This window comes from Hippocampus bargibanti, linkage group LG12, assembly GCF_051943395.1.
Source record: "Hippocampus bargibanti isolate YZ-2025 linkage group LG12, ASM5194339v1, whole genome shotgun sequence".
NCBI classification, from domain to species: domain Eukaryota; kingdom Metazoa; phylum Chordata; class Actinopteri; order Syngnathiformes; family Syngnathidae; genus Hippocampus; species Hippocampus bargibanti.
Window position 1 is genome coordinate 21,692,740 of NC_142745.1, and position 72,089 is coordinate 21,764,828.

Consider the following 72,089-nt stretch of genomic DNA (forward strand, 5'->3'; position numbering starts at 1 on the left):
AGGTTAGCAAAGAAGAAGTGGGACACTGAGAGGACGGACGATAGTAGACAGCAGTACAAGGAGATGCAGCGCACGTTTAAAGTAAAGGTGGCAAAGGCCAAACAAGAGGCCTCTGATGACTTATATGCTCGACTGGACAGCAAGGACGGTGAGACTGATCTTTACAGGCTGGCGAGACAGAGAGACAAAGATGGTAAGGACCTGCAGCTGGTTCGGGTGATTAAGGTAAGAGATGGCAATGTATTAACAGGTGCCGTAGTGTGACGGCAAGATGGAAAGAGTACTTTGAAGAATTGATGAATGACGAAAATGAGAAGGAACAAAGAGTAGAAGACTTGAATGTTGTGGACCAAGACGTAGCAAGCAATAGCAAGGATGAAGTGAGGAGGGCGCTGATGAGGATGAAGGGGGGAAAGGCACTCGGGCCTGATGATTTACCAATCGAAAAGGTATGGAAGTGTCTTGGAGAGGTGGCGGTGGTGTTCCTGACTGGGTTATTCAACAAGATCTTAGATTGAACATATGCCTGAAGAATGGAGACGAAGTGGACTTGCCCATTTTTAAGAACAAAGGAGATGTGGAAGATTCAGCCTTTTGTTTAGCTGTGAGGATCATATGAACTTCTTTTTGCCTTAAACGCATTTTCAGAGCAAGAGAAACACGTTTTCTGAACTTAATGGTTTATTCATTGTTTTAACTTTTTTTTTGCGTTTAAGGCAATAAAAAGTTCATATGATCCTCACAGCTAAACAAAAGGCTGAATCTTCATGTTTTGGCTTGTATAAGTGTCAAATTAGCCCTCTGCAGCCTAAATAGATACATCATAAAAATTAATATAATGCAGACAATATATTGTTCAGAAAACGTGTTTCTCTTGCTCTGAAAATGCGTTTAAGGCAATAAAAAGTTCACATGATCCTCACAGCTAAACTAAAGGCTGAATCTTCATGTTTTGGCTTATATAACTGTCATATTAGCACTCTGCAGCCTAAATACACACAAATTTCATTATAAAACATAAAACCATGAGGAAAACATTTACTTCAGAAAACGTTTTTCTCTTGCTCTGAAAATGCGTTTAAGGCAATAAAAAGCGCAATATGATCCTCACAGCTAAACAAAAGGCTGACTCTTCATGTTTTGGCTTGTATAAGTGTCATATTAGCACTCTGCAGCCTAAATACACACAAATTTCATTATAAAACATAAAACCGTGAGGAAAACATTTACTTCAGAAAACGTGTTTCTCTTGCTCTGAAAATGCGTTTAAGGCAATAAAAAGCGCAATATGATCCTCACAGCTAAACAAAAGACTGAATCTTCATGTTTTGGCTTGTATAAGTGTCAAATTAGCCCTCTGCAGCCTAAATAGATACATCATAAAAGTTAAAACAATGCAGAAAATATTTTGTTCAGAAAACGTGTTTCTCTTGCTCTGAAAATGCGTTTAAGGCAATAGAAAGTTCACATGATCATCACAGCTAAACAGAAGGCTATATATTCATTTTTTCACTTGAATAAGTGTCATATTAGCACTCTGCAGCCTAAATACACACACATTTCATTATAAAACATAAAACCATGAAGAAAACATTTACTTCAGAAAACGTGTTTCTCTTGCTCTGAAAATGCGTTTAAGGCAATAAAAAGTTCATATGATCACCAGAGCTAAACAAAAGGCTTAGTCTTCATGTTTTCACTTGTATAAATGTAAGATTAGCACTGTGCAGACACTAATTTCATCCAAAAACTTTAAACCATGAAGAAAACATTAAATTCAGAAAACGTGTTTCTCTTGCTCTGAAAATGCGTTTAAGGCAATAAAAAGCGTAATATGATCCTCACAGCTAAACAAAAGGCTTAATCTTCATGTTTTGGCTTATATAACTGTCATATTAGCACTCTGCAGCCTAAATACACACAAATTTAATTATAAAACATAAAACCATGAGGAAAATATTTACTTCAGAAAACGTGTTTCTCTTGCTCTGAAAATGCGTTTAAGGCAATAAAAAGCGCAATATGATCCTCACAGCTAAACAAAAGGCTGAATCTTCATGTTTTGGCTTGTATAAGTGTCGAATTAGCCCTCTGCAGCCTAAATAGATACATCATAAAAATTAATATAATGCAGACAATATATTGTTCAGAAAACGTGTTTCTCTTGCTCCGAAAATGCGTTTAAGGCAATAAAAAGTTCACATGATCATCACAGCTAAACAGAAGGCTATATTTTCATGTTTTCACTTGAATAAGTGTCATATTAGCACCCTCAGCCAAATACACACAAATTTCATTATAAAACATAAAACCATGAAGAAAACATTTACTTCAGAAAACGTGTTTCTCTTGCTCTGAAAATGCGTTTAAGGCAATAAAAAGTTCATATGATCCCCAGAGCTAAACAAAAGGATTAGTCTTCATGTTTTCACTTGTATAAGTGTCAGATTAGCCCTCTGCAGCCTCAATGATACATCATTAATATTAAAACAATGCTGAAAATATTTTGTTCAGAAAACGTTTTTCTCTTGCTCTGAAAATGCGTTTAAGGCAATAAAAAGTTCACATGATCATCACAACTAAACAGAAGGCTATACATTAATGTTTTCACTTGTATAAGTGTCATATTAGCATTCTGCAGCCTAAATACACACAAATTTCATTATAAAACATAAAACCATGAGGAAAACATTTACTTCAGAAAACGTGTTTCTCTTGCTCTGAAAATGCGTTTAAGGCAATAAAAAGCGCAATATGATCCTCACAGCTAAACAAAAGGCTGAATCTTCATGTTTTGGCTTATATAACTGTCATATTAGCACTCTGCAGCCTAAATACACACAAATTTCATTATAAAACATAAAACCATGAGCAAAACATTTACTTCAGAAAACGTGTTTCTCTTGCTCTGAAAATGCATTTAAGGCAATAAAAAGTTCATATGATCCCCAGAGCTAAACAAAAGCCTTAATCTTCATGTTTTCACTTGTACAAGTGTCAAATTAGCCCTCTGCAGCCTAAATGATACATCATTAATATTAAAACAATGCAGAAAATATTTTGTTCAGAAAACGTTTTTCTCTTGCTCTGAAAATGCGTTTGGCAATAAAAAGTTCACATGATCATCACAACTAAACAGAAGGCTATATATTCATGTTTTCACTTGTATAAGTGTCATATTAGCATTCTGCAGCCTAAATACACACACACTTCATTATAAAACATAAAACCATGAAGAAAACATTTACTTCAGAAAACGTGTTTTTCTTGCTCTGAAAATGCGTTTAAGGCAATAAAAAAGTTCATATGATCCCCAGAGCTAAACAAAAGCCTTAATCTTCATGTTTTCACTTGTACAAATGTCAAATTAGCCCTCTGCAGCCTAAATGATACATCATTAATATTAAAACAACGCAGAAAATATTTTGTTCAGAAAACGTTTTTCTCTTGCTCTGAAAATGCGTTTAAGGCAATAAAAAGTTCACATGATCATCACAACTAAACAGAAGGCTATATATTCATGTTTTCACTTGTATAAGTGTCATATTAGCATTCTGCAGCCTAAATACACACACACTTCATTATAAAACATAAAACCATGAAGAAAACATTTACTTCAGAAAACGTGTTTTTTTTGCTCTGAAAATGCGTTTAAGGCAATAAAAAGTTCATATGATCCCCAGCGCTAAACAAAAGGCTTAGTCTTCATGTTTTCACGTGTATAAGTGTCAGATTAGCACTGTGCAGCCTATTCTGAATTTAATTTCATCAAAAAATTTAGAACCATGAAGAAAACATTAAATTCAGAAAATGTGTTTCTCTCTCTCTGAAAATGCGTTTAAGGCAATAAAATGCGCAATATGATCCTCACAGGTGTCAGGTCTGTGTGCGAAAGAACATTAAGAGCTGCCCTCACTGTTTCAATTGTGGTCAGGAAGGACATAGAGCTGTGGGCTGTCTGCGAAGAAAGGCACCGGGAAACGGGGTAAGGTCCTGGAGTGAAGGTTCCAGTGATCAATGGCAATGACAAGCCTCCAGTACAAATCAACCCGGTTGAACCAGTAACATCCATATGTCTGACGACGCAGTGTCAGTCAACATAAAAAAAACGTGTAGTTATCACCCATTACAGGCTGTTCCGGGCTTCCTTCAGCAGGCAGGGTGTTGGTTTTGGTAATGATGCTGGTAGGCCAATGGAAAAGCTTCCTCTAGCTGCTGCCCATCCTCTGGTTCCGTAGTTTGCGCCTGGGGGTGGAATTCTGATGCTACAGCTCTGAAATTGTAAGGTTCAGGTTGAAACGCCTGATGACTGACTGAGGTAATCGTCGGAGAATGTATTAACATCCCTCCTCTTCATCTGAATATCCAGACTCCTGCCCAACTGCTTCCCTGCTATAAGCCTGTCTGTCTAGCTGTTTTTCTGTTTATTCTTCACCCTACGGGGCTGTTCAACTGGCAAATCATTGACAGACGGTAGGAGATTACGGTGTAACACACGGGTAGTTTTGTCTCCGTTTGCTGCCAGAACCTTGTACACTGGTCCATCTCCCATTCTTTCAATGACCCTGTGGACTCTTTCCTCCCAATAAACCCGGAGCTTGCCAGATCCACCTCTCTCAGATAGGTTCCTGACAAGTACACAATCCCCTGGCTGGAGTACAATGCCTTTAACACCACAGTCAGAGTATTTCTTCCCTTTTTCAGAGCTCTTTTGACTGTTCTCAGAGGCAATTCTGTAAGCATCTTGCATTCGACAGGCCCACCTAGGTGCGTATTCCTGTCAGCTTTTTACTTCTTTGTCAGCTGTCAGACCAACAACTAAGTCGATGGGCAACCGGGGAGACCTTCCATAGAGGAAGAAGAACGGTGAATAGCCAACGGACTCATGTTTTGTACAGTTGTACGCATGAACTACTTCAGGCAAATAGTCTTTCCACTCAGCTTTCCTTTCCTCTTGGAGAGTGCGTAGCATCTGTAACAGTGTTCTATTCAGACGTTTTACAGGGTTGCTCTGCGGATGGTATGGGGTGGTTCAGGAATGCACAATGCCAGACAACTCTTGAAGCCGCTGGAATCGACTGTTGTGAAACTCCCGACCTTGATCATGATGTAGTCTCTCTGGATAAGAGAACAGTGGAATAAAATCACAAAAGATTTTCTCAGCAGCAACCTTGCCTGACTTATTCTTAGTCGGGTAGGATTGTGCGAAACGAGTAAAGTGGTCTACCAGGACTAGAATATATTCATAGCCTCCTTTACTTGGCTCAAGATTGAGATAATCAATAGAAATGAGCTCAAATGGGGCACTAATAGGGATGTTGCCCATGGGTGCTTTTTGGTGGGTCGTTTCTGTTTAATGCAGGAATACTAGCGAATTACGTAGTTTTCTATTTCGTGCTGCATGAATGGCCAATAGAACCTCTGCCTTGCAAGGGTGATCACCTTGTCAGCTCCGACATGCAGGTGTTTGAGCACAGTCGACTTAAGTTTACTAGGGAGAACGAGCTGTTTCCATTTCCCCGCCTGTCTCTATAAAATTCCATTGTCCAGTTTAAGTCTATTCCATTCGTGTACTAGTCTCCTTTCCTCTGGTCCCATTTGTCTTTTATCTTTGTCATTGGGGTTCCATCCCCTCCTCTTCAGTGTCATTACCTCAGAGATTGATGCATCCTCTTCCTGAGCAGCTCTGATATCATCTGGAGTTATAACGGGGATTGTCACCCGGAGAAAATCCTCACCATCAGAGGTGAGTTGCAACACATCCATCCATGGCACATCCTCTTCAGCCACAGCCTTGTCCCCCTGCCATATGGTGTAAATCACTTCTGGAGGAAAAGTTTCAGTGTACTCCTCTGTGTGTCCCTCCAGTTTAACTGGATAACGCGACAGTGTGTCGGAATCAGCATTCGCCTTGCCTGGCCTGCGCTTTATTGTGAAGTGGAAATCCGCCAATTCACCCACCCAGCGATGTCCGGCAGCATTGAGTTTGGCCGTGCTCAGGACATACGCGAGGGGGTTATTGTCCGTGTACACAGTGAATGTGGGTGCATAGTAGAGATAATCTCGAAATTTGTCGCAGATTGCCCACTTCAACGCCAGAAAATCAAGCTTTCCAGAATGGAGATTATATTTTTTCTCTGAAGGTGAGAGTGTTCTGGATCCATAAGCAACAACGCGAAGTTTATCTCCCTGCTGCTGATAAAGCCCAGCCCCCAGACCTTCATTGGATGCGTCCATATTTAACACAAAGGGCAGATTAAAGTCTGGGTAGGCTAAAATATGTGGACCGGTCAATATATCTACCAGGCGGGAGACCACAGCACTGTGTTCGGGGCCCCACTGGACAGGGTTACCAGAGGGAAGCTGGCCTAACTTGGTGACTTTCATTTGGCGTGCAGCGGTGTTGTGAACTGGCCTCTGGTCAGGCTGAGTGGCCACCTATATCAGTTTAAACAGCGGCCGTGCAATCCTGTCAAAGTCCTGTACGAAGGATCTATAGTAGCCCAAGAACCCCAATAGAGCTCTGACTTCCCCCACATTGCGTGGTGTCTCTCTTTTAACTGCAAAACGGCTTCCAGGTCTTTAGGGTCTATGCGGACACCATCACTTGACACGAGACGACGCAAGTACCTCATTTGTCGTTTGAACAGTTCACATTTATTCAGACGTAGCTTTATGCCATGCTCCTGCAGGCGGTGAAGAACTTTCCTCAGGTCCTCTACGTGTTCATGAAATGATTTTGAAAAGCAGAGCACGTCATCCAGATAAGGAGAGCAGCATTCGTCCCTCAGGCCATCAAGAACGTCCTCCATACATCTTTGAAAGGCTGCTGGCACATTAGTTATGCCAAATGGGAGGCTGAGCCACTCGTACAGCCCCCAAGGGGTGCTGAAAGCCGCTAGATGCCTGGAACTGTCATCAACAAAGCCCTGGTGGTAAGCGCTGCCTTGTTCGAGTATTGAGAACCAAGAGTAGACCCCCAGGTTATCTAGCAGATATTGAATGAGTGGGTGACGATCGGGGACAGTTTTGCGATTTAGCTCCCTAACTTTTTTATCTTTTTTTTTCTAACACAGACGACAAGAGATGAGTATGCTGAAGTGGATTTTCTTATCCAACCAAGGTGAAGTAGGTTTTGCACATAGTCTTTGACCTCTTGGTAAAGGGGTTTTGGAATGGCATTGTAACGCTTTTGCACCGGCGTGATGTCAGTGAGTTGGATCTTGAGTTGCAGGTTTGGAATGCAACCTATATCAGCATTACCTCTTGCAAAGACATCTGACTCTTCATGAAACATGTCTCTGGCAATCCCCTGTTCTTCCTCTTTGAGATGTGACAAGTCAACCGGAGGATGCCACTTGTCTGTGGTCAGAGCCGAGCAGATTTTAACGGTGGGACTGTTTAGCGGCTTTGGATTGTCGGAGCACTCCTTAAAGGGCATGACCCCAGTAACTTCCTCAATTGAGCCCAGAATAGTTCTCTGTGAACGATGAATGTCATGTTTACTAACATTCTGAATGGGATTTTTTACAATTTTTGTCGGCCCACTGGGTACATGTACTAACGAAGAGAACGGCTCTAGCCCCTCAGGGCAGTTCTTCCCTATACTGGGCTCAAATAGAATTGTTCCCCCCTTGGGCCATGCTCTGACTCTGCACTTCACCTCCCATATCTTGCCCGCAGGAATAATGAGTCCCTTCTTCCCAACACACACATGGTACCGGAGGAATGTCTCATCAGGGCCCAATTTCTGAAGAACAGAAATCAAGGTCTCTACAGTGCGTTCGCTGACACTCATGGCTTCTTACAGTATGGCTGCAAGGTCCACCTGTTCATTGTTCTCTTTGATCATTTCTGCAATCACATAGCTTCCTACGAGAGGACAGTTAACACAACTCGTACTGATTAGTATGGGAACTTGTATGTCAGCATGTCCATGGTTTCCACTCCGTATCTGCAACCCAACATTAGCCCATCCATCAAAGGGAACCGCTGTGCCATTCGCTGCAGATACCTCAAACGGTTGTTCCGGGAAAAGGGATGAAAGTGGCTGAATGGTTACGTTGGCAGTGCTTCCTCTACCCACGCCCTACTCACCACGGTCACTTGAGACCCTGAGTCAAGCAGCATTTGGAGTGGGACCCCATTGAGTGCACAGGAGACAATACATCGCTTGCCAATTACTTGTGCTACATGTTTTTTTTTTCATGTTGACTGACACTGCGTCGTCAGACTTATGGAGGTTACTGGTTCAACCGAGTTGATTTGTACTGGAGGCTTGTCATTGGCATTGATCACTGGAAGCCTCACTCCAGTGACCTTACCCTGTTTCCCGGTGCCTTTCTTCGCAGACAGCCCACAGCTCTATGTCCTTCCTGACCACAAATGAAACAGTGAGGGCAGCTCTTAATGTTCTTTCGCACACAGACCTGACACCTGCCCGTCTCATTCGTTGGTGTCTGGGGTCGCGTTGAGGATCGAGTCAGGGACGGACATGGATCTACCTGAGGCGCCGATTCTGTAGGTTTAACAACTTGGACAAAGTGTTTGGTGAGTGCGGTCACTTGTGCAGTCAGCTCGAGAATGGCAGCACGGTTAGCCTGTAATTCAGAGTCAACTTTGGTCTGGTTAATCTGGTCAGTTTGATTAGTTTGAGCAGCATGGACATTCACATATCGATTTATGGTCACAGTACCGAGGCGTTTCACCCTCTCAGCCTCTTCACTTGTGGATCCCCAGGTATCCCCTAGGCCTCAGGCCTAGGGGATATCTGGGTCGGTCCAAAGGCGTCACAGGCAGGTAGCACTGTGAACGACGAGGAAAAGACGACACGAGACAACCGTGTTAATCAGCTTCACACAGCGGCATTTATGACTAACTCATTTACTCATCAAAACATCAATTCAGCAATTTCAATATCCGAATACGTTCATGTGTAGATCTATACATTCAACATCTATACATTGTATATATATCCTCCACATTCGCACATGATTATGCATGTCTGCACGCTCGTGTGTGTTGTACTGGGAACTACAATTGACATCCAAAAATCCAAATTCATCAAAGCCACAAAACATTCATCAAAGCCACAAAACAAGGTTTCATATATAGCATCGCCCAACAAGTCCCCAATTACTTTGACATCTTGAGGATGTCTAACACTTATTATTTTGAATACCTGTGAACGACGAGGACAAGACGACACGAGACAACCGTGTTAATCAGTTTCACACAGCGGCATTTATGACTAACGGCGCATGCGTGAGCTGAGCCTACATCGTCTTCCTCTGTTCCATTCACAGGCGCGTAGCGCCCTCTCCTGACTTGGTAGTCTAATCGAATAACATACAGTAACAGAGGTCGTTTCTAACCCCCTACACTCTCCCCTGCTTTAAAAGATGTCCCCCGACATCTTGACTATACCAACAAGTACCAGTAGAAGCACAGTCATCTGTCGGGTCTCAGTAGGGTGGTGTCAGTCACATTCAAATGCTTGTCTGCTGTCTAATAAGTCTATACTGTCTGGGTAGGGTAGTAATAGGGTTCAGGTCGCACTAGATAATGAGTCGTGGGGTAAGGCATGCAAGTATACAAGACATTTGCCCCAGGTCTTCAGGGCTGGTATGATGGATGACCCAAGTGTTCATATGTGAATATCTGCTACAACGTCCAAATCTGGCAAAACAGCGGCAAACAAAATCTTTAATGACTATGCTTTAAAGTTTGGGTTCTTTCTTCGGATTCACCATGATCAGGCTGGTCAATTTGGAAATCAACTTTTTGCTCAACTGAAGGAATATTGTGGGGTAGCGGGTTCAAGGACAACCCCCTACCACCCACAGGGAAATGGACAGGTTGAACAATTTAATCGAACACTGATCCAGATGTTAAAGACACTGACAGAGAAACAAAAGAGTAACTGGAAAGACTCACTAAACAAACTAGTTCGTGCTTACAACTGTACCAAAAGTGAGGTGACAGGATTTTCACCTTTTTACTTACTTTATGGACGTTCACCACGTTTACCAGTTGATATGTTGTTTAGTTTGAATCCAGACTCTAACCAGGGTGACACAAACCAGAGGGACTATGTGAGGAAGTTGAAAAAGGGTATGGAGGAAGCGTATGTGATCACGCAAGAAGATAACAACAAAGCTGCTGCCAGGATTAAGAGACTATATGACAGTAAACTAAAGTATTCTACTCTGTTGCCCGGTGATCGTGTTCTAGTTCGAAACTTAACCCCACGCGGAGGTTCAGGCAAACTGAGAAACCACTGGGAGGATGTTGTTCAGACAGTGGTTCGTAAAGTCAGCAAAGACATTCCAGTTTATGAGCTGAAACCTGAGAGGGGGAAGGGCAGATCTAGGATACTCCCCCGCAATCTCTTGCTGCAATGTGATCATTTGCCATTAGAGACTTCACTACAGCCACAGTCCAAGAAAAAATCCACTTGGCAACGACCAAACAAGATGCCAAAGATAAATCCAGATGAGAATGAGGAGGAGGATGAGTATTATCCAGTGTTGCATCGCCAGAGCACCCGACCAGACTCACCAGAACTGCGGGACTTGAGCTTCGTGGAGACAACACCATGATGACAATCAACTGGGGAATGAACTGCCGGGGACAGAGCCGGGAGCTGCGGAAGTTGACCAACCTCAGGAGGGCAACATTGGTCCGGAAAATGATCCACCTGTGACGGTGTGTCCCCCTTTTCCCCAGCCACTCCCCAGTAATTCTGATATTGGGGGAAATACAACGGCCACGACGAGAACACAGGAAACCCAATTTATTCACGTATGGTTCGCCATCTTGTTACAATGTAGGGACAGTACCATGTTATGGTGAACAGACAATGCCTTGGATGTATGGTGCACACCCCTATTATGCCACGGAGTACTACAGAGATGGTTAAGCGACATTTCTGTTTGATAGCACAGTGAGATGGAAACAAGAAGAGCCCGATGAGCCCTGATGTGTATAATTAAAACGGAATGTATGAAAAGAGTTCCAGTCTGTGAACTGTTGATTGTTATAATGTAAACAGAATGTATGAAAAGAGTTCCAGTCTGTAAACTGTTCATTATTATAGTTCATATTTGGATGCAGTTCATAATACCATGCGTAATTGTTTTGGGCATGTCGTCCAGCGCATTTATTTAATTACTAGTACATATGTTGGGGACAACATCTATTTTGAGGGGGAGTATGTGACAGGTTGTAAAGTATCTCATTTCGTATTTTGGTTACATTCACGTAGTTATATTGGTTTACAAATGATATATATCGAAAATGTTTATTTAAACAAGGAAAGCCTGCTTCGGTTAGTGTTTCATGTCGGACCGATTTAGATCGTTGGACAGGGAATTGTTGTGCGCATACGTTTGCATTACATTTGGGCATTCGAAGTAAACCACTTTGAGTCAAGACATATCGCACTGCTTGTCTTGTGGTTTTTTTTCTGGATCCCACAACACCGTATCTCCCTTACCATAGTGGAGAGCGCAACATTAGCACTCTGCAGCCTAAATAGACACTAATTTCGTCATAAAATTTACCATGAAGAAACATTTTGTTCAGAAAACGTGTTTCTCATGCTCTGAAAATGCGTTTAAGGCAATAAAAAGTTCATATGATCCTCATAGCTACACAAACGAATGATTTTTCATCTTTTCACTTGTATAAGTGCCAGATTAGCATCCTGCAGCCTAAATAGACACTGATTTCATCATAAAAGTTAAAACAATGCAGAAAACATTTTGTTCAGAAAACGTGTTTCTCTTGCTCTGAAAATGCGTTTAAGGCAATAAAAAGTTCACATGATCATTACAGCTAAACAAAAGGCTGAATCTTCATGTTTTCACTTGTATAAATGTCTGATTAGCACTCTGCAGCCTAATAAGACACTAATTCCACCATAAAACGTCAAATAATGAAGAAAACATTTACTTCAGAAAACGTGTTTCTCTTGCTCTGAAAATGCGTTTAAGGCAATAAAAAGTTCATATGATCCCCAGAGCTAAACAAAAGGCTTAATCATCATGTTTTCACTTGTACAAGTGTCAAATTAGCCCTCTGCAGCCTAAATAGATACATCATTAATATTAAAACAATGCCGAAAATATTTTGTTCAGAAAACGTGTTTCTCTTGCTCTGAAAATGCGTTTAAGGCAATAAAAAGTTCACATGATCATCACAGCTAAACAGAAGGCTATATATTCATGTTTTCACTTGAATAAGTGTCATATTAGCACTATGCAGCCTAAATACACACACATTTCATTATAAAACATAAAACCATGAAGAAAACATTTACTTCAGAAAACGTGTTTCTCTTGCTCTGAAAATGCGTTTAAGGCAATAAAAAGTTCATATGATCCCCAGAGCTAAACAAAAGGCTTAGTCTTCATGTTTTCACTTGTATAAGTGTCAGATTAGCACTGTGCAGCCTATTCAGACACTAATTTCATCAAAAAACTTCAAACCATGAAGAAAACATTAAATTCAGAAAACGTGTTTCTCTTGCTCTGAAAATGCGTTTAAGGCAATAAAAAGCGCAATATGATCCTCACAGCTAAACAAAAGGCTGAATCTTCATGTTTTGGCTTATATAACTGTCATATTAGCACTCTGCAGCCTAAATACACACAAATTTCATTATAAAACATAAAACCATGAGGAAAACATTTACTTCAGAAAACGTGTTTCTCTTGCTCTGAAAATGCGTTTAAGGCAATAAAAAGTTCATATGATCCCAGCTAAACAAAAGCCTTAATCTTCATGTTTTCACTTGTACAAGTGTCAAATTAGCCCTCTGCAGCCTAAATGATACATCATTAATATTAAAACAATGCAGAAAATATTTTGTTCAGAAAACGTTTTTCTCTTGCTCTGAAAATGCTTTTAAGGCAATCAAAAGTTCACATGATCATCACAACTAAACAGAAGGCTATATATTCATGTTTTCACTTGTATAAGTGTCATATTAGCATTCTGCAGCCTAAATACACACACATTTCATTATAAAACATAAAACCATGAAGAAAACATTTACTTCAGAAAACGTGTTTCTCTTGCTCTGAAAATGCGTTTAAGGCAATAAAAAGTTCATATGATCCCCAGAGCTAAACAAAAGGCTTAGTCTTCATGTTTTCACTTGTATAAGTGTCAGATTAGCACTGTGCAGCCTATTCAGAATTTAATTTCATCAAAAAACTTAGAACCATGAAGAAAACATTAAATTCAGAAAACGTGTTTCTCTTGCTCTGAAAATGCGTTTAAGGCAATAAAAAGCGCAATATGATCCTCACAGCTAAACAAATGATCCTCACAGCTAAAAGAAGGCAATAAAAAGTTCAATGATCTCACAACTAAACAGAAGGCTTCATGTTTTCACTTGTACAAGTGTCAGATTAGCACTCTGCAGCCTAAATACACACAAATTTCATTATAAAACATAAAACCATGAAGAAAACATTTACTTCAGAAAACGTGTTTCTCTTGCTCTGAAAATGCGTTTAAGGCAATAAAAAGTTCATATGATCCCCAGAGCTAAACAAAAGGCTTAGTCTTCATGTTTTCACTTGTATAAGTGTCAGATTAGCACTGTGCAGCCTATTCAGAATTTAATTTCATCAAAAAACTTAGAACCATGTCATATTAGCACTCTGCAGCCTAAATACACACAAAATTTCATTAAAACCATGAGCAAAAATTCAGAAAACGTGTTTCTCTTGCTCTGAAAATGCGTTTAAGGCAATAAAAAGTTCATATGATCCCCAGAGCTAAACAAAAGGCTTAGTCTTCATGTTTTCACTTGTATAAATGTCAGATTAGCACTGTGCAGCATATTCAGACACTAATTTCATCAAAAAACTTCAAACCATGAAGAAAACATTAAATTCAGAAAACGTGTTTCTCTTGCTCTGAAAATGCGTTTAAGGCAATAAAAAGCGCAATATGATCCTCACAGCTAAACAAAAGGCTGAATCTTCATGTTTTGGCTTGTATAAGTGTCAAATTAGCCCTCTGCAGCCTAAATAGATACATCATAAAAATTAATATAATGCAGACTTGTTCAGAAAATTTTTGTTCAGAAAACGTGTTTCTCTTGCTCTGAAAATGCGTTTAGGGCAATAAAAAGTTCACATGATCATCACAGCTAAACAGAAGGCTATATATTCATGTTTTCACTTGAATAAGTGTCATATTAGCACTCTGCAGCCTAAATACACACACATTTCATTATAAAACATAAAACCATGAAGAAAACATTTACTTCAGAAAACGTGTTTCTCTTGCTCTGAAAATGCGTTTAAGGCAATAAAAAGTTCATATGATCCCCAGAGCTAAACAAAAGGCTTAGTCTTCATGTTTTCACTTGTATAGGTGTCAGATTAGCACTGTGCAGCATATTCAGACACTAATTTCATCAAAAAACTTTAAACCATGAAGAAAACATTAAATTCAGAAAACGTGTTTCTCTTGCTCTGAAAATGCGTTTAAGGCAATAAAATGCGCAATATGATCCTCACAGGTGTCAGGTCTGTGTGCGAAAGAACATTAAGAGCTGCCCTCACTGTTTCATTTGTGGTCAGGAAGGACATAGAGCTGTGGGCTGTCTGCGAAGAAAGGCACCGGGAAACGGGGTAAGGTCCTGGAGTGAAGGTTCCAGTGATCAATGGCAATGACAAGCCTCCAGTACAAATCAACCCGGTTGAACCAGTAACATCCATAAGTCTGACGACGCAGTGTCAGTCAACATCAAAAAAACGTGTAGTTATCACCCATTACAGGCTGTTCCGGGCTTCCTTCAGCAGGCAGGGTGTTGGTTTTGGTAATGATGCTGGTAGGCCAATGGAAAAGCTTCCTCTAGCTGCTGCCCATCCTCTGGTTCCGTAGTTTGCGCCTGGGGGTGGAATTCTGATGCTACAGCTCTGAAATTGTAAGGTTCAGGTTGAAACGCCTGATGACTGACTGAGGTAATCGTCGGAGAATGTATTAACATCCCTCCTCTTCATCTGAATATCCAGACTCCTGCCCAACTGCTTCCCTGCTATAAGCCTGTCTGTCTAGCTGTTTTTCTGTTTATTCTTCACCCTACGGGGCTGTTCAACTGGCAAATCATTGACAGACGGTAGGAGATTACGGTGTAACACACGGGTAGTTTTGTCTCCGTTTGCTGCCAGAACCTTGTACACTGGTCCATCTCCCATTCTTTCAATGACCCTGTGGACTCTTTCCTCCCAATAAACCCGGAGCTTGCCAGATCCACCTCTCTCAGATAGGTTCCTGACAAGTACACAATCCCCTGGCTGGAGTACAATGCCTTTAACACCACAGTCAGAGTATTTCTTCCCTTTTTCAGAGCTCTTTTGACTGTTCTCAGAGGCAATTCTGTAAGCATCTTGCATTCGACAGGCCCACCTAGGTGCGTATTCCTGTCAGCTTTTTACTTCTTTGTCAGCTGTCAGACCAACAACTAAGTCGATGGGCAACCGGGGAGACCTTCCATAGAGGAAGAAGAACGGTGAATAGCCAACGGACTCATGTTTTGTACAGTTGTACGCATGAACTACTTCAGGCAAATAGTCTTTCCACTCAGCTTTCCTTTCCTCTTGGAGAGTGCGTAGCATCTGTAACAGTGTTCTATTCAGACGTTTTACAGGGTTGCTCTGCGGATGGTATGGGGTGGTTCAGGAATGCACAATGCCAGACAACTCTTGAAGCCGCTGGAATCGACTGTTGTGAAACTCCCGACCTTGATCATGATGTAGTCTCTCTGGATAAGAGAACAGTGGAATAAAATCACAAAAGATTTTCTCAGCAGCAACCTTGCCTGACTTATTCTTAGTCGGGTAGGATTGTGCGAAACGAGTAAAGTGGTCTACCAGGACTAGAATATATTCATAGCCTCCTTTACTTGGCTCAAGATTGAGATAATCAATAGAAATGAGCTCAAATGGGGCACTAATAGGGATGTTGCCCATGGGTGCTTTTTGGTGGGTCGTTTCTGTTTAATGCAGGAATACTGGCGAATTACGTAGTTTTCTATTTCGTGCTGCATGAATGGCCAATAGAACCTCTGCCTTGCAAGGGTGATCACCTTGTCAGCTCCGACATGCAGGTGTTTGAGCACAGTCGACTTAAGTTTACTAGGGAGAACGAGCTGTTTCCATTTCCCCGCCTGTCTGTATAAAATTCCATTGTCCAGTTTAAGTCTATTCCATTCGTGTACTAGTCTCCTTTCCTCTGGTCCCATTTGTCTTTTATCTTTGTCATTGGGGTTCCATCCCCTCCTCTTCAGTGTCATTACCTCAGAGATTGATGCATCCTCTTCCTGAGCAGCTCTGATATCATCTGGAGTTATAACGGGGATTGTCACCCGGAGAAAATCCTCACCATCAGAGGTGAGTTGCAACACATCCATCCATGGCACATCCTCTTCAGCCACAGCCTTGTCCCCCTGCCATATGGTGTAAATCACTTCTGGAGGAAAAGTTTCAGTGTACTCCTCTGTGTGTCCCTCCAGTTTAACTGGATAACGCGACAGTGTGTCGGAATCAGCATTCGCCTTGCCTGGCCTGCGCTTTATTGTGAAGTGGAAATCCGCCAATTCACCCACCCAGCGATGTCCGGCAGCATTGAGTTTGGCCGTGCTCATGTCACGGTTTGCGAGGTGGTGATGGCGGGTTCGGATCCCAAAAAGCAGGCAGGGGGGAGCAGGAGGTTGTTTGACAAATTGTATTAAAATAAAGTCAGCAGGAACAAAATGTAAAACATCAAAATGATCTGAATGGAAAAAATACAAAGTAGCAAAAGAAAACCAAGTGTAAAAGTCCGCCAAGGTTAAACAAACACGTACACGATGCATGCTGCAACCAAGCAGCAAACAAACAATGAATCGGCACCGGATGATCGTGCCAGGTGTTATTGATTTTTACGACCAGCACCTGCGAGGCTGCCGGCAGGGCTGACGTCGCTACCCGCTGGTCGCCAATCTGATCGGGACGACCAGCACCTGTGCAGGTGCAGGCGGGGCCGACAGCGCCCCCCGTTGGTCTCTTGCTCTGAAAATGCGTTTAAGGCAATAAAAAGTTCATATGATCCCCAGAGCTAAACAAAAGGCTTAGTCTTCATGTTTTCACTTGTATAAGTGTCAGATTAGCACTGTGCAGCCTATTCAGACACTAATTTCATCCAAAAACTTTAAACCATGAAGAAAACATTAAATTCAGAAAACGTGTTTCTCTTGCTCTGCAAATGCGTTTAAGGCAATAAAAAGCGCAATATCATCCTCACAGCTAAACAAAAGGCTGAATCTTCATGTTTTGGCTTATATAACTGTCATATTAGCACTCTGCAGCCTAAATACACACAAATTTCATTATAAAACATAAAACCATGAGGAAAACATTTACTTCGGAAAACGTGTTTCGCTTGCTCAGAAAATGCGTTTAAGGCAATAAAAAGTTCATATGATCCCCAGAGCTAAACAAAAGCCTTAATCTTCATGTTTTCACTTGTACAAGTGTCAAATTAGCCCTCTGCAGCCTAAATGATACATCATTAATATTAAAACAATGCAGAAAATATTTTGTTCAGAAAACGTTTTTCTCTTGCTCTGAAAATGCTTTTAAGGCAATCAAAAGTTCACATGATCATCACAACTAAAAAGAAGGCTATATATTCATGTTTTCACTTGTATAAGTGTCATATTAGCATTATGCAGCCTAAATACACACACATTTCATTATAAAACATAAAACCATAAAGAAAACATTTACTTCAGAAAACGTGTTTCTCTTGCTCTGAAAATGCGTTTAAGGCAATAAAAAGTTCATATGATCCCCAGAGCTAAACAAAAGGCTTAGTCTTCATGTCTTCACTTGTATAAGTGTCAGATTAGCACTGTGCAGCCTATTCAGACACTAATTTCATCAAAAAACTTAAAACCATGAAGAAAACATTAAATTCAGAAAACGTGTTTCTCTTGCTCTGAAAATGCGTTTAAGGCAATAAAAAGCGCAATATGATCCTCACAGCTAAACAAAAGGCTGAATCTTCATGTTTTGGCTTGTATAAGTGTCAAATTAGCCCTCTGCAGCCTAAATAGATACATCATAAAAATTAATATAATGCAGACAATATATTGTTCAGAAAACGTGTTTCTCTTGCTCTGAAAATGCGTTTAAGGCAATAAAAAGTTCACATGATCCTCACAGCTAAACTAAAGGCTGAATCTTCATGTTTTGGCTTATATAACTGTCATATTAGCACTCTGCAGCCTAAATACACACAAATTCCATTATAAAACATAAAACCATGAGGAAAACATTTACTTCAGAAAACGTGTTTCTCTTGCTCTGAAAATGCGTTTAAGGCAATAAAAAGCGCAATATGATCCTCACAGCTAAACAAAAGGCTGGATCTTCATGTTTTGGCTTGTATAAGTGTCAAATTAGCCCTCTGCAGCCTAAATAGATACATCATAAAAGTTAAAACAATGCAGAAAATATTTTGTTCAGAAAACGTGTTTCTCTTGCTCTGAAAATGCGTTTAAGGCAATAAAAAGTTCACATGATCATCACAGCTAAACAGAAGGCTATATATTCATTTTTTCACTTGAATAAGTGTCATATTAGCACTCTGCAGCCTAAATACACACACATTTCATTATAAAACATAAAACCATGAAGAAAACATTTACTTCAGAAAACGTGTTTCTCTTGCTCTGAAAATGCGTTTAAGGCAATAAAAAGTTCATATGATCCCCAGAGCTAAACAAAAGGCTTAGTCTTCATGTTTTCACTTGTATAGGTTTCAGATTAGCACTGTGCAGCCTATTCAGACACTAATTTCATCAAAAAACTTTAAACCATGAAGAAAACATTAAATTCAGAAAATGTGTTTCTCTTGCTCTGAAAATGCGTTTAAGGCAATAAAATGCGCAATATGATCCTCACAGCTAAACAAAAGGCTGAATCTTCATGTTTTGGCTTGTATAAGTGTCAAATTAGCCCTCTGCAGCCTAAATAGATACATCATAAAAATTAATATAATGCAGACTTGTTCAGAAAATTTTTGTTCAGAAAACGTGTTTCTCTTGCTCTGAAAATGCGTTTAGGGCAATAAAAAGTTCACATGATCATCACAGCTAAACAGAAGGCTATATATTCATGTTTTCACTTGAATAAGTGTCATATTAGCACTCTGCAGCCTAAATACACACACATTTCATTATGAAACATAAAACCATGAAGAAAACATTTACTTCAGAAAACGTGTTTCTCTTGCTCTGAAAATGCGTTTAAGGCAATAAAAAGTTCATATGATCCCCAGAGCTAAACAAAAGGCTTAGTCTTCATGTTTTCACTTGTATAGGTGTCAGATTAGCACTGTGCAGCCTATTCAGACACTAATTTCATCAAAAAACTTTAAACCACGAAGAAAACATTAAATTCAGAAAATGTGTTTCTCTTGCTCTGAAAATGCGTTTAAGGAAATAAAATGCGCAATATGATCCTCACAGGTGTCAGGTCTGTGTGCGAAAGAACATTAAGAGCTGCCCTCACTGTTTCATTTGTGGTCAGGAAGGACATAGAGCTGTGGGCTGTCTGCGAAGAAAGGCACCGGGAAACGGGGTAAGGTCCTGGAGTGAAGGTTCCAGTGATCAATGGCAATGACAAGCCTCCAGTACAAATCAACCCGGTTGAACCAGTAACATCCATAAGTCTGACGACGCAGTGTCAGTCAACATCAAAAAAACGTGTAGTTATCACCCATTACAGGCTGTTCCGGGCTTCCTTCAGCAGGCAGGGTGTTGGTTTTGGTAATGATGCTGGTAGGCCAATGGAAAAGCTTCCTCTAGCTGCTGCCCATCCTCTGGTTCCGTAGTTTGCGCCTGGGGGTGGAATTCTGATGCTACAGCTCTGAAATTGTAAGGTTCAGGTTGAAACGCCTGATGACTGACTGAGGTAATCGTCGGAGAATGTATTAACATCCCTCCTCTTCATCTGAATATCCAGACTCCTGCCCAACTGCTTCCCTGCTATAAGCCTGTCTGTCTAGCTGTTTTTCTGTTTATTCTTCACCCTACGGGGCTGTTCAACTGGCAAATCATTGACAGACGGTAGGAGATTACGGTGTAACACACGGGTAGTTTTGTCTCCGTTTGCTGCCAGAACCTTGTACACTGGTCCATCTCCCATTCTTTCAATGACCCTGTGGACTCTTTCCTCCCAATAAACCCGGAGCTTGCCAGATCCACCTCTCTCAGATAGGTTCCTGACAAGTACACAATCCCCTGGCTGGAGTACAATGCCTTTAACACCACAGTCAGAGTATTTCTTCCCTTTTTCAGAGCTCTTTTGACTGTTCTCAGAGGCAATTCTGTAAGCATCTTGCATTCGACAGGCCCACCTAGGTGCGTATTCCTGTCAGCTTTTTACTTCTTTGTCAGCTGTCAGACCAACAACTAAGTCGATGGGCAACCGGGGAGACCTTCCATAGAGGAAGAAGAACGGTGAATAGCCAACGGACTCATGTTTTGTACAGTTGTACGCATGAACTACTTCAGGCAAATAGTCTTTCCACTCAGCTTTCCTTTCCTCTTGGAGAGTGCGTAGCATCTGTAACAGTGTTCTATTCAGACGTTTTACAGGGTTGCTCTGCGGATGGTATGGGGTGGTTCAGGAATGCACAATGCCAGACAACTCTTGAAGCCGCTGGAATCGACTGTTGTGAAACTCCCGACCTTGATCATGATGTAGTCTCTCTGGATAAGAGAACAGTGGCATAAAATCACAAAAGATTTTCTCAGCAGCAACCTTGCCTGACTTATTCTTAGTCGGGTAGGATTGTGCGAAACGAGTAAAGTGGTCTACCAGGACTAGAATATATTCATAGCCTCCTTTACTTGGCTCAAGATTGAGATAATCAATAGAAATGAGCTCAAATGGGGCACTAATAGGGATGTTGCCCATGGGTGCTTTTTGGTGGGTCGTTTCTGTTTAATGCAGGAATACTGGCGAATTACGTAGTTTTCTATTTCGTGCTGCATGAATGGCCAATAGAACCTCTGCCTTGCAAGGGTGATCACCTTGTCAGCTCCGACATGCAGGTGTTTGAGCACAGTCGACTTAAGTTTACTAGGGAGAACGAGCTGTTTCCATTTCCCCGCCTGTCTGTATAAAATTCCATTGTCCAGTTTAAGTCTATTCCATTCGTGTACTAGTCTCCTTTCCTCTGGTCCCATTTGTCTTTTATCTTTGTCATTGGGGTTCCATCCCCTCCTCTTCAGTGTCATTACCTCAGAGATTGATGCATCCTCTTCCTGAGCAGCTCTGATATCATCTGGAGTTATAACGGGGATTGTCACCCGGAGAAAATCCTCACCATCAGAGGTGAGTTGCAACACATCCATCCATGGCACATCCTCTTCAGCCACAGCCTTGTCCCCCTGCCATATGGTGTAAATCACTTCTGGAGGAAAAGTTTCAGTGTACTCCTCTGTGTGTCCCTCCAGTTTAACTGGATAACGCGACAGTGTGTCGGAATCAGCATTCGCCTTGCCTGGCCTGCGCTTTATTGTGAAGTGGAAATCCGCCAATTCACCCACCCAGCGATGTCCGGCAGCATTGAGTTTGGCCGTGCTCAGGACATACGCGAGGGGGTTATTGTCCGTGTACACAGTGAATGTGGGTGCATAGTAGAGATAATCTCGAAATTTGTCGCAGATTGCCCACTTCAACGCCAGAAAATCAAGCTTTCCAGAATGGAGATTATATTTTTTCTCTGAAGGTGAGAGTGTTCTGGATCCATAAGCAACAACGCGAAGTTTATCTCCCTGCTGCTGATAAAGCCCAGCCCCCAGACCTTCATTGGATGCGTCCATATTTAACACAAAGGGCAGATTAAAGTCTGGGTAGGCTAAAATATGTGGACCGGTCAATATATCTACCAGGCGGGAGACCACAGCACTGTGTTCGGGGCCCCACTGGACAGGGTTACCAGAGGGAAGCTGGCCTAACTTGGTGACTTTCATTTGGCATGCAGCGGTGTTGTGAACTGGCCTCTGGTCAGGCTGAGTGGCCACCTATATCAGTTTAAACAGCGGCCGTGCAATCCTGTCAAAGTCCTGTACGAAGGATCTATAGTAGCCCAAGAACCCCAATAGAGCTCTGACTTCCCCCACATTGCGTGGTGTCTCTCTTTTAACTGCAAAACGGCTTCCAGGTCTTTAGGGTCTATGCGGACACCATCACTTGACACGAGACGACGCAAGTACCTCATTTGTCGTTTGAACAGTTCACATTTATTCAGACGTAGCTTTATGCCATGCTCCTGCAGGCGGTGAAGAACTTTCCTCAGGTCCTCTACGTGTTCATGAAATGATTTTGAAAAGCAGAGCACGTCATCCAGATAAGGAGAGCAGCATTCGTCCCTCAGGCCATCAAGAACGTCCTCCATACATCTTTGAAAGGCTGCTGGCACATTAGTTATGCCAAATGGGAGGCTGAGCCACTCGTACAGCCCCCAAGGGGTGCTGAAAGCCGCTAGATGCCTGGAACTGTCATCAACAAAGCCCTGGTGGTAAGCGCTGCCTTGTTCGAGTATTGAGAACCAAGAGTAGACCCCCAGGTTATCTAGCAGATATTGAATGAGTGGGTGACGATCGGGGACAGTTTTGCGATTTAGCTCCCTAACTTTTTTATCTTTTTTTTTCTAACACAGACGACAAGAGATGAGTATGCTGAAGTGGATTTTCTTATCCAACCAAGGTGAAGTAGGTTTTGCACATAGTCTTTGACCTCTTGGTAAAGGGGTTTTGGAATGGCATTGTAACGCTTTTGCACCGGCGTGATGTCAGTGAGTTGGATCTTGAGTTGCAGGTTTGGAATGCAACCTATATCAGCATTACCTCTTGCAAAGACATCTGACTCTTCATGAAACATGTCTCTGGCAATCCCCTGTTCTTCCTCTTTGAGATGTGACAAGTCAACCGGAGGATGCCACTTGTCTGTGGTCAGAGCCGAGCAGATTTTAACGGTGGGACTGTTTAGCGGCTTTGGATTGTCGGAGCACTCCTTAAAGGGCATGACCCCAGTAACTTCCTCAATTGAGCCCAGAATAGTTCTCTGTGAACGATGAATGTCATGTTTACTAACATTCTGAATGGGATTTTTTACAATTTTTGTCGGCCCACTGGGTACATGTACTAACGAAGAGAACGGCTCTAGCCCCTCAGGGCAGTTCTTCCCTATACTGGGCTCAAATAGAATTGTTCCCCCCTTGGGCCATGCTCTGACTCTGCACTTCACCTCCCATATCTTGCCCGCAGGAATAATGAGTCCCTTCTTCTCAACACACACATGGTACCGGAGGAATGTCTCATCAGGGCCCAATTTCTGAAGAACAGAAATCAAGGTCTCTACAGTGCGTTCGCTGACACTCATGGCTTCTTACAGTATGGCTGCAAGGTCCACCTGTTCATTGTTCTCTTTGATCATTTCTGCAATCACATAGCTTCCTACGAGAGGACAGTTAACACAACTCGTACTGATTAGTATGGGAACTTGTATGTCAGCATGTCCATGGTTTCCACTCCGTATCTGCAACCCAACATTAGCCCATCCATCAAAGGGAACCGCTGTGCCATTCGCTGCAGATACCTCAAACGGTTGTTCCGGGAAAAGGGATGAAAGTGGCTGAATGGTTACGTTGGCAGTGCTTCCTCTACCCACGCCCTACTCACCACGGTCACTTGAGACCCTGAGTCAAGCAGCATTTGGAGTGGGACCCCATTGAGTGCACAGGAGACAATACATCGCTTGCCAATTACTTGTGCTACATGTTTTTTTTTCATGTTGACTGACACTGCGTCGTCAGACTTATGGAGGTTACTGGTTCAACCGAGTTGATTTGTACTGGAGGCTTGTCATTGGCATTGATCACTGGAAGCCTCACTCCAGTGACCTTACCCTGTTTCCCGGTGCCTTTCTTCGCAGACAGCCCACAGCTCTATGTCCTTCCTGACCACAAATGAAACAGTGAGGGCAGCTCTTAATGTTCTTTCGCACACAGACCTGACACCTGCCCGTCTCATTCGTTGGTGTCTGGGGTCGCGTTGAGGATCGAGTCAGGGACGGACATGGATCTACCTGAGGCGCCGATTCTGTAGGTTTAACAACTTGGACAAAGTGTTTGGTGAGTGCGGTCACTTGTGCAGTCAGCTCGAGAATGGCAGCACGGTTAGCCTGTAATTCAGAGTCAACTTTGGTCTGGTTAATCTGGTCAGTTTGATTAGTTTGAGCAGCATGGACATTCACGTATCGATTTATGGTCACAGTACCGAGGCGTTTCACCCTCTCAGCCTCTTCACTTGTGGATCCCCAGGTATCCCCTAGGCCTCAGGCCTAGGGGATATCTGGGTCGGTCCAAAGGCGTCACAGGCAGGTAGCACTGTCAACGACGAGGAAAAGACGACACGAGACAACCGTGTTAATCAGCTTCACACAGCGGCATTTATGACTAACTCATTTACTCATCAAAACATCAATTCAGCAATTTCAATATCCGAATACGTTCATGTGTAGATCTATACATTCAACATCTATACATTGTATATATATCCTCCACATTCGCACATGATTATGCATGTCTGCACGCTCATGTGTGTTGTACTGGGAACTACAATTGACATCCAAAAATCCAAATTCATCAAAGCCACAAAACATTCATCAAAGCCACAAAACAAGGTTTCATATATAGCATCGCCCAACAAGTCCCCAATTACTTTGACATCTTGAGGATGTCTAACACTTATTATTTTGAATACCTGTGAACGACGAGGACAAGACGACACGAGACAACCGTGTTAATCAGTTTCACACAGCGGCATTTATGACTAACGGCGCATGCGTGAGCTGAGCCTACATCGTCTTCCTCTGTTCTATTCACAGGCGCGTAGCGCCCTCTCCTGACTTGGTAGTCTAATCGAATAACATACAGTAACAGAGGTCGTTTCTAACCCCCTACACTCTCCCCTGCTTTAAAAGATGTCCCCCGACATCTTGACTATACCAACAAGTACCAGTAGAAGCACAGTCATCTGTCGGGTCTCAGTAGGGTGGTGTCAGTCACATTCAAATGCTTGTCTGCTGTCTAATAAGTCTATACTGTCTGGGTAGGGTAGTAATAGGGTTCAGTCGTGGGGTAAGGCATGCAAGTATACAAGACATTTGCCCCAGGTCTTCAGGGCTGGTATGATGGATGACCCAAGTGTTCATATGTGAATATCTGCTACAACGTCCAAATCTGGCAAAACAGCGGCAAACTAAATCTTTAATGACTATGCTTTAAAGTTTGGGTTCTTTCTTCGGATTCACCATGATCAGGCTGGTCAATTTGGAAATCAACTTTTTGCTCAACTGAAGGAATATTGTGGGGTAGCGGGTTCAAGGACAACCCCCTACCACCCACAGGGAAATGGACAGGTTGAACAATTTAATTGAACACTGATCCAGATGTTAAAGACACTGACAGAGAAACAAAAGAGTAACTGGAAAGACTCACTAAACAAACTAGTTCGTGCTTACAACTGTACCAAAAGTGAGGTGACAGGATTTTCACCTTTTTACTTACTTTATGGACGTTCACCACGTTTACCAGTTGATATGTTGTTTAGTTTGAATCCAGACTCTAACCAGGGTGACACAAACCAGAGGGACTATGTGAGGAAGTTGAAAAAGGGTATGGAGGAAGCGTATGTGATCACGCAAGAAGATAACAACAAAGCTGCTGCCAGGATTAAGATCTGTTGCCCGGTGATCGTGTTCTAGTTCGAAACTTAACCCCACGCGGAGGTTCAGGCAAACTGAGAAACCACTGGGAGGATGTTGTTCAGACAGTGGTTCGTAAAGTCAGCAAAGACATTCCAGTTTATGAGCTGAAACCTGAGAGGGGGAAGGGCAGATCTAGGATACTCCCCCGCAATCTCTTGCTGCAATGTGATCATTTGCCATTAGAGACTTCACTACAGCCACAGTCCAAGAAAAAATCCACTTGGCAACGACCAAACAAGATGCCAAAGATAAATCCAGATGAGAATGATGAGGAGGATGAGTATTATCCAGTGTTGCATCGCCAGAGCACCCGACCAGACTCACCAGAACTGCGGGACTTGAGCTTCGTGGAGACAACACCATGATGACAATCAACTGGGGAATGAACTGCCGGGGAGCTGCGGAAGTTGACCAACCTCAGGAGGGCAACATTGGTCCGGAAAATGATCCACCTGTGACGGTGTGTCCCCCTTTTCCCCAGCCACTCCCCAGTAATTCTGATATTGGGGGAAATACAACGGCCACGACGAGAACACAGGAAACCCAATTTATTCACGTATGGTTCGCCATCTTGTTACAATGTAGGGACAGTACCATGTTATGGTGAACAGACAATGCCTTGGATGTATGGTGCACACCCCTATTATGCCACGGAGTACTACAGAGATGGTTAAGCGACATTTCTGTTTGATAGCACAGTGAGATGGAAACAAGAAGAGCCCGATGAGCCCTGATGTGTATAATTAAAACGGAATGTATGAAAAGAGTTCCAGTCTGTGAACTGTTGATTGTTATAATGTAAACAGAATGTATGAAAAGAGTTCCAGTCTGTAAACTGTTCATTATTATAGTTCATATTTGGATGCAGTTCATAATACCATGCGTAATTGTTTTGGGCATGTCGTCCAGCGCATTTATTTAATTACTAGTACATATGTTGGGGACAACATCTATTTTGAGGGGGAGTATGTGACAGGTTGTAAAGTATCTCATTTCGTATTTTGGTTACATTCACGTAGTTATATTGGTTTACAAATGATATATATCGAAAATGTTTATTTAAACAAGGAAAGCCTGCTTCGGTTAGTGTTTCATGTCGGACCGATTTAGATCGTTGGACAGGGAATTGTTGTGCGCATACGTTTGCATTACATTTGGGCATTCGAAGTAAACCACTTTGAGTCAAGACATATCGCACTGCTTGTCTTGTGGTTTTTTTTCTGGATCCCACAACACCGTATCTCCCTTACCATAGTGGAGAGCGCAACATTAGCACTCTGCAGCCTAAATAGACACTAATTTCGTCATAAAATTTACCATGAAGAAACATTTTGTTCAGAAAACGTGTTTCTCATGCTCTGAAAATGCGTTTAAGGCAATAAAAAGTTCATATGATCCTCATAGCTACACAAACGAATGATTTTTCATCTTTTCACTTGTATAAGTGCCAGATTAGCATCCTGCAGCCTAAATAGACACTGATTTCATCATAAAAGTTAAAACAATGCAGAAAACATTTTGTTCAGAAAACGTGTTTCTCTTGCTCTGAAAATGCGTTTAAGGCAATAAAAAGTTCACATGATCATTACAGCTAAACAAAAGGCTGAATCTTCATGTTTTCACTTGTATAAATGTCTGATTAGCACTCTGCAGCCTAATAAGACCCTAATTCCACCATAAAACGTCAAATAATGAAGAAAACATTTACTTCAGAAAACGTGTTTCTCTTGCTCTGAAAATGCGTTTAAGGCAATAAAAAGTTCATATGATCCCCAGAGCTAAACAAAAGGCTTAATCATCATGTTTTCACTTGTACAAGTGTCAAATTAGCCCTCTGCAGCCTAAATAGATACATCATTAATATTAAAACAATGCCGAAAATATTTTGTTCAGAAAACGTGTTTCTCTTGCTCTGAAAATGCGTTTAAGGCAATAAAAAGTTCACATGATCATCACAGCTAAACAGAAGGCATATATTCATGTTTTCACTTGAATAAGTGTCATATTAGCACTATGCAGCCTAAATACACACACATTTCATTATAAAACATAAAACCATGAAGAAAACATTTACTTCAGAAAACGTGTTTCTCTTGCTCTGAAAATGCGTTTAAGGCATTAAAAAGTTCATATGATCCCCAGAGCTAAACAAAAAGGCTTAGTCTTCATGTCTTCACTTGTATAAGTGTCAGATTAGCACTGTGCAGCCTATTCAGACACTAATTTCATCAAAAAACTTCAAACCATGAAGAAAACATTAAATTCAGAAAACGTGTTTCTCTTGCTCTGAAAATGCGTTTAAGGCAATAAAAAGCGCAATATCATCCTCACAGCTAAACAAAAGGCTCAATCTTCATGTTTTGGCTTATATAACTGTCATATTAGCACTCTGCAGCCTAAATACACACAAATTTCATTATAAAACAAAAAACCATGAGGAAAACATTTACTTCGGAAAACGTGTTTCGCTTGCTCAGAAAATGCGTTTAAGGCAATAAAAAGTTCATATGATCCCCAGAGCTAAACAAAAGCCTTAATCTTCATGTTTTCACTTGTACAAGTGTCAAATTAGCCCTCTGCAGCCTAAATAATACATCATTAATATTAAAACAATGCAGAAAATATTTTGTTCAGAAAACGTTTTTCTCTTGCTCTGAAAATGCTTTTAAGGCAATCAAAAGTTCACATGATCATCACAACTAAAAAGAAGGCTATATATTCATGTTTTCACTTGTATAAGTGTCATATTAGCATTATGCAGCCTAAATACACACACATTTCATTATAAAACATAAAACCATAAAGAAAACATTTACTTCAGAAAACGTGTTTCTCTTGCTCTGAAAATGCGTTTAAGGCAATAAAAAGTTCATATGATCCCCAGAGCTAAACAAAAGGCTTAGTCTTCATGTCTTCACTTGTATAAGTGTCAGATTAGCACTGTGCAGCCTATTCAGACACTAATTTCATCAAAAAACTTCAAACCATGAAGAAAACATTAAATTCAGAAAACGTGTTTCTCTTGCTCTGAAAATGCGTTTAAGGCAATAAAAAGCGCAATATGATCCTCACAGCTAAACAAAAGGCTGAATCTTCATGTTTTGGCTTGTATAAGTGTCAAATTAGCCCTCTGCAGCCTAAATAGATACATCATAAAAATTAATATAATGCAGACAATATATTGTTCAGAAAACGTGTTTCTCTTGCTCTGAAAATGCGTTTAAGGCAATAAAAAGTTCACATGATCATCACAGCTAAACCGAAGGCTATATATTCATGTTTTTACTTGAATAAGTATCATATTAGCACTCTGCAGCCTAAATACACACACATTTCATTATAAAACATAAAACCATGAAGAAAACATTTACTTCAGAAAACGTGTTTCTCTTGCTCTGAAAATGTGTTTAAGGCAATAAAAAGTTCATATGATCCCCAGAGCTAAACAAAAGGCTGAATCTTCATGTTTTGGTTTATATAACTGTCATATTAGCACTCTGCAGCCTAAATACACACAAATTTCATTATAAAACATAAAACCATGAGCAAAACATTTACTTCAGAAAACGTGTTTCTCTTGCTCTGAAAATGCATTTAAGGCAATAAAAAGTTCATATGATCCCCAGAGCTAAACAAAAGCCTTAATCTTCATGTGGTTATTTTTTATCGTTCGCCCTTGGTTCATTGCTTCGACGGGTGTTGATGGAGATCGATGGTTAAGTCATCAGGGAGCCAGGACTTGAACAGAAAGTTGATTTAATTTGGAGAGCACGGGCATTGTAGTGTCGCGGAGGAGGGAGCGCATGGCGAGAGAGAGAGAGAGGAACGGGCTGCAGGAGTATTTATGCGGTGCATAGCAATGACGCGACAGGATGTGACGTACTAAAAGTGCGACATCGTGTAAAGGAAGGCAGGATATGACATACGAGGAAGTTCAAAATGTAAACAAAGATTACAGAGCGATGTTTAGAGATGTTTGGATGGCGAATTACCCTAACATCTCCCCCCTGACGAACATTTTTAACATCGGTCGAGGTGAACAGAAAAGAAAATCATAATGGAAACATTCTCAAATCAAAGTCATGTCATTCTCTAGCTACAATAGTCAAATCTTCATGGGATCCTGGATGGTGATCACCAGGATGACGAGTAGGAACAAAATTGTTTGTAGCATTTGTCGCAAGCAGGCCCAAGGGTGTGGTACAGACGACGAGCTGGTGAATGGGAAAAGGTGCGTGATCTTCGGCTCCAGTTGTGCATCGGGAATCTTCTTGACGAACGGTGTGGTGTCCTCGCGAGTCCAGACGAAGCTTGTAGCTGCTAAGACGGCTAGCAGCTCCGCAACCGGTCCATCCCACTTTGGCGTGGCCCACGTCATCTTCTTCATACCGCATCTCTGTCCTGTGGAGACTAAAAGAAGACTTGTGCCAGGTCACATGTCAAAGGGATGGTTTCATTCTGCACAGCACCCTTTCTTGGTGTTTCTTTCCCTATCAAAATCTGTCTCATCGTTTAGGCTCTATAATGCATTCTCTCACAGAAATGGCAGACATTGTTATTGTTAGATTTTAGTTGGTTAGTGTATGTTAGTTGTTAGTGAGTCTGCATTTCTGGAGGGCACCGCTTTCTTGTGGGAATGATATTGCAGCTAACATCACTCAACACTAAAAGTGAAAATTTTGGCAATGATGATCTAGGCTATTGCCATTCCCCCCTGTTGAGACATGAAAAGTCTCAATTTGCCAATTGGGAACGTGTTTGCGCGGAACACGATCCCTCTTGGACATTGCACAGATCATCAATACGACCAGTCAGACCCTACTTCGCTGACGAAGCCTCTTGGATAGGAGGCGAAACGTCCGAAACCTTCAAATTTGTACAGATGACGGCTGAAGAAACGTTCTCATCGATGGACCACTCCTGTACGACTGAGAGCTTACACAGACATCAATTTGCATAAAACTGCTTGTCAATCATTGGTAAAAAATTTGGAGTCCAAATTTTGGCATGTCTCTCAACACCTGCATGAGAACTAATTCATGTAGCGTGTACCACGGAATTTTTGTACATTGAGCACAGCTTCTTCTGCTGTTACTCCTTTTCTGGCACCCAAGCAAATCATCTCTGCAAAAAATGTGTTTTTGGTGGACATTTGCATGTCACCAAATTGTATGGGTGGAGGACAGCCTTCTACAATTTGCACAAGTTGACATGGTCGTCAACATTATGGCGATCTGTGTAAATGGTCATCTCGTACTCGCCTTTTGTCATTCAGTTGGAGGGCACCAGTTGACAGTCAGTTTCGCTTCTGCGTAGGACATCCATTCGTGCAACCCAGCTTCATCTGCGGCCACCCTGGCACGGATTCCGCAGGAGTCCTCCCCTTCTGAAGGATCTCTTTCTCTCAATTCTGAAAGAGGCTGGTTAGCGTGGAAGCCCTACACAATATATCTGATTTCGCCTGAATCTCTGGCTGACATCGGTGCCCACTCAACTCATTTGCCAATTTCGTTCTTACCGGCGAGAAATTCCTTTAATGTGCACTGCAGTCAATTACTCCAATGTGCACTGCATCCAATTCATAATAATAATAATGATAATAATTCACAATCAAATCAATCTTGAGGTTATCCTGCACTTTTAGTCGTAACTATAACTACTTTTGAACTGACAAATGTCATCACTGTACGCAAAGGCAGCCAGAAGATAAATTAGCATCTGCATGCTGTCTTAATAAACGTTGGATTTCCTCCATTGCATCTCCAACATTGAATACTTTCAATGCAATCAAGCCTAATTGTAACAATTCGTTGCTCGCTAGATGGTTGGATGAGAAATATGTGCAATAAAAACTGTCATGCATTACGATAAATGCCATACATTACGCTTTTGGAAAACAAACTATTCTCAATATGGACTTTGTCATTGATCCCAAATCATCAGGTGGGTGTGCCAACTCTAGTTCTGCAGGTGCATCCCACCAGCCATTGCGGCCTCTCCTTTGTTGGGTCTCCTATGACAATTGGAGCAGAGATTAAACTTTGTTTCCAAAAACACCAAGAATGCAAATTCGGTTCGGATGATACTCCGGATGAAAATCACAGGATGGGTGGATGCAAATGGCTTGTGCACCCCACAGTTCATCAATTCATCTTGCAAATGGAACAATTTCTCAACCATCATCCCAGCTCTGTTTGCGAATTGTTGCTTTACACATCATCTGCACAAAAAGCATAATGAAAAAAGTTCAGTCATCAAATTTTGCAACTCCATCTTTTCCTTTTGAAATTAATTTCTCTGCTCAGAAACTAATAAAGGTGCATCCGATCAAATTCAATTTATCGTTTTTACGAATCAAATCATCTGCTCTGTGATTTCAGGGGATGACAATTGTCAGGTCAAAACCAGTGTAATGATCACGTCACAATCATTATCTTAATAAATCTATAACTTTCCTTCTATGAAATGTCCAATAATCTCAACTGGTGAATCTCTGTAAGGACTTAATCACCAGCAAATTTAGTTACATTTACCTTGCCAATTCCATCCAATTCAAGATAAATGTTCCTGTTATTCAGCCCAATTTACTGACCATTTTATTTACTTTTTCCAATTGAACCGTCGTTTACGAGCCAGCACAGTAGGGCCTCAGAATTTTCTCTGGGTCTTTTAAACCCCTCTTTGAAGCTCTGTGCTGACAAAAACCCGTGATAAGAGGCATCGTAAATAACTCTGGCTTGTTTCAAATGGCTTGAACAAGCTGTGTACAAGTTGGTTCAGCTCTGTTTGACAAACTAAACTCATAATTTTATAAAGTCACTCTTTGATTCTGTCATTTTATACAATTTCCATTTCATTTCGCATTTGCCCAAATCAGGATTTCAAAATGATTTGTCTTACATGGAAAAGGGCATGTAGCTTCAAAAGAGTGAATTAATCATAATCATTTATCATTGAATCTAGCACCATCCATCTTGCTGATTTCAGTTCAATTTGAGATAAACATCCTTATTTCCTCAATTGAACCGTGATAGAGGAAAAACTTGAGCAAAAACATACATGATTGTTATCCTAAGGAATGCAATGGTCTCACTGCTTAAACACCATCCCCCAGTTTTTGAGACACAGCAGGCCAGATCCCAGCAGTCATAAATAACTCCAAAACGCAAATGGCCAATGTTCAAATCGCTCTTGAGAACAATGTGGCACTATTTCAACGCTGATAATTTTACAAATTCACTGTAGTTCGGCTTATGTCTATTCATTTGTCCGCTGTCTTCATTTATTCGCTCACTCAGTCTAATTAATTATTTAATTCAGTTTTTTTGTTTCAAGTAGACGGCATTCATCAATAAGCTATGGAAAAAGAAACAGTGTTATGTCATTCATGAGGACGTCGAGCGGAGACGAAAGTCTCCTCGCTGCATGGTTGAACAGGTCTCCCGATGAGACAGGACAGCCCACTCCATGGCACCCGGTCGAGTCCTCTTGTGATGACAAGGGCGCCTCGGTTCTGTGGAGAAGAGAGGCCTCGCGGCAGAATCAAATTCGGCAGGAAGAATGTCTTTTATACACATGGTTGTGTATGTCAACGCAGCCCTTTATTAATTTTATTTTCGTTGATTAACTTGTTCGCGAATGAATCAATTTGCCGATCTCAGAATGTGGTTGTGAATTCACCCCCCATCCCCCTCTTACGGGTACAGAAAGAAGAATGGGGAGGTGGTCCATCCGCATTCTTTGGTTTTCTTAGAAGTTTACACAACGCGCGCACATACACAACAATACATAAAAACACACAATGCATGCACAAAAAGACGAAAGACAAAACACGAAAAGGGAAGACAAGAACACACACACAAGGACTGCTCCCCCTAACGCCCCCCTCCTCCAGCCGACCACCCTCTGCCCCCTGGACAATGAAACTCCCTGGGAAACCCCGTAGCAATGGCTAGCATTGTTGACCATGTGCTAGTGTTGGTGAATGAATTGAAATTACGGTAATCCACAATATCGCCAGTCAACAAGCAGGCCTCGCCGAGGGAACGAACGACCCCTCGTCTCTTGTGGGTACAAGCAGAAGCGCACCAAAAGCTAGGAGCTTTTGTCTCTTGTCGACAACCATTCTAGCTGCAGCTATTTAAAACAATAAACCTCCGGAGTGAAATTTAAAAAATCTCTCAATTTCCCAATTTCACTTCCGGCCCTCGCGCACAGTGAATTCCAAAAATCCACCCCTTGTGAATATTATAATTAGAATTATTCTGGTCTTACAGTACGATAGCCAGGGCGCGGCAAACCAGACATATCTCGATAAATATTAGGATCGATCAGTCGCGTGTATTTTTCCATTAATACACCTTAGGCCCGACTTAATGTGACCCGCCTTGGCCCGATCATCAGAAATAGAACCCATAATTTGAACATGGGATATAATCAGATGATATCTTCCAATAAAGTCGCGTTACTAGCCTCGATACGTGGATTACACGCAAAGAAATCCTTCTGGCCACAAAGGATTCCACATTCGTTCACCCAACATAGCAGCATGCTAGCGGCACTCACCCGTGAAACTCAACCGTGTGGTCAGGTCAGAATGAAGAGGCGCTCCCATCACGCACCCCTCAAGCGCTTCGGACCCAACCGGCGCGGGTTTCTTGGCACCAGAATGTTGGGTTATTTTTTATCGTTCGCCCTTGGTTCATTGCTTCGACGGGTGTTGATGGAGATCGATGGTTAAGTCATCAGGGAGCCAGGACTTGAACAGAAAGTTGATTTAATTTGGAGAGTACGGGCATTGTAGTGTCGCGGAGGAGGGAGCGCATGGCGAGAGAGAGAGAGAGGAACGGGCTGCAGGAGTAATTATGCGGTGCATAGCAATGACGCGACAGGATGTGACGTACTAAAAGTGCGACATCGTGTAAAGGAAGGCAGGACATGACATACGAGGAAGTTCAAAATGTAAACAAAGATTACAGAGCGATGTTTAGAGATGTTTGTATGGCGAATTACCCTAACATCATGAAACATGTCTCTGGCAATCCCCTGTTCTTCCTCTTTGAGATGTGACAAGTCAACCGGAGGATGCCACTTGTCTGTGGTCAGAGCCGAGCAGATTTTAACGGTCGGACTGTTTAGCGGCTTTGGATTGTCGGAGCACTCCTTAAAGGGCATGACCCCAGTAACTTCCTCAATTGAGCCCAGAATAGTTCTCTGTGAACGATGAATGTCATGTTTACTAACATTCTGAATGGGATTTTTTACAATTTTTGTCGGCCCACTGGGTACATGTACTAACGAAGAGAACGGCTCTAGCCCCTCAGGGCAGTTCTTCCCTATACTGGGCTCAAATAGAATTGTTCCCCCCTTGGGCCATGCTCTGACTCTGCACTTCAACTCCCATATCTTGCCCGCAGGAATAATGAGTCCCTTCTTCCCAACACACACATGGTACCGGAGGAATGTCTCATCAGGGCCCAATTTCTGAAGAACAGAAATCAAGGTCTCTACAGTGCGTTCGCTGACACTCATGGCTTCTTACAGTATGGCTGCAAGGTCCACCTGTTCATTGTTCTCTTTGATCATTTCTGCAATCACATAGCTTCCTACGAGAGGACAGTTAACACAACTCGTACTGATTAGTATGGGAACTTGTATGTCAGCATGTCCATGGTTTCCACTCCGTATCTGCAACCCAACATTAGCCCATCCATCAAAGGGAACCGCTGTGCCATTCGCTGCAGATACCTCAAACGGTTGTTCCGGGAAAAGGGATGGAAGTGGCTGAATGGTTACGTTGGCAGTGCTTCCTCTACCCACGCCCTACTCACCACGGTCACTTGAGACCCTGAGTCAAGCAGCATTTGGAGTGGGACCCCATTGAGTGCACAGGAGACAATACATCGCTTGCCAATTACTTGTGCTACATAGGCAGGGATTTTGGATATGGTAGCATCCAGGGACTCGTAGAAGGCATCTTTGGTGTTATCGTCAGCATCCAAGGTGGGAGCATAGGCGCTGATTAAAGTTGCGAAGCGACCTTTTACCAGGGGAATACGCCAGGTCATAAGCCGTTCACTGATGCCTTGGGGGGACTCAGGGATGTTACTGAGTAAGCTGCTTTTCACAGCAAAGCCAACTCCATGGAGTCTTCGCTCATTCTCTGGGAGACCCTTCCAGAAGAAGGTGTAACCTTCACCAACTTCTGTGAGTGAACCCTCGCCTGAGAACCGAGTCTCACTGAGTGCGCCAATATCGATGTTGTACCTTCTCAGCTCATGTGCGATGAGGGCAGTTCGTCTCCGAGGTCTCTCCATCCCGTCTCGAGCATCGAGGAGGGTGCGAACATTCCAGGAAGCCAGGTTCATAGTCATGGGTTTGATTATATTTCGTTTTCGACCGCAGAGGGGGGATGCCTTGGTGGCTGCGGTGGGCCACCCAGGTGTGGTGGAACAAGCAATGTTTAGGTCACCTTTTCTAGACCCTTCCCCTATAAGGGGTGAGCAGTGCGGACCCTGAATAGGGCTGCTCAGACGCACAGGATGCTGCCGAAGGATAATGTTGCTCCATCCCATCTTCGCAACGACCATCAATCCTGTACCGCCCCTGTGTAGGAATCAAGCTAGAAGCTTCCAGTCACATCCATGACCTGCCCCCGTCACTTTATCCTATCGCCAGTGGACTTATATGGTGGAAGCTGAAACCTGCGCTACTAGTGGATTTAGTGTGAGGGACGGGGCGCGCAATTCCTTCCCCCACATACTTGGCCGCACCCACTGTATTCCAGTGGCAAGAGTGAAGACTCGAGACGACCTTCAGGTGAGTGCGGTTGCAAGGGGCTGCCGGTGGTCCGATCTGTTGGACTCCGCCTACGCCTACCCCCGGGTGCGGATTTGGGATCACTCTTTGTCTGGCCTCTACCCTCCGACCTGTTCGGCTTGGGTGACCCTGCCAGGAGTACAAGACTCCAGCCGACATAGCTCTCGGGGTCACGGAGACGCGCAAAGTGCCTCACCACGATAAGGTGGTGATCCCAGTCGAGGCACCTCTAAATCTCTATCTCTCTCTCTATCTCTATTTATCTCTATCTCTATTTCTATCTCTCTCTCTATCTCTACCTCTCTCTCTTTATCTCTCTCTCTATCTCTCTTTCTCTATCTCTCTCTTTCTCTATCTCTAAATCTATCTCCCTATCTCTCTCTATCTATATCTCTACCTCTACCCTCTATATCTCTCTACCTCTCTCTATCTCTACCTCCTTACCTCTAAATCTCTATCTCTCTCTATCTCTCTATCTTTAAACATCATTCATTCATTCATTTCATTTAAACAGCTTCTTCCCCCAAGCCATTAACTCTTTGAACTCTTTGAACTCTTTCAAATGTAGCCAAAATGGAACTGTATAGTGCCACTTAGCAGTTTTTTTGACGATGATACTAGTGCAGCGTGTTCTACCGGAAACAAATTCCTTGTGTGTTGTACATACTTGGCAATAAAGATAATTCTGATTCTGATTCTGATTCTGATCTCTCTCTCTGTCTCTATTTATCTCTATCTCTATTTCTCTCTTTCTCTCTCTTATCTCTAACTCTCTCTATCTCTACCTACCTCTCTACCTACCTCTCGATCTATCTATCTCTCTACCTCTATCTCTACCTCTACCCTCTCTATCTCTATCTCTAGATCTCTATCTCTCGATCTCTCTCTCTCTATCTCTCTGTAGCTCTCTCTCTATGTCTCTCTCTATCTGTCTTTCTCTCTCTATCTATCTTTACATCTCTCTCTATATCTCTCTCACTACTGACGATGGCACACGACAGACGATGTGTGTCATCTATGATGTCCCAAAGTCACAACCTCCCATCCCTGAGGCACAGCTCCCACACCACTCTCAACATCAAGGCTAATCTCATGTGAGGACCATCCATTGGCACAAATGGACAGAATAACATCACGTCCAGTGTTTCATGATTCTCGTCAATGGATGCTACAGCTGCGTGTTTGCTTTCAACATTTAGCTTGTAGTCGACGTGCACATTCCACCATGATGACCCTGATCCACTGGTGGAAAGACGCTTTGATCCTCTCCTCTTTCATCCAGAACTGCTTCATGTCATCTCAAAGAGGGTACAGCAAGTCCTGAAGAATGAATGTCTCTCTGTGTCTTTGTTTTGTCATATTGTCTCTATGTAACGGAGTTGTGCACTTAGATTATTAAATTATGAAGGAAGTGTCGCAACGGCGCACAGTGTGGCACTATGTCCCGCCCATAGTTTCCAGAACAATCTCGAGGAGATTCAGGGTGAGTCGCAATTTTCTGTTGGTCTTGATTAACGCGCATTTTCATGACAATATCTTATTTTTGTTTCCCCTTTTGTACTGTCTAGTGTTATCTAATTAGTTCCCTTATTCATTTCGAGTCCAGATTACTTTTTGTGTCATTATTTACTTCACGTTTTGTCGAGTGGAACTTTGGAGCACATGTGCTTTTCTATCGCAGTTAATCACAAGACGAAACCCATGCGACATCACCCATCCCTTCTGCCATACTGTGTTGCAGGTAATAATTGTTTCATTTCGTTTTTATTGAACAATATTTAGTTTCTTGTGTCATGTTTCATTTGCCCGTGAGTGTCCGTGGCGGGTTGAACTGCGCGCCAGCCATTACAAGCGCACCGCGTGTTCTGCCGAGTCTCCGCCCATGATGCGTTCAGGGACATCTTGTAAATAACAGTGAACTTATGTTGTATTCTCTTTTTCTGTAAATAACCACTATACGATCACACGTTGTTAATTCTGTTTTGTTATCTACAATGTTTTGCATTTGAAAACAATCTCGAGGAGATTCAGGCTAATCACAAGACGAAACCCATGCGACTTCACCCATCCCTTCTGCCATACTGTGTTGCAGAAATAAAATAAATAAAAAGACACATCCACGTGTCTCGTCTTCATTAATACGGCAGCATCGTGGAGATGAAGACAGTCACTGTTGTGACACCCGTCACATTGGTGCCATGACCCGGATCACAAATGACTCTCCACTTCGGACCGGGACCGCGATGCTGCACAATGAGGACGCTGTGCAGTCCCATCACTCGGTGGACGGTGTGTCGACCCCCGTTTTGAAAATACATGTAGTGTGTTAATTGTCTACCTGCTGTTTTGCAATTAGTGTGTTTTTTTTTCATGTACGTGTTTTTGTGTGTTAAGTCTAAGAATGAGCTCCTTACAAGTAACAAGTAGCACACCTTTGAATGAGTGTGTTGGTAGAGGTAGAGGCTTCCCAACCGTGTAACAGTTGTGTAGTGCAATCCAAAGTGGTGTAGGTTGTACAGAGGGGAATGGGCAGGTTCAAGCTGAGGCCACTTATGTTAGTGGGGACAGAGTTCCTTCCCAGACCTAGTGCAGTGCATCTATGACGAGCGCACAGACAACTGACACACCGGGCGACAGATCCCTTACTCCAGTCACCTGACGTAGTTGGTCAGATGAATGACATAATTAGACAGCATTCTTGTACATCCTTGCCCGATAACCTTGTCTATTGTGCCTGTTGGTCTTTCTGTTGTCTTCCCGTGTTATGTTGCCTCACTTCTGCATAATTTAAGGGGGGTGTATGTAACAGAGTTGTGCACTTAGATTATTAAATTATGAAGGAAGTGACGCAACGGCGCACAGTGTGGCACTATGTCCCGCCCATAGTTTCCAGAACAATCTCGAGGAGATTCAGGGTGAGTCGCAATTTTGTATTGGTCTTGATTAACGCGCATTTTCATGACAATATCTTATTTTGTTTCCCCTTTTGTACTGTCTAGTGTTATCTAATTAGTTCTCTTATTCATTTCGAGTCCAAATTACTTTTTGTGTCATTATTTACTTCACGTTTTGTCGAGTGGAACTTTGGAGCACATGTGCTTTTCTATCGCAGTTAATCACAAGACGAAACCCATGCGACTTCACCCATCCCTTCTGCCATACTGTGTTGCAGGTAATAATTGTTTCATTTCGTTTTTATTGAACAATATTTAGTTTCTTGTGTCGTGTTTCATTTGCCCGTGAGTGTCCGTGGCGGGTTGAACTGCGTGGCCAGCCATTACAAGCGCACCGCGTGTTCTGCCGAGTCTCCGCCCATGATGCGTTCAGGGACATCTTGTAAATAACAGTGAACTTGTGTTGTATTCTCTTTTTCTGTAAATAACCACTATACGATCACACGTTGTTAATTCTGTTTTGTTATCTACAATGTTTTGCATTTGAAAACAATCTCGAGGAGATTCAGGTTAATCACAAGACGAAACCCATGCGACTTCACCCATCCCTTCTGCCATACTGTGTTGCAGAAATAAAAGAAATAAAAAGACACATCCACGCGTCTCGTCTTCATTAATACGGCAGCATCGTGGAGATGAAGACAGTCACTGTTGTGACACCCGTCACATTGGTGCCGTGACCCGGATCACAAATGACTCTCCACTTCGGACCGGGACCGCGATGCTGCACAATGAGGACGCTGTGCAGTCCCATCACTCGGTGGACGGTGTGTCGACCCCCGTTTTGAAAATACATGTAGTGTGTTAATTGTCTACCTGCTGTTTTGCAATTAGTGTGTTTTTTTTTCATGTACGTGTTTTTGTGTGTTAAGTCTAAGAATGAGCTCCTTACAAGTAACAAGTAGCACACCTTTGAATGAGTGTATTGGTAGAGGTAGAGGCTTCCCAACCGTGTAACAGTTGTGTAGTGCAATGCAAAGTGGTGTAGGTTGTACAGAGGGGAATGGGCAGGTTGAAGCTGAGGCCACTTATGTTAGTGGGGACAGAGTTCCTTCCCAGACCCAGTGCAGTGCATCTACGACGAGCGCACAGACAACTGATATACCGGCAACAGAACCCTTTCTCCAGTCTGTCACAGTTATGTAGTGCTATGCAGAGGGATGTAGTTTGTACAGAGAGGAATGGGCAGGTGCGAGCTGAGGCCACTTATGTTAGTGGGGACAGAGTTCCTTCCCAGACCCGGTGCAGTGCATCTCCGACGAGCGCACAGACCCTGACACACCGGCGACAGATCCCTTACTCCAGTCACCTGACGTAGTTGGTCAGATGAGTGACATAATTAGACAGCATTCTTGTACATCCTTGCCCGATAACCTTGTCTATTGTGCCTGTTGGTCTTTCTGTAGTCTTCCGTGTGTATGTTGCCTCACTTCTGCATAATTTAAGGGGGGGTATGTAACGGAGTTGTGCACTTAGATTATTAAATTATGAAGAAAGTGACGCAACGGCGCACAGTGTGGCACTATGTCCCGCCCATAGTTTCCAGAACAATCTCGAGGAGATTCAGGGTGAGTGCAATTTTCTATTGGTCTTGATTAACGCGCATTTTCATGACATTATCTTATTTTGTTTCCCATTTTGTACTGTCTAGTGTTATCTAATTAGTTCCCTTATTCATTTCGAGTCCAGATTACTTTTTGTGTCATTATTTACTTCACCGTTTTGTCGAGTGGAACTTTGGAGCACATGTGCTTTTCTATCGCAGTTAATCACAAGACGAAACCCATGCGACTTCACCCATCCCTTCTGCCATACTGTGTTGCAGGTAATAATTGTTTCATTTCGTTTTTATTGAACAATATTTAGTTTCTTGTGTCGTGTTTCATTTGCCCGTGAGCGTCCGTGGCGGGTTGAACTGCGCGCCAGCCATTACAAGCGCACCGCGTGTTCTGCCGAGTCTCCGCCCATGATGCGTTCAGGGACATCTTGTAAATAACAGTGAACTTGTGTTGTATTCTCTTTTTCTGTAAATAACCACTATACGATCACACGTTGTTAATTCTGTTTTGTTATCTACAATGTTTTGCATTTGAAAACAATCTCGAGGAGATTCAGGCTAATCACAAGACGAAACCCATGCGACTTCACCCATCCCTTCTGCCATACTGTGTTGCAGAAATAAAAGAAATAAAAAGATACATCCACGCGTCTCGTCTTCATTAATACGGCAGCATTGTGGAGATGAAGACAGTCACTGTTGTGACACCCGTCACATCTATACTGTCATATTATTTGTTATTTAGTTTTTTTTTTGTTCTTTTGACTTCAAGACGGCGCCGCGAGAGTGGCTGTCTTTCCAGCAGCCTCATGTATTTTGTTTTTCTACTTTCATTCCTGTCATCACTTTGCTGCTGTGAAATGTAAATTTATCCACTGTGAGACGAATAAAGGCATATCCAATCCAATAACCTGGGGGGCTACTCTTGGTTCTCAATACTCGACCAAGGCAGCGCTTACCACCAGGGCTTTGTTGATGACACTTCCAGGCATCTAACGGCTTTCAGCACCCCTTGGGGGCTGTACGAGTGGCTCCGGCTCCCATTTGGCCTAACTAATGCGCCAGCAGCCTTTCAAAGATGTATGGAGGACGTTCTTGATGGCCTGACGGACGAATGCTGCTCTCCTACGTCCAAATAAATGTGAACTGTTCAAACGACAAGTGAGGTAATTGGGGTCGTCTCGTGTCAGGTGATGGTGACCCACATTCACTGTGTACACGGAAAATAACCCCCTCGCGTACGTCTTAAGCACGGCCAAACTCAATCGCTGGGTGGGTGAATTAGCGGATTTCCACTTCACAATAAAGTCCAGGCCAGGCAAGGTGAATGCTGATGCAGACACACTGTCGCGTTATCCATTTAAGCTGGGGGGACACATTGGAGGAGTACATTGAAAATTTGCCCCCAGACGTGGTTTACACCATATGGCAGGGGGACAAGGCTGTGGCTGAGGAGGATGTGCCATAGATGGCTGTGTTGCAACTCACCTCTGATGGTGAGGATTTTCTTCCGGTGACAGTCCCCGTTATCACTCCAGATGATATCAGAGCAGCTCAGGGAGAGGATGCATCAATCTCTGAGGTAATGACACTGAAGAGGAGGGGATGAAACCCCAATGACAAAGATAAAAGACAAATGGGACCAGAGGCAAGGAGACTAGTACACGAATGGAATACACTGAAACTGGACAAGGGAATTTTATACAGACAGGCGGGGAAATGCAAAAAGCTCGTTCTCCCTATTAAGCTGAAGTCGACTGTGCTCAAACTCCTGCATGATGACATGGGTCATGTTGGAGCTGACAAGGTGATCAACCTTGCAAGACAGAGTTTCTATTGGCCATGCATGCAGCACGAAAAAGAAAACTATGTAATTTGCCAGTGTTCCTGCATTTAACAGAAACGACCCACCCTTTCCAGAAAAAGCACCCATGGGCAACATCACTACTAGTGCCCCATTTGAGCTCATGCTATTGATTATCTCCATCTTGAGCCAAGTAAAGGAGGCTATGAGTATATTCTAGTCCTGGTAGACCACTTTACTCGTTTCTCACAAGCCTACCCGACTAAGAATAGGTCAGGCAAGGTTGCTGCTGAGAAAATCTTTAGTGATTTTATTCCACGGTTCTCTTATCCAGAGAGTACATCATGATCAAGGTCGGGAGTTTGAAAACAGTCTATTCCAGCAGCTTCAACAGTTGGCTGGCATTGCGCATTCCCGAACCACCCCATACCATCCGCAGAGCAACAGTAATTGGGGACTTGTTGGGCGATGCTATATAAGAAACCTTGTGTTGTGGCTTTGATGAATGAAATTGCTGAATTGATGTTTTGATGAGGCGGCCCGGTAGTCGAGTGGTTAGCACAACGGCTTCACAGTGCAGAGGTCGCCGGTTCGCGTCCCGGTCCGGCCTCCCTGTGTGGAGTTTGCATGTTCTCCCCGGACCCGCGTGGGTTTTCTCCGGGTCCTCCGGTTTCCTCCCACACCTCCAAAAACATGCATGGCAGGCAGATTGACCACTCCAAATTGTCCCTAGGTGTGAGTGTGAGAGTGACTGTTGTATGTCTTTGTGTGCCCTGCGATTGGCTGGCAACCAATTCAGGGTGTCCCCCGCCTCGTGCCCGAAGACAGCTGAGATAGGCTCCAGCAACCCCCGCGACCCTAATGTGGAATAAGCGGTACGGAAAATGAGATGAGATGAGATGTTTTGATGAGTAAATGAGTTAGTCATAAATGCCGCTGTGTGAAGCCGATTAACACGGTTGTCTCATGTCGTCTTTTCCTCGTCGTTCACAGTGCTACCTGCCTGTGACGCCTTTGGACCGACCCAGGTATCCCCAGGCCTGAGGCCGGTTACAATTGGGCGTCACAGGCAGGTAGCACCGTCAACGACGAGGAAAAGACGACACGAGACAACCGTGTTAGAGGTATCTGCAGCGAATGGCACAGCGGTTCCCTTTCATGGATGGGCTAATGTTGGGTTGCAGATACGGAGTGGAAACCATGGACATGCTGACATACAAGTTCCCATATTATCAGGACGAGTTGTGTTAACTGTCCTCTCGTAGGAATCAATGTGATTGCAGAAATGATCAAAGAGAACAATGAACAGGTGGACATTGTAGCCATACTGAAAGAAGCCATGAGTGTCAACGAACGCACAGTAGAGACCTTGATTTCTGTTCTTCAGAAATTGGGCCCTGATGAGACAATCCTCCAGTACCCTGTGTGTGTTGGAAAGAAGAGGCTCAGTATTCCTGCGGGCAAGATATGCGAGGTGAAGTGCAGAGTCAGAGCATGGCCCAAGGGAGGAACAATGCTATTTGAGCCCAGTATAGGGAACAAGTGCCCTGAGGGGCGAGAGCCGTTCTCTTCGTTAGTACATGTACCCAGTGGGCCTACAAAAATTTTAAAAATTCCCATTCAGAATGTTAGTAAACATGACATTCATCTTTCACAGAGAACTATTCTGGGCTCAATTGAGGAAGTTACTGGGGTCATGCCCAATGTATGTGAATGTAGCCACAAGGGGGCACAAGCCAGTGTCTTATTGTGCCGGTCCCAAGCCCGGATAAATACAGAGACTGTGTCGGAAGGGCATCCGACGTAAAAAAAAAATAAAAAAAAAATGCCAAAACAAATATGCGAATCAAACCTATGAATCCCATACCGGATCGGTGGTGGAATGGGGAGGTGCAATACAGTGAAAGAGGTTAGCAAAGAAGAAGTGGGACACTGAGAGGACGGACGATAGTAGACAGCAGTACAAGGAGATGCAGCGCACGTTTAAAGTAAAGGTGGCAAAGGCCAAACAAGAGGCCTCTGATGACTTATATGCTCGACTGGACAGCAAGGACGGTGAGACTGATCTTTACAGGCTGGCGAGACAGAGAGACAAAGATGGTAAGGACCTGCAGCTGGTTCGGGTGATTAAGGTAAGAGATGGCAATGTATTAACAGGTGCCGTAGTGTGACGGCAAGATGGAAAGAGTACTTTGAAGAATTGATGAATGACGAAAATGAGAAGGAACAAAGAGTAGAAGACTTGAATGTTGTGGACCAAGACGTAGCAAGCAATAGCAAGGATGAAGTGAGGAGGGCGCTGATGAGGATGAAGGGGGGAAAGGCACTCGGGCCTGATGATTTACCAATCGAAAAGGTATGGAAGTGTCTTGGAGAGGTGGCGGTGGTGTTCCTGACTGGGTTATTCAACAAGATCTTAGATTGAACATATGCCTGAAGAATGGAGACGAAGTGGACTTGCCCATTTTTAAGAACAAAGGAGATGTGGAAGATTCAGCCTTTTGTTTAGCTGTGAGGATCATATGAACTTCTTTTTGCCTTAAACGCATTTTCAGAGCAAGAGAAACACGTTTTCTGAACTTAATGGTTTATTCATTGTTTTAACTTTTTTTTTGCGTTTAAGGCAATAAAAAGTTCATATGATCCTCACAGCTAAACAAAAGGCTGAATCTTCATGTTTTGGCTTGTATAAGTGTCAAATTAGCACTCTGCAGCCTAAATAGACAACTAATTTCGTCATAAAATTTACCATGAAGAAACATTTTGTTCAGAAAACGTGTTTCTCATGCTCTGAAAATGCGTTTAAGGCAATAAAAAGTTCATATGATCCTCATAGCTACACAAACGAATGATTTTTCATCTTTTCACTTGTATAAGTGCCAGATTAGCATCCTGCAGCCTAAATAGACACTGATTTCATCATAAAAGTTAAAACAATGCAGAAAACATTTTTTTCATAAAACGTGTTTCTCTTGCTCTGAAAATGCGTTATAAGGCAATAAAAAGTTCACATGATCATTACAGCTAAAACAAAAGGCTAAATCTTCATGTTTTCACTTGTGAAAAAGTCTGATTAGCACTCTGCATCCTAATAAGACACTAATTCCACCATAAAACGTCAAATAATGAAGACAACATTTACTTCAGAAAACGTGTTTCTCTTGCTCTGAAAATGCGTTTAAGGCAATAAAAAGTTCATAAGATCCCCAGAGCTAAACAAAAGGCTTAATCATCATGTTTTCACTTGTACAAGTGTCAATATAGCCCTCTGCAGCCTAAATAGATACATCATTAATATTAAAACAATGCCGAAAATATTTTGTTCAGAAAACGTGTTTCTCTTGCTCTGAAAATGCGTTTAAAGGCAATAAAAAGTTCACATGAACATCACAGCTAAACAGAAGGCTATATATTCATGTTTTCACTTGAATAAGTGTCCATATTAGCACTATGCAGCCTAAATACACACAACATTTCATTATAAAACATAAAACCATGAAGAAAACATTTACTTCAGAAAAACGTGTTTCTCTTGCTCTGAAAATGCGTTTAAGGCAATAAAAAGTTCATATGATCCCAGAGCTAAACAAAAGGCTTAGTCTTCATGTTTTTCACTTGTATAAGTGTCAGATTTAGCACTGTGCAGCCTATTCAGAAACTAATTTCATCCAAAAACTTCAAACCATGAAGAAAACATTAAATTCAGAAAACGTGTTTCTCTTGCTCTGAAAATGCGTTTAAGGCAATAAAAAGCGCAATATCATCCTCACAGCTAAACAAAAGGCTGAATCTTCATGTTTTGGCTTATATAACTGTCATATTAGCACTCTGCAGCCTAAATACACACAAATTTCATTATAAAACATAAAACCATGAGGAAAACATTTACTTCAGAAAACGTGATTCTCTTGCTCAGAAAATGCGTTTAAGGCAATAAAAAGCGTTCATATGATCCCCACAGCTAAACAAAAGCCTTAATCTTCATGTTTCACTTGTACAAGTGTCAAATTAGCCCTCTGCAGCCTAAATGATACATCAAACAATATTAATACAATTCAATGCAGAAAATATTGTTCAGAAAACGTGTTTCTCTTGCTCTGAAAATGCTTTAAGGCAATCAAAAGTTCACATGATCATCACAACTAAACAGAAGGCTATATATTCATGTTTTCACTTGAATAAGTGTCATATTAGCATTCTGCAGCCTAAATACACACACATTTCATTATAAAACATAAAACCATGAAGAAAACATTTACTTCAGAAAACGTGTTCTCTTGCTCTGAAAATGCGTTTAAGGCAATAAAAAGTTCATATGATCCCCAGAGCTAAACAAAAGGCTTAGTCTTCATGTTTTCACTTGTATAAGTGTCAGATTAGCACTGTGCAGCCTATTCAGAACTAATTTCATCAAAAAACTTAGAAACCATGAAGAAAACATTAAATTCAGAAAACGTGTTTCTCTGCTCTGAAAATGCGTTTAAGGCAATAAAAAGCGCAATATGATCCTCACAGCTAAACAAAAGGCTGAACATTCATGTTTTGGCTTGTATAACTGTCATATTAGCACTCTGCAGCCTAAATACAACTACAAATTTTAATTATAAAACATAAAACCATGAGGAAAAATTTACTTCAGAAAACGTGTATTCTCTTGCTCTGAAAATGCGTTTAAGGCAATAAAAAGCGCAACATGATCCTCACAGCTAAACAAAAGGCTGAATCTTCATGTTTTGGCTTGTATAACTAGTCATATTAGCACTCTGCAGCCTAAATCCACACAAATTTCATTATAAAACATAAAAACCATGAGCAAAACATTTACTTCAGAAAACGTGTTTCTCTTGCTCTGAAAATGCGTTTAAGGCAATAAAAAGTTCATATGATCCCCCAAGCTAAACAAAAGGCTTAATCTTCATGTTTTCACAAATTAGTGCATATATAGATACATCACAATTAGCAGAAACGTGTTTCTCTGCAGTTTCAGGCTAAAGTTCACAATTTAATCACATCATTAATTTCACACTTAATAACATATGCACTCAGAAAATACAAAATTATTAAAACATTCAGAAAACGTTTTTCAGAAAACGTGTTTCTCTGCTCTGAAAATGCGTTTTAAGGCAATAAAAAGTTCATATGATCCCCAGAGCTAAACAAAAGGCTTAGTCTCCATGTTTTCACTTGTATAAATGTCAGATTAGCACTGTGCAGCATATGCAGACACTAATTTCATCAAAAAACTTAAACCATGAAGAAAAACATTAAATTCAGAAAACGTGTTTCTCTTGCTCTGAAAATGCGTTTTAGGCAATAAAAAGCGCAATATGATCCTCACAGCTAAACAAAAGGCTGAATCTTCATGTTTTGGCTTGTATAAGTGTCAAATTAGCCCTCTGCAGCCTAAATAGATACATCATAAAAAATTAATATAATGCAGACTTGTTCAGAAAATTTTTGTTCAGAAAACGTGTTTCTCTTGCTCTGAAAATGCGTTTAGGGCAATAAAAAGTTCACATGATCATCACAGCTAAACAAAGGCTATATATTCATGTTTTCACTTGAATAAGTGTCATATTAGCACTCTGCAGCCTAAATACACACACATTTCATTATGAAACATAAAACCATGAAGAAAAACATTTACTTCAGTAAACGTGTTTCTCTTGCTCTGATAAATGCGTTTAAGGAAATTAAAAGTTCATATGATCCCCAGAGCTAAAACAATAAGGCATTAGTCTTCATGTTTTCACTTGTATAGGTGTCTGATTAGCACTGTGCTGCCTATTCAGACACCTAATTTCATCAAAAAAACTTTAAACCACGAAGAAAACATTAAAATCAGAAAATGTGTTTCTCTTGCTCTGAAAATGCGTTTAAGGCAATAAAAATGAGCATTTATGATCCTCACAGGTGTCAGGTCTGTGTGCGTGTAAAAAAGAACATTAAGAGCTGCCCTCACTGTTTCATTTGTGGTCAGGAGGGACATAGAGCTGTGGGCTGTCTGCGAAGAAAGGCACCGGAAAACGGGGTAAGGTCCTGGAGTGAAGGTTCCAGTGATCAATGGCAATGACAAGCCTCCAGTACAAATCAACCCGGTTGAACCAGTAACATCCATAAGTCTGACGACGCAGTGTCAGTCAACATAAAAAAAAACGTGTAGTTATCACCCATTACAGGCTGTTCCGGGCTTCCTTCAGCAGGCAGGGTGTTGGTTTTGGTAATGATGCTGGTAGGCCAATGGAAAAGCTTCCTCTAGCTGCTGCCCATCCTCTGGTTCCGTAGTTTGCGCCTGGGGGTGGAATTCTGATGCTACAGCTCTGAAATTGTAAGGTTCAGGTTGAAACGCCTGATGACTGACTGAGGTAATCGTCGGAGAATGTATTAACATCCCTCCTCTTCATCTGAATATCCAGACTCCTGCCCAACTGCTTCCCTGCTATAAGCCTGTCTGTCTAGCTGTTTTTCTGTTTATTCTTCACCCTACGGGATGTTAAACTGGCAAATCTTTGACAGACGGTAGGAGATTACGGTGTAACACACGGGTAGTTTTTGTCTCCGTTTGCTGCCAGAACCTTGTACACTGGTCCATCTCCCATTCTTTCAATGTCCCTGTGGACTCTTTCCTCCCAATAAACCCGGAGCTTGCCAAGATCCACCTCTCTCAGATAGGGTTCCTGAACAAGTACAACAATCCCCTGGCTGGAGTACAATGCCTTTAACACCACAGTCAGAGTATTTCTTCCCTTTTTCAGAGCTCTTTTGACTGTTCTCAGAGGCAATTCTGTAAGCATCTTGCATTCGAAAGGCCCACATAGGTGCGTATTCCTGTCAGCTTTTTACTTCTTTGTCAGCTGTCAGACCAACAACTAAGTCGATGGGCAACCGGGGAGACCATTCCATAGAGGAGAAAGAACGGTGAATAGCCAACGGACTCATGTTTTGTACAGTTTGTACGCATGAACTTACTTCAGGCAAATAGTCTTTCCACTCAGCTTTCCTTTCCTCTTGGAGAGTGCGTAAGCATCTGTAACAGTGTTCTATTCAGAAGTTTTACAGGGTTGCTCTGCGGATGGTATGGGGTGGTTCAGGAATGCACAATGCCAGACAACTCTTGAAGCCGCTGGAATCGACTGTTTGTGAAACTCCCCGACCTTGATCATGATGTAGTCTCTCTGGATAAGAGAACAGTGGAATAAAATCACAAAAGATTTTATCAGCAGCAACCTTGCCTGACTTATTCTTAGTCGGGTAGGATTGTGCGAACCGAGGTAAAGTTGTCTACCAGGACTAGAATATATTCATAGCCTCCTTTACTTGGCTCAAGATTGAGATAATCAATAGAAATGAGCTCAAATGGGGCCACTAATAGGGATGTTGCCCATGGGTGCTTTTTGGTGGGGTCGTTTCTGTTTAATGCAGGAATACTAGCGAATTACGTAGTTTTCTATTTCGTGCTGCATGAATGGCCAATAGAACCTCTGCCTTGCAAGGGTGATCACCTTGTCAGCTCCGACCATGCAGGTGTTTGAGCACAGTCGACTTAAGTTTACTAGGGAGAACGAGCTGTTTCCATTTCCCCGCCTGTCTGTATAAAATTCCATTGTCCAGTTTAAGTCTTTTTCCATTCGTGTACTAGTCTCCTTTCCTCTGGTCCCATTTGTCTTTTATCTTTGTCATTGGGGTTCCATCCCCTCCTCTTCAGTGTCATTACCTCAGAGATTGATGCATCCTCTTCCTGAGCAGCTCTGATATCATATGGAGTTATAAAGGGAATTGTCACCCGGAGAAAATCCTCACCATCAGAGGTGAGTTGCAACACATCCATCCATGGCACATCCTCTTCAGCCACAGCCTTGTCCCCCTGCCATATGGATAAATGGTGTAAATCACTTCTGGAGGGAAAGGTTTCAGTGTACTCACCTGTGTGTCCCTCCATTTTTACTGGATAACGCGACAGTGTGTCGGAATCAGCATTCGCCTTGCCTGGCCTGCGCTTTATTGTGAAGTGGAAATCCGCCAATTCACCCACCCAGCGATGTCCCGGCAGCATTGAGTTTGGCCGTGCTCAGGACATACGGCGAGGGGGTTTTTGTCGTTTGTACAACAGTGAATGTGGGTGTCATAGTATAGATAATCTCGAAATTTGTCCGCAGAGTGCCCACTTCAAACGCCAGAAAATCAAGCTTTCCAGAATGGAGATTATATTTATTCTCTGAAGGTGAGAGTGTTCTGGCCCACCCCCACCCCCCCATAAGCAACACCGAAGATTATCTCCTGGCTGCTTGAGAAAGCCCAGGCCCCCCAGACCTTCATTGGATGCGTCCATATTTAAACACAAAGGGCATATTTAAAGTCTGGGTAGGCTTAAAATATGTGGGACCGGTCAATATATCTACCAGGCGGGAGACCACAGCACTGTGTTCGGGGCCCCACTGGACAGGGTTACCAGAGGGAAGCTGGCCTAACTTGGTGACTTTCATTTGGCGTGCAGCGGTGTTTGTGAACTGGCCTCTGGTCAGGCTGAGTGGCCACCTATATCATTTTAAACAGCGGCCGTGCAATCCTGTCAAAGTCCTGTACGAAGGATCTATAGTAGCCCAAGAACCCCAATAGAGCTCTGACTTCCCCCACATTGCGTGGTGTCTCTTCTTTTAACTGCAAAACGGCTTCCAGGTCTTTAGGGTCTATGCGGACACCATCACTTGACACGAGACGGACGCAAGTACCTCATTTGTCGTTTGAACAGTTCACATTTATTCAGACGTAGCTTTATGCCATGCTCCTGCAGGCGGTGAAGAACTTTCCTCAGGTCCTCTACGTGTTCATGAAATGATTTTGAAAAGCAGTGCAACGTCATCCAGATAAGGAGAGCAGCATTCGTCCCTCAGGGCCATCAAGAACGTCCTCCATACATCTTTGAAAGGCTGCTGGCACATTAGTTATGCCAAATGGGAGGCTGAGCCACTCGTACAGCCCCCAAGGGGTGCTGAAAGCCGCTAGATGCCTGGAACTGTCATCAACAAAGCCCTGGTGGTAAGCGCTGCCTTGTTCGAGTATTGAGAACCAAGAGTAGACCCCCCAGGTTATCTAGCAGATATTGAATGAGTGGGTGACGATCGGGGACAGTTTTGCGATTTAGCTCCCTAACTTTTTTATCTTTTTTTTTCTAACACAGACGACAAGAGATGAGTATGCTGAAGTGGATTTTCTTATCCAACCAAGGTGAAGTAGGTTTTGCACATAGTCCTTTGACCTCTTGGTAAAGGGGTTTTGGAATGGCATTGTAACGCTTTTGCACCGGCGTGATGTCAGTGAGTTGGATCTTGAGTTGCAGGTTTGGAATGCAACCTATATCAGCATTAACCTCTTGCAAAGACATCTGACTCTTCATGAAACATGTCTCTGGCAATCCCATGTTCTTCCTCTTTGAGATGTGACAAGTCAACCGGAGGATGCCACTTGTCTGTGGTCAGAGCCGAGCAGATTTTAACGGTGGGACTGTTTAGGCGGCTTTGGATTGTCGGAGCACTCCTTAAAGGGCATGACCCCAGTAACTTCCTCAATTGAGCCCAGAATAGTTCTCTGTGAACGATGAATGTCATGTTTACTAACATTCTGAATGGGATTTTTTACAATTTTTTGTCGGCCCACTGGGTACATGTACTAACGAAGAGAGAACGGCTCTAGCCCCTCAGGGCAGTTCTTCCCTATACTGGGCTCAAATAGAATTGTTCCCCCCCTTGGGCCATGCTCTGACTCTGCACTTCACCACTCCCATATCTTGCCCGCAGGAATAATGAGTCCCTTCTTCCCAACACACACATGGTACAGGTAGGAATGTCTCATCAGGGGGCCCAATTTCTGAAGAACAGAAATCACGATGTCTCTACAAGTGCGTTCGCTGACACACTCATGGCTTCTTACAGTATGGCTGCAAGGGTCCACCTGTTCATTGTTCTCTTTGATCATTTCTGCAATCACATAGCTTCCTACGAGAGGACAGTTTAACACAACTCGTACTGATTAGTATGGGAACTTGTATGTCAGCATGTCCATGGTTTCCCACTCCGTATCTGCAAACCCCAACATTAGCCCATCCATCAAAGGGAACCGCTGTGCCATTCGCTGCAGATACCTCAAACGGTTGTTCCGGGAAAAGGGATGAAAGTGGAACTGAATGGTTACGTTGGCAGTGCTTCCTCTATACCCACGCCTACTCACCACGGTCACTTGAGACCCTGAGTCAAGCAGCATTTGAGAGTGGGACCCCATTGGAGTGCACAGGAGACAATACATCGCTTGCCAATTACTTGTGCTACATGTTTTTTTTTTCATGTTGACTGACACTGCGTCGTCAGACTTATGGAGGTTACTGGTTCAACCGAGTTGATTTGTACTGGAGGCTTGTCATTGGCATTGATCACTGGAAGCCTCACTCCAGTGACCTTACCCTGTTTCCCCCGTGCCTTTCTTCGCAGACAGCCCACAGCTCTATGTCCTTCCTGACCACAAATGAAACAGTGAGGGCAGCTCTTAATGTTCTTTCGCACACAGACCTGACACCTGCCCGTCTCATTCGTTGGTGTCTGGGGTCGCGTTGAGGATCGAGTCAGGGACGGACATGGATCTACCTGAGGCGCGATTCTGTAGGTTTAACAACTTGGGACAAAGTGTTTGGTGAGTGCGGTCACTTGTGCAGTCAGCTCGAGAATGGCAGCACGGTTAGCCTGTAATTCAGAGTCAACTTTGGTCTGGTTAATCTGGTCAGTTTGATTAGTTTGAGCAGCATGGACATTCACATATCGATTTATGGTATCCAGTACCGTGGCGTTTTCACCCCTCTCAGCCTCTTCACTTGTGGATCCCCAGGTATCCCCTAGGCCTCAGGCCTAGGGGATATCTGGGTCGGTCCAAAGGCGTCACAGGCAGGTAGCACTAGTCAACGACGAGGAAAAGACGACACGAGACAACCGTGTTAATCAGCTTCACACAGCGGCATTTATGACTAACTCATTTACTCATCAAAACATCAATTCAGCAATTTCAATATCCGAATACGTTCATGTGTGGAATCTATACATTCAACATCTATACATTGTATATATATCCTCCACATTCGCACATGATTATGCATGTCTGCACGCTCGTGTGTGTTGTACTGGGAACTACAATTGACATCCAAAAATCCAAATTCATCAAAGCCACAAAACATTCATCAAAGCCACAAAACAAGGTTTCATATATAGCATCGCCCAACAAGTCCCCAATTACTTTGACATCTTGAGGATGTCTAACACTTATTATTTTGAATACCTGTGAACGACGAGGACAAGACGACACGAGACAACCGTGTTAATCAGTTTCACACAGCGGCATTTATGACTAACGGCGCATGCGTGAGCTGAGCCTACATCGTCTTCCTCTGTTCCATTCACAGGCGCGTAGCGCCCTCTCCTGACTTAGTAGTCTAATCGAATAACATACAGTAACAGAGGTCGTTTCTAACCCCCTACACTCTCCCCTGCTTTAAAAAGATGTCCCCCGACATCTTGACTATACCAACAAGTACCAGTAGAAGCAACAGTCATCTGTCGGGTCTCAGTAGGGTGGTGTCAGTCACATTCAAATGCTTGTCTGCTGTCTAATAAGTCTATACTGTCTGGGTAGGGTAGTAATAGGGTTCAGTCGTGGATAATGAGTCGTGGGGTAAGGCATGCAAGTATACAAGACATTTGCCCCAGGTCTTCAGGGCTGTATGATGGATGACCCAAGTGTTCATATGTGAATATCTGCTACAACGTCCAAATCTGGCAAAACAGCGGCAAACAAAATCTTTAATGACTATGCTTTAAAGTTTGGGTTCTTTCTTCGGATTCACCATGATCAGGCTGGTCAATTTGGAAATCAACTTTTTGCTCAACTGAAGGAATATTGTGGGGTAGCGGGTTCAAGGACAACCCCCTACTAACCCACAGGGAAATGGACAGGTTGAACAATTTAATCGAACACTGATCCAGATGTTAAAGACACTGACAGAGAAACAAAAGAGTAACTGGAAAGACTCACTAAACAAACTAGTTCGTGCTTACAACTGTACCAAAAGTGAGGTGACAGGATTTTTCACCTTTTTACTTACTTTATGGACGTTCACCACGTTTACCAGTTGATATGTTGTTTAGTTTGAATCCAGACTCTAACCAGGGTGACACAAACCAGAGGGACTATGTGAGGAAGTTGAAAAAGGTATGGAGGAAGCGTATGTGATCACGCAAGAAGATAACAACAAAGCTGCTGCCAGGATTAAGAGACTATATGACAGTAAACTAAAGTATCTATCTGTTGCCCGGTGATCGTGTTCTAGTTCGAAACTTAACCCCACGCGAGGTTCAGGCAAACTGAGAAACCACTGGGAGGATGTTGTTCAGACAGTGTTCGTAAAGTCAGCAAAGACATTCCAGTTTATGAGCTGAAACCTGAGAGGGGGAAGGGCAGATCTAGGATACTCCCCCGCAATCTCTTGCTGCAATGTGATCATTTGCCATTAGAGACTTCACTACAGCCACAGTCCAAAGAAAAAATCCACTTGGCAACGACCAAACAAGATGCCAAAGATAAATCCAGATGAGAATGAGGAGAGGATGAGTATTATCCAGTGTTGCATCGCCAGAGCACCCGACCAGACTCACCAGAACTGCGGGACTTGAGCTTCGTGGAGACAACACCATGATGACAATCAACTGGGGAATGAACTGCCCGGGCAGGCCGGAGCTGCGGAAGTTGACCAACCTCAGGAGGGCAACATTGGTCCGGAAAATGATCCACCTGTGACGGTGTGTCCCCCTTTTCCCCAGCCACTCCCCAGTAATTCTGATATTGGGGGAAATACAACGGCCACGACGAGAACACAGGAAACCCAATTTATTCACGTATGGTTCGCCATCTTGTTACAATGTAGGGACAGTACCATGTTATGGTGAACAGACAATGCCTTGGATGTATGGTGCACACCCCCTATTATGCCACGGAGTACTACAGAGATGGTTAAGCGACATTTTCTGTTTGATAGCACAGTGAGATGGAAACAAGAAGAGCCCGATGAGCCCTGATGTGTATAATTAAAACGGAATGTATGAAAAGAGTTTCCAGTCTGTGAACTGTTGATTGTTATAATGTAAACAGAATGTATGAAAAGAGTTCCAGTCTGTAAACTGTTCATTATTATAGTTTCATATTGGATGCAGTTCATAATACCATGCGTAATTGTTTTGGGCATGTCGTCCAGCGCATTTATTTAATTACTAGTACATATGTTGGGGACAAACATCTATTTTGAGGGGAGTATGTGACAGGTTGTAAAGTATCTCATTTCGTATTTTGGTTACATTCACGTAGTTATATTGGTTTACAAATGATATATATCGAAAATGTTTTTTAAACAAGGAAAGCCTGCTTCGGTTAGTGTTTCATGTCGGACCGATTTAGATCGTTTGGACAGGGAATTGTTGTGCGCATACGTTTGCATTACATTTGGGCATTCGAAGTAAACCACTTTGAGTCAAGACATATCGCACTGCTTGTCTTGTGGTTTTTTTTCTGGATCCCACAACACCGTATCTCCCTTACCATAGTGGAGAGCGCAACATTAGCACTCTGCAGCCTAAATAGACACTAATTTCGTCATAAAATTTACCATGAAGAAACATTTTGTTCAGAAAACGTGTTTCTCATGCTCTGAAAATGCGTTTAAGGCAATAAAAAGTTCATATGATCCTCATAGCTACACAAACGAATGATTTTTCATCTTTTCACTTGTATAAGTGCCAGATTAGCATCCTGCAGCCTAAATAGACACTGATTTCATCAAAATTCAAGAAAAACATTTTTTCAGAAAACGTGTTTCTCTTGCTCTGAAAATGCGTTTAAGGCAATAAAAAGTTCCATGATCCCCAGCTAAACAAAAGGCTTAATCTTCATGTTTTCACTTGTAAAATGTCAATTAGCCCTCTGCAGCCTAAAAGAACAATTCCAATTAAAATTAAAAAATGGAAAAATTTTTTCAGAAAACGTGTTTCTCTTGCTCTGAAAATGCGTTTAAGGCAATAAAAAGTTCATATGATCCCCAAGCTAAACAAAAGGCTTAATATCATGTTTTCACTTGAAAAGTGTCAAATTAGCCCTTGCAGCCTAAATAAACATTTCATTAATAAAAAAAAACCGAAAAAAATTTTTTCAGAAAACGTGTTTCTCTTGCTCTGAAAATGCGTTTAAGGCAATAAAAAGTTCAATGATCCCCAAGCTAAACAAAAGGCTAATTTTCATGTTTTCACTTGAATAAGTTCAATTAGCACTTGCAGCCTAAAAACAATTTCATTAAAAAACTTAAAACCATGAAGAAAACATTAAATTCAGAAAACGTGTTTCTCTTGCTCTGAAAATGCGTTTAAGGCAATAAAAAGGCCAAATATCCCCAAGCTAAACAAAAGGCTTAATCTTTCATGTTTTCCTTTATAATGTCAATTAGCACTTGCAGCCTAAATTAACACAAATTTCATTAAAAAACTTAAACCATGAAGGAAAACATTTAAATTCGGAAAACGTGTTTCCTTGCTCGAAAATGCGTTTAAGGCAATAAAAAGGCCAATATGATCCCCAGCTAAACAAAAGGCCTTAATCTTCATGTTTTCCTTTAAATTGTCAAATTAGCCCTCTGCAGCCTAAATAAACAAATTTCATTTAAAAATTAAAACCAAGAGGAAAATATTTTTCAGAAAACGTGTTTCTCTTGCTCTGAAAATGCGTTTAAGGCAATAAAAAGCGCAATATGATCCTCACAGCTAAACAAAAGGCTGAATCTTCATGTTTTGGCTTGTATAAGTGTCAAATTAGCCCTCTGCAGCCTAAATACACACACATTTCATTATAAAACATAAAACCATGAAGAAAACATTTACTTCAGAAAACGTGTTTCTCTTGCTCTGAAAATGCGTTTAAGGCAATAAAAAGTTCATGTGATCCCCAGAGCTAAACAAAAGGCTTAGTCTTCATGTTTTCACTTGTATAAGTGTCAGATTAGCACTGTGCAGCCTATTCAGAATTTAATTTCATCAAAAAACTTAGAACCATGAAGAAAACATTAAATTCAGAAAACGCTCTGAAAATGCGTTTAAGGCAATAAAAAGCGCAATATGATCCTCACAGCTAAAGAAAAGGCTGAATCTTCATGTTTTCCTTTATAAATGTCAAAGATTAGCCAAACACAAAATTTCATTTAAAAACTAAAACCAGAAGGCTTATTAAAATTTTTTCAAATGGTTTTCCAATTGTTAATAAAAAGGTGTTTCATTTTTATTAAGCATTTGCAAGGCCTAAATACACACAAATTTCATTATAAAACATAAAACCATGAAGAAAACATTTACTTCAGAAAACGTGTTTTTCTTGTCTGAAAATGCTTTAAGGCAATAAAAAGTTCATATGATCCCCAGAGCTAAACAAAAGGCCTTAATCTTCATGTTTTCACTTGTAAAGTGTCAAATTAGCCCTTGAGCCTTTAAATTTAATTTCATTAAAAATTAAAACCAATGAAGAAAAATTTTTTCAGAAAACGTGTTTCTCTTGCTCTGAAAATGCGTTTAAGGCAATAAAAAGTTCAATGATCCCCAAATAAACAAAAGGCTTATTTCATGTTTTCACTTGTATAAATGTCAATTAGCACTTGCAGCCAAATTCAACACAATTTCATTAAAAAACTTAAAACCATGAAGAAAACATTTAAATTCAGAAAACGTGTTTTTTTGCTCTGAAAATGCGTTTAAGGCAATAAAAAGGCCAATATGATCCCCAAGCTAAACAAAAGGCTTAATCTTCATGTTTTCCTTGTATAAGTGTCAAATTAGCCCTTGCAGCCTAAATTAGAATTTAATTTCATAAAAAAATTAAGAACCTTGAAGAAAAATTTTTTCAGAAAACGTGTTTCTCTTGCTCTGAAAATGCGTTTAAGGCAATAAAAAGTTCAATGATCCCCAAGCTAAACAAAAGGCTTATTTCATGTTTTCACTTGAATAAATGTCAATTAGCACTTGCAGCCTAAATTAACACAATTTCATTAAAAAACTTAAAACCATGAAGAAAACATTTAAATTCAGAAAACGTGTTTCTCTTGCTCTGAAAATGCGTTTAAGGCAATAAAAAGGCCAATATGATCCCCAAGCTAAAAAAAGGCTTAATCTTTATGTTTTCACCGGGAAAGGGGTAAGGTTGGAGTGAAGGCCTATTCAAGGCAATAAATTTCCATCAAAAACCCTTTAAACCAGAAAAACCATTAAATTAGAAAAGTGTTTCTCCTCAAAAAACGTTTAAGGAAATTAAAAGGCTTTGGGTTCCTTCCACAGGGTGTTGGTTTTGGTTGTGCGGAAAGGAAAACTTTTAAGGCTGCCCTCCCTGGTTTCCATTTGGTGGGGGGGAATTCTGTGGGCTGTCTGGAAAGAAAGGCAGGGAAACGGGTAAGGCCTGGATGAAGGTTCCGGAAATGGAATTAACAACCCTCCCTTTACAAATCCAACCCTTGCCCAATCTTCCCTGCTAAAGCCTGTCGTCAACTTTTCCGTTTATTTTCACCCTTACGGGGCTGTTCCGGGCTTCCTTCAGCGGAGGGTTTGGTTTGGTAAAACCGGGTAGGCCCTTTGGAAAAACCTTTCACTGGCCCATCCTCCCTTTCCTTTTGCCCTGGGGTGGAATTTTCCTAATCCCAGCTTGAAATTTAAAGGTTTCAAGGTTAAAACCCCTGGTGGATACTGGGTTTAAAACCCGTCAGAAGTATTTCTTCCCTTTTTCAATCTTTGAATTTCCAGACTTCCTGGCCCAACTTGCTTCCCGGCCCATAAGGGCCTTTCCTGTCAGCTTTTTTTCTTTTATTCAACCCCTAACGGGGGCAACCGGGGAAACCTTAAGAGGAAGGAAGAACGGTGTAACAACGGGTAGTTTTGTTCCCGTTTCGCCAGAACCTTGGAAATGGTCCTTTCCCCACTTTCCTTTCCCTTGGGATCTTCCTCCCTTAAACCCGGGCTTTCCAGATTTCCATTCTCTCAGGATTGGGGGTTCCTGACAAGAACAACCCCTTGGGCTGGAATCAATGTTTAAACCCCACCGTCAGAGTATTTCTTCCCTTTTAAGAGCTTTTTACTTTTCTCAGAGGCAATTCCTGAACATTCTTGCAATTTCGAAACAAAGGGCCCACCAGGTGGTATTTCCTTAGCCTTTTTACTTCTTTGAGTTCAAAAAATAAGTCAAATGGGGCCAAAGGGAGTTCCCATGGGGGGGGCGGTTTAATGCCAAGGAAACTCAATTGTTTTTCATTTGTCGCATGAAATTGGCCAAATAGCCTTTCCCTTCAAGGGTTTCCCTTTCCTCCCTTGGAGGTGGTTTAGCACGTAACAAGTTTCTAAGAACGGTTTTAATTTGCCTGCGGATTTATTGGTTCCAGGAATCACCAATTCCGGACAACTCCTTTCCCTGGTCCCATTTGTCTTTACCTTTGTCATTGGGGTTATCCCTCCTCTTCAGTGGAATTAAATCAAAAAGATTTTCCGAGCAACCTTCCTGATTATTTTATCGGGGGATTGTCAAACCCGGAGAAAATTCACCCAAGGGATTGAAAATATTCCATGGCCTCCTTTAAACCTTGGCCCCTCCAAATTGGGAAATCAATTTAGGAAAAATGACCCTCCAAATGGGGATAAAGGGAAGTTGCCCGGGTGCTTTTTGGTGGGTCGTTTTTGTTTAATGGGAAATCCGGCCAATTAACCCAGCATTTCCGGCGCATTGAATTTGGCCTGCCTCTGCCTTTGCAAGGGGTGATCCCTTGGTCCCAAAAGCCCGGGGACAGGAGGTTGTTTGACAAATTGATTAAAATTTAAATAGGGGAACAAATGTTTCCAAATTTCCCGTGGTCTGAAAAAAACCAATTGTCCCCAAGGTTTAAACCAAATTCCATTCGTGAACCAAGGCCCCTTTCCCCTGGTCCCATTTGTCCTTTTAATTTTTATTTTCCCACCCCTCCTCCCAGGGCTTACCTCGAGTTGGTGCCAATCCTTTCCGGGAGCCAGCCCTGTATCACGGGGGAAACGGGGTTGTCAACCCAGAAAATCCCCCCCTTCAAGGGGTTGAAGTTCCCAACACCCAAATCCATCCCAAATTGGGGGCAACCCTCCTCTTCCAGCCACGCCGGGCCCCGGCCTATGGGAAACACTTCCCTGGGGGGAAAAGGGCCAGGGTCTCCTCTGGTGGTCCCCTCCAGTTTAACGGGAAAACCCCTTTTTTAAAAAAGGGGGGTTTTTTTTTTTTGGGTTTTTTTTAAAAAAGGGGGAAAAACCCCAAAAAAAATTTTTTTTTTTTTTTTTAAAAAAAACCCCCAAAAAATTTTAAAGGTTTGGGTTTTGGGGGGCCCCCCAAAAAAAAAAAAAAATTTGGTTTTTTTTAAAAAAATTTTCCCCAAAAAAATTTTAAAAAAATAAAAAAAAAATTAAAAAAGGGGGCCCAATTAAAAGGAAAATTAAAAAAACCCAAAAAAAAAAAAAGGGAAAAAAAAAAAAGTTTTTTTTTTAAAAGGTTTTAAAAAAAAGCCCCAAAAAACCCCCCAAAGGGGGGTTTTTTTGGCTTGGGAAAAAGGGGAAAACCCAAAAAAAAAAAGGGGGGGGCCCCCCCCTTTTTCCCCAAAATTTTAAAAAAAAAAAAAACCCCCCCCCTTTTTTTTTGGGGAAAAAAAATTTTTTTTAAAAAAAAAAAAAAAAAAAAAAGGGGGGTTTTTTTTTGGTTTTGGGGGAAAAAAAAAAAAAATTTTTTTTTTTTTCCAAAAAAAATTTTTCCTTTGGGTTTTTTTAAATTTTTTTTTTTAAAAAATTTTTAAAAAAAAAACAAAAAAATTTTTCCTTTTTGAAAACCCCCAAAAAAAAAAAAAAAAAAAAAATTTTTCCAAAAATTTGTTAAAAAGTGTTTCCTTTTAAAAAACCCCCAAAAAAAATTAAAAGAAAATTTTTTGGGAAAATTTTTTTAAAAAAAAAAAAGGGGCAAAAACCCCTTAAATTTTTTTAAAAAATTTTTAAATTTAAAAAAAAAATTTTAAAAAAAAAAAAAAAAATTTTTTTTTTTTTTAAAAAAAAGGTTTAAAAGGTAAAAGGGAAAAAACCAAAAAAAGGGTTTTTTTTTTTTTTAAAGGTTTTGGCCTTTTCCCCAAAAAAAAAACCAAAATTTTTTTTTTAAAAAAGGGGAAAAAAATTTTTCAAAAAAAGGGTTTTTTTTTGTTTTTTAAAAAAAAAAAAACCCAAACCAAAAAAAAAAAAAAAATTTTTTTAAAAAATTTTTTTTAAATTTTAAATAAAAAGGTTTTTTAAAAAAAAAAGGAAAAATTTTTTTTTTTAAAAATTTTTTTGCCCTAAAAATCTTTTTAAAAAGGAAAATAAATTTTTAAAATTTTTTTCCCAAAAACCTTTTTTTTTTTCCCCAAAAAAAAAAAACCCCTTGAAAGGTTAAATTTAAACCCACCAAATTTTTTTAAAAAAAAAAAAAAAAAAAAAAAAAAAAAATTTTTTTTTTTTCTTTGGAAAATTTTTTTAAAAAAAAAAAAAACCCCCCAAAAAAAATTTTTCCTTTTTTAAAAAAGTTAAAGGGGCCCAAATTTAAAAAATTTTTAAAAAAAAAAAAAAAATTTTAAAAAAGGTTTTTTTCCCCAAAAATTTTAAAAAAAAAAAAATAAAAACCCCAAAAAAAAAGGTTAAATTTCCCCCCTTTAAAATAACCTTTTAAATTAAAAACCAAAAAGGCCAAAAAAAATTTTTTTTTAAAAAAACCGGGAAAAAAAATTTTTCAAAAAAAAGGGGAAAATTTTTTTTTTAAAAAAAAAAATTTCCCCAAAAAAAACCCCAAAAAACCTTAAAAGGGGAAAAATTAAAAATTTTTTTCCCAAAATGGTTTCCAAAAAAAATTTTTTAAAAAAAAAAAAATTTTTTTAAAAATTTTTTTCCCCTCCCCTTTTCAATTTAAAAAAAAAAAATTTTTAAAAAAAAAAAGGGGAAAAAAATTTTTTTTTTTAAAAAAAAAATTTTTTTAAAAAAAAAAATTTTAAATTTAAAAAAATAAAACCAAAAAAAAAAACTTTTCCCTTTTTTTTTTTGGAAAAAAAAAAAACCCCCCAAAAAAAAATTTTTCCATTTTTTTGTTTTGGGTTTAAAAAAAAAAAAAAAATTTTAAAAAAAAAATTAAAAATTTTTTTTGGGAAAAAAAAAAAATTTTTTTTTTTTTTGGGAAAAAAAAACCCCAAAAAAAATTTTTTTTTTGGGGGGGGGAAAGGGGGCCCAAAAACCCAAATTTCCAAAAAAAAAAAGGAAACTTTAACCCTTAAAAAATTTTTTTTAAAAGGGAAAAAAAAAAAGGGCCCCTTACAGGCTTTCCGGGTTTTTGGGGGTTTTGGTTTTTTTTTGGGCCCCCAAAAAACCCCCTTTCCCTTTTTTTCCCCCCGGGGGAAAAAAAAAAGGGTTTTTTTTAAAAAAAGGGTTTAAAAAAAAAAATTTTTTTAAAAAAAACCCTTAAATTTTTTTTAAATTTTTAAAGGGGGGGCCCCAAAAAAAAAAAAAAAGGGAAAAAATTTTTTTTTGGGTTTTCCCCCCCAAAACCCCTTTTTAAATTAAAATTTTCCCCAAAAACCCCCCAAAAACCCCCTTTTTTTAAAAAACCCCCCGGGGGTTTTTAAACCCATTCCCCCTTTTTTTTCCCCCTTTTATTTTAAAAAAAAAAAAAAAAAAAGTTTTTTTTTTTTCCCCCAAAATTTTGGGGGGGGAAAAAAAATTTTTGGGAAGAAAAAAGGGAAAAACCCTTTTTTTTTTAAAAAAACCCTTCGGTTTTAACCCTTTTTTTTTTTAAAAAAAAAATTTTTTTTTTTTTTTTTTTCCCCAAAAAACCCTTTTGGGGAATTTTTCCCCCCCCAAAAAAGAAGGAAACCCTTTGGTTTTGGGGAAAAATTTTTTTCCCCCCCCTTAAATTTTTAAAAATTTAAAAAAAAAAAAAAAAAAAAAAAAGGGTTTTTTTGGCTCAAAATTTTAAAGGGGGGGTTTTTTTTTTTTTTAAAAAACGCAAAAAAATTTTTTTTTTTTTCCCTGTTAAAATTTTGGGGTTTTTGGGTTTTTTACAAAAAAAATTTAAGGGAAAAATTTTTTTTTTTTTTTCCCCCCCCCCTTTGGGGCCCCAAAAACCCCCGGCCCTTTTTTTTTTTTGGGGCCCCCCCCCCGGGGGGGAAAAAAACCCCCGGGGCCTTTTTGGGGAAAAAAGGGGGGGAAAAACCCCAAAAGGGGGTTGAAAAATTTGGAAAAAAAGGGCCCCCCTTAAAAAATTTCCAAAAAAAACCCCCCCCTTTTCCTTTAAAAAAAAAAATTTTTTCCCCCCAAAAAGGGGGGCCCCCCCCCCGGGGCCGGGGGTTTTTGGGGGGAATTTGGGGGGGGCCCCGGGGAAAATTTTTTAAAAACCTTGGGTTTTGGGCCCCCGGGGGTTTAATTTTTTAAAAAATTTTTTTTTAAAAGGGGGAAAACCCCGGGAATTTTTCCCCCCCCCCCCCCTTTTAAGGTTTTAAAAAAAAGTTTGGGGCTAAAAAAAACCCCCCGGCGGGCCCCTTTTTTTGGGGGGGGAAAAAAGGGCCGGGGGGAAAAAATTTTTTTTCCCGGGGGGGTTTTTTTTTTGGGGGGCCCCCAAAAAACCCGGGGGCCCCCTTTTTTTAGGGCCTTTTTCCCCCCCCAAAAACCCCCAATTTGGGTTTTCCTTTAAAAAACCCCCAATCCCGGGGGGAAACCCCTTTAACCCCCCCCAAAAAATTTTTTTCCCTTTTTTTTTTTAAAATTTCCCCCCCAAAAAAATTTTTCCCAGGGGGGAAAAGGGCAATTTTTCCCCCTTTTTAAACCCCAAAAAAAAAAAACCCCCCCCCAACCCCCCAAGGGGGAAAAAAACCCTTGGAAAAAAGGGGGGCCCCTTTTTTTAAAAAGGAAGGATTAACCTTTTAAAATTTTTTTCCCCCCCCTTTTTTTTTTTTTTTTTAAAAAAAAAAAATTTTTTCCCAAATTTTTTTTTAAGGGGGGTTTTTTTTTTGGTTTGGGGAAATGGGAAGGGAAATTTGAAAATTTTTTTCCCCCCTTTTTTTTTTAAAAAAAAAAAAAAAAATTTTTTTTTGGGGAAACCCCCCGGGGGGGGTTTTGGGAAAAAATTTTTTTTTTAAAAAATTTCCCCCCTTTTAAAAAATTTTTAACCCAAAAAAAGGGGGAAAATGGGAAAAATTTTGGGGTTTTTTTTTTGGGGGGTTTTTTAAAAAAAAAAACCCCCTTTTTGGGTTTTAAAATTTTCCCCCTTGGGTTGGGAAAAACCCCCCCCGGGGGTTTTGGCCCTTTTCCCCAAAATTTTAACCGGGGGGGAAAAAAAACCGGGCCCCCCCTTAAAAACCCCCTTTTTTTAATTAACCATTTTTTTTTTTTTCCCCCCCCGGGCTTTTAAACCCCCTTTTTTTTTAAATTTTTTCCCCGGTTTTTTCCCTTCCCCCAAAAAAAGGGGAAAAGGGGGTTTCCCCAAAAAAAAAAAAGGGTTAGTTGGGCCCCCACCCCCCCCCCCTTTCCCCCCCCCCGGGGGGCCCCGGGTAAAACCCAAAGGGGTTTTTTTTCCCTTTTTTTTTTCCCTTTTTAAAAAAGGGGACGGTTCCCGGTTTTTCCCCTTTCCTTGGTTTTTAAATGGAAACCCCAAAACCCCCCCCCCGGGTTTTTGGGGCCCCCCCCTTTTTCCCCTTAAACCGGGGGAAATGTTTTGGGCCAAAGGAAAAAATTTTTGGGTTGGGGGGGGAAAAAAAAGGGTTTCCAGGGGGGTTTTAAATTTTTTGGGGGTGAGGGGGGGTTTTTAAACCAAAGGGGGTTTTCCTTTTGGCCTTTTTTTTTTTCCCCCCCCCATTTCCCCATTTTTTAAACCCCCCCAAAAGAAATTTGGGGGCCCAAAATTTTCCCCCAAAAAGGGCGGGGAAAAGGGGGGGGGGGGGGAAAAAAAGGGGGGAAAAAAAAGCCCAAAAAAAACCCCCCCGGGGCCTTTTTTTTTTTTTTTTTTTCCCCCAATTTAAAAGGGCCCGGCCCCTTTTTTCCCTGGGAACAAATTTTAAACCCAAAAAAAATTTCCCCCCCCTTTTTCCCCCAAAAAAAAAAGGGCCCAAAACCCCAAAAAAAGGGGAAAATTTTTTTTTTTTCCCTTTAAAAAACGGGGTTTTTTTTGGGGGAAAACTTTCCCCCTTTTTTTTTTTTAAAAAGGGGGCCCCCGAAAGGGGGAATTTTGGGGGCCCAAAAACCCCCCCCCTTTAAAAACCCCCAAACTTTTTTTTTTCCCCCCCCCCAAAGGGGGAGGCCCAAACCTTTCCCCCCAAAAGGGGGGGGAAAAAGGGTTAAACCAAAAAAAGGGGGGGGGGGTTTTAAAAATTTTTTGGGGGGGGGGGTTTTTTCCCCAAAAAAAAAGGGGGGAAAAAAAACCTTTTTTTTTTTTTCCCCTTTTTTTTTTTTTTAAAAAAGGAAAAATTTTTAAAAGGGAAAAAAGGGGGGGGGGAAAAAAAAGGGTTTGGAATTTTTAAAAAAATTTTTTTTTTAAAAAAAACCCGGGGGAAAAAAAATTTTTTTTTTTAAAAAATTTAAATTTTACCTTTTTCAAAATTTTGGGTTTCCCCCCTTTTTTTTTGTTTTTTTTTTCCCCGGGGGAAAAAAGGGGGGGGAAAAATTTTAAAAGGGGGGGAAATTTTAAAGGGGGAAATTTAAAAATTTTGGGGGTTTTAATTAAAAAAATTTTCCCAAAATTTTCTTTTTTTTTTTTTTTCCCCCCCCCCGGGAAAAAAAGGGGGTTTTCCCCGGGGTTTTTTTCCCAAAAGGGGAAAAATTTTTTCCCCCCTTTCCCTTTTTCCCCCCGGGGTTTCCCCCCTTTCCCAAAAAAACCCCGGAAAAAAAAGGGGAAAAAAAAAAGGGGGGTTTTTTTCCCCTTTCCCCCCCCCTTTCCCCGGGGATTGGTTTAAAACCCCAAAAATTTTTTTTTTAAAAAAAAATTTCCCCGGGGAAAAACCAAAATTTGGGGCCCCCCCCCCCCAAAATTGGGGGGCCCCCCCCCCAAAAAAGGCCCCCTTTTAAAAATTGGCCCCCAAAAAACCCCGGGGGGGGGGGAAAACCCCTTTTGGGGTTTGGGGGCCCCTTTCCCCCCAAAAAAAAAACCCCTTGAGGGTTTGAAAAAAAAAAAAAATTTTTTAAAAAAGGGAAAAAACCCCTTTTTTTTTTTTTTTTTAATTTTGGTTAAAACCCCAGGTTAATTTTTCTTTCCAACCTTTTTAATTTTAAAAGGGGGTTTTTTTTTTTTTAAAAATTTCCCCCTTTTTTTTTTTTTTGGGTTTTTTGGGGGCCCCCCCTTTTTTTTCCCCCAAAAATTTAAAATTTGGGGGGTTTTTCCCAACCCAAATTTGGGCCCTTGGCCCCTTTTTTGGGGCCGGGGTTTCCGGGTTTTTTTGGCCCAAACCCCCCTTCCCGGGGGGTTTTAGGTTTAAAAACCAAAAGTTTTTTAAAGGGGTTCAAAAGGGTTTCCCCAAAAAGGGTTTTTTAAAAAAAACCAAATTTTTTTTCCTTTTTTTGGGGGGGGAAAAAACCATGGTTTTCCCAAAAAAATTTTTAAAAAGGGGTTTTTCCCCCCAAATTTTTTTCCCCGGTATTCCCCCCAAAAAAGGGGGAATTTTTTTTTAAAAAGGGTCCGGCCCCAAAAAAACCAAAAAAAAGGAAAAAAAGGAAAAATTTAAAAAATTTTTTTTCCTTTAAATTTAAAAAAAAATTCAAAAAAAAAAAATTTTTTTTTTTTAAACAAATTTTAAATTTTCCCCAAAATTTTAAAAAAAAAAAATTTTTTTCCTTTTGTTTTTTTAAAATCCAAAACCAAAAAAAAAAAAAAAAAAAGGCCCCAATTTTTTAAAAAAACCCCCCAAAAACCCCAATTTATTTTAAAAAAAAAAATTTAACCAAAATTTTTTTTAAAACCTTTAAAAAAAAAAAAAAAAAAAAAAATTTTTTTTTTTGGGCCCGGGGGGTCACCCCTTTTTTCCCCCCCAAAAAAACCCCCCAAATTTAAAAATTAAAAAAAAAAAAAGGGGGGGCCAAAAACCCCAAATTCCCCCCAAAAAAAAAAAAAAAAAAAAAAAAACCCAAAAAAAAGGGGAAAAATTTTTTTTTTTCCCGGGTTTGGCTTTAAAAGGCCAATAAAGGGGAAAAAGGGGTTTTTGGGTTTTGGTTTTAATTTCCCCCCTAAAAAAACCCCCTTTTTTTAAAATTAAAAAAAAAAAATTTACCAAAAACCCTTTTCTTTTGGAAAACCCAAAAAAAAAATTTTTCCCGGCTTTAAAAAAGGGGTTTTTTTTTTTTTTGGGGGGTCAAAAAATTTTGAAAAAATTTTTTTTTTTAAAAAAAAAAAAAACCCCCCCCCAAAAAAAGGGAAAAAAAAATTTAAAAAAAATTCCGTTTTTTTTTTAAAAAAAAAAACCAAAAAAAAATTTTAAAAAAAACCAAAAAAATTTTTTTTCCCCTTTTCCAAAATGGGTTTAAAAAAAAATTTTCCTTTTTAAAAAAAATTTTAAGGGAAAATTTTTTTTTTTTAAAAACCCCAAAAAAAAAACCAAAAAAAATTTTTTTAAAAAAAAAAAAAAATTTTAAAAAAAAAAAAAAAAAATTTTCCCCTTTAAAATTTTGGGTTTAAATTTTTGGAAAAATTTTTTTCCCCCCCCGGGGGGGAAAAAAAAGGGGGTTTTTTTTAAAAAAAAAATTTTTCCGGGTTTTTTAGTTTCCCCCAAAAAAAAAAAAAAAGGAAAACCCCCAATTCCCTTTTTTTTTTTTTAAAAAAAAAAAGCCAAAAAAAAAAAAAATTTTTTTTGGAAAAAGGGACCCCAAAAAAAAAATAAAAAAAAAAAAATTAAAAAAAGGTTTTTTTGGGCCGGGGGAAAAAATTAAAAAGGGGGAAAAATTTTTTGGGGAAAAAAATTTTTCCGGGGAAAAAAAACCCCCCCCCAAAAAAAAAGGGGAAAAAATTTTTTTTTGGGAAATTTTTTTCCCCCCCCCCCCCAAAAAACTGTTTTTGGGGGAAAAAAGGGGGGGGGGGAAAAAAAAAATTCCTTGGCCCCTTTTAAAAAAATTTTGGTTAAATTTTGGACAATTTGGGGCCCCCAAAAATTTGGGGAAACCCAAAGGGGGGTTTTAAAATTTTTTTTAAATTGGGGGGAAAAAAAGGCCCCCGGGTTTTTTTTTTAAAAAAATTTTAAAAAAAGGGGAAAAGGGGGGGTTTTTTGGGTTTTTAAAAAAAAAATTTTTTTAAATTCCAAAAAATTTTTTTCTTTTGGAAAGCCGTTTTTTTTTTTTTAATTGGGTTTTTTTGGGGGGGAAATTTTTTTAAAAAAATTTTTTTTTCCCCCCGGGGGGAATTTTTTTTGGGGATCTTTTTTTTTTGGGGGAATTTTTAAAATTTTTAAAAAAATTTTCCCCCCCCCCAAAAAAATTTTTCCCCCTTTTTTTTTGGGGGGTTTTTCCCCTTTTAAACCCCCTTTTTGGGAAAACCTTTTTTTAAAAACCCCTTTTTGGGGGGTTTTTTTATAAAAAAACCCCTTACCAAGGGGAAGGGGGAAAAAAAAAACCCTTTTTTTTAAAAAATTTTTTTTTTTTTTTTTTAAAAGGGGTTTCCCAAAAATTTTGGCCCCCAAAAAACAAAACCGGCCCTTTTCCAAAACCCCAAAATTTTTTCCCAAAAAAAAAAAAAAAAAAAAAAACCCCAAACCCCCTTTTTTTTTTTAAAGGGGGGGGAAAAAAAAAAAATTTTTTCCCCCCCCGGGTTTAAAATCCAAAAATTTTTTTGGGGGGTTTTTTTTTTTAAAAAAAAATTTTTTTTTTGGGGGAAAAATTTTTCCCTTTTTTTTTCCCCCCCTTGGAAAACCCGGGGAAAAAATTTTTTTCCCCCCCCAAAAATTAAAAAGGTTTTTTTTTTTTCCCCTTTTTTTTTTTTTTTTGGGGTTCCAACCCCCCTTTTTTTTTAAAAAAAAAAACCCCTTTAAAATTTTTCTTTTTAAAAGGGGGGAAAAAAAAATTTTTTAAAAATTAAACAAAAAATTTTTTTTTCCCCCCCCCAAAATGGGAAATTAAAATTTTTAAAAAAACCCCCCGGGAAAAAAAAAAGGGGGTTTCCCTTTTTTTTTAAGGAAAAAAAGCCCAAAACCCCCCAAAAAAAATTTTCCTTTTGGTTTTTTTTTTTCCCGGGGAAAAAACCCAAAAAAATTTTTTAAAAAAAAAAAAAACCCAAAAAAAAAAAAGGTTTTGGGAAAAAAAAATTTAAAAAAAAAAAGGGGAAAAAAAAAAAAAAATTTCCCCCCCGGGGGGGGTTTTTTTTTGGAAAAACCCAACCCAAAAAAACCCCCCCCCCCCCCGGGGGGGGAAAGGGGGGGGTTTTTTTTAAAATTTTGGCCCCCCAAAAGGGTTTTAAACCCAAAAACCCAAAAGGCCCCAAAATTTTTTAAAAGGGCCCCCAAAAGGGGGGGGAAAAACCCCCTTAAAAAAATTTTTTTAAAAAAAAGCAGAGCACGTCATCCAGATAAGGAGAGCAGCATTCGTCCCTCAGGCCATCAAGAACGTCCTCCATACATCTTTGAAAGGCTGCTGGCATATTAGTTATGCCAAATGGGAGGCTGAGCCACTCGTACAGCCCCCAAGGGGTGCTGAAAGCCGCTAGATGCCTGGAACTGTCATCAACAAAGCCCTGGTGGTAAGCGCTGCCTTGTTCGAGTATTGAGAACCAAGAGTAGACCCCCAGGTTATCTAGCAGATATTGAATGAGTGGGTGACGATCGGGGACAGTTTTGCGATTTAGCTCCCTAACTTTTTTATCTTTTTTTTCTAACACAGACGACAAGAGATGAGTATGCTGAAGTGGATTTTCTTATCCAACCAAGGTGAAGTAGGTTTTGCACATAGTCTTTGACCTCTTGGTAAAGGGGTTTTGGAATGGCATTGTAACGCTTTTGCACCGGCGTGATGTCAGTGAGTTGGATCTTGAGTTGCAGGTTTGGAATGCAACCTATATCAGCATTACCTCTTGCAAAGACATCTGACTCTTCATGTGTTGGGTTATTTTTTATCGTTCGCCCTTGGTTCATTGCTTCGACGGGTGTTGATGGAGATCGATGGTTAAGTCATCAGGGAGCCAGGACTTGAACAGAAAGTTGATTTAATTTGGAGAGCACGGGCATTGTAGTGTCGCGGAGGAGGGAGCGCATGGCGAGAGAGAGAGAGAGGAACGGGCTGCAGGAGTATTTATGCGGTGCATAGCAATGACGCGACAGGATGTGACGTACTAAAAGTGCGACATCGTGTAAAGGAAGGCAGGATATGACATACGAGGAAGTTCAAAATGTAAACAAAGATTACAGAGCGATGTTTAGAGATGTTTGGATGGCGAATTACCCTAACATCTCCCCCCTGACGAACATTTTTAACATCGGTCGAGGTGAACAGAAAAGAAAATCATAATGGAAACATTCTCAAATCAAAGTCATGTCATTCTCTAGCTACAATAGTCAAATCTTCATGGGATCCTGGATGGTGATCACCAGGATGACGAGTAGGAACAAAATTGTTTGTAGCATTTGTCGCAAGCAGGCCCAAGGGTGTGGTACAGACGACGAGCTGGTGAATGGGAAAAGGTGCGTGATCTTCGGCTCCAGTTGTGCATCGGGAATCTTCTTGACGAACGGTGTGGTGTCCTCGCGAGTCCAGACGAAGCTTGTAGCTGCTAAGACGGCTAGCAGCTCCGCAACCGGTCCATCCCACTTTGGCGTGGCCCACGTCATCTTCTTCATACCGCATCTCTGTCCTGTGGAGACTAAAAGAAGACTTGTGCCAGGTCACATGTCAAAGGGATGGTTTCATTCTGCACAGCACCCTTTCTTGGTGTTTCTTTCCCTATCAAAATCTGTCTCATCGTTTAGGCTCTATAATGCATTCTCTCACAGAAATGGCAGACATTGTTATTGTTAGATTTTAGTTGGT